This window comes from Hemicordylus capensis, chromosome 5, assembly GCF_027244095.1.
Source record: "Hemicordylus capensis ecotype Gifberg chromosome 5, rHemCap1.1.pri, whole genome shotgun sequence".
NCBI classification, from domain to species: Eukaryota; Metazoa; Chordata; class Lepidosauria; order Squamata; family Cordylidae; genus Hemicordylus; species Hemicordylus capensis.
In genome coordinates this window covers 110,381,353-110,453,441 of record NC_069661.1, presented here as the reverse complement: position 1 = coordinate 110,453,441, position 72,089 = coordinate 110,381,353, and the positions used below count along the sequence as shown (strand labels likewise).

The 72,089-nt window shown below is 43.0% G+C and overlaps 1 long non-coding RNA gene across 2 annotated transcripts; it reads left to right on the top strand.

Annotated features, from left to right (window-relative positions):
• The first annotated feature begins 13,030 nt into the window (after positions 1–13,030).
• On the top strand, positions 13,031–54,449 carry LOC128327030 (uncharacterized). Of its 2 annotated transcripts, XR_008308412.1 has the most exons (4): positions 13,031–13,279; positions 16,330–16,432; positions 51,769–51,979; positions 52,358–54,449. It is a non-coding gene; the product is annotated as an uncharacterized LOC128327030 (long non-coding RNA). The 2 variants fall into 2 exon arrangements; XR_008308413.1 differs by lacking the exons at positions 13,031–13,279; positions 16,330–16,432 and adding an exon at positions 28,727–28,819.
• Positions 54,450–72,089: the final 17,640 nt, after the last annotated feature.

Sequence of the window (72,089 nt, the reverse complement as noted above, 5' to 3'; positions counted from 1 at the left end):
TTGCTCCCATTGTAAAACACACCTCAGTAATGACACGCCTAGGCATGCAGCAGTAAAGAAAATGCAAGTGCATCACATAGTAGGGATGTGCAAAACGTTTCGGGCACAGAACGATCTGTGCCCGAATTGACCAATTTCGGATGATTCGGAGCCGAACCAAATCACCCATGATTAGACCTGATAATTTTTGGACCCGAAACGAATCACCCCTGTTTCGGGTCTGAATTTTTCGGGTGTTTCAGGTCTCCTTTTTGTGCCCTAGTAAAGTGCCAGCCTTGTCTTCTGCTTCCCCCTCCGTTTTCAGTTTGACATATCTTTGAATTTCCCGCCTTTTTGCCTCCATTGATTTCAATGCAGAAATTGCTTTCCTTTTACTTTAATTGAAAAGGTCCTGGGGCCAAAAGAGTGGGGTGGGGTGGTAGTGCCTAATGGGTGGAGGTTACCACCCCAATTGCAGAGGGATTGGGCAAAGGACTGATTTTTGGTGAATTTCTGAAGTTTTAGTGTCTTTGGGGCAGAAAGTGGGATCTGGGCCAGAAGAGTGGGGTGGGGTGATAGTGCCTAATGGGTGGAGGCTACTACCCCAATTGCAGAGTGATTGGGCAGAGGGCTGATTTTTGGTGAATTTCTGACGTTTACGCGTTTTTAAGGTTTTCCCCCATTAGGTAGAATGGGGGTTGTATCGCTTCACGTCGGGGGGAAAGGGGTGGCCTAGAGCGGTGTGGGGTTGGTGGTAGTGCTGGGTAGGGGCAAGGAAGCTACCTGAATTTTTTCAAAGGATTTGGGCAGAGGGCTGGTTTTTGGTTAATTGTTGAAGTTTATGCGTCTTTAAGGTTTTTCCTCATAAATTATAATAGAATGGAGCTTTCAGCAGCCCCATAAGTGCACTTGGGGGGTGCTGGGGTGGCCCAGAGCGAGTGGTGGTGTAGTGCACATAGGGTGCCAACCACCCCCATGGGTTTCTAACCCATGGCGTACAGGGTTCTGTTGTTTCTGAGGTATTCTGAGTGTGGATTCTATGATAGCAAATGAGGACATGTTTTTCTTACCCGAATCGATTCGGATTCGGGTAAATCCAAATCCGAACCGAATCGGGGGTGATTCGGGTGAGCAAAATTCAGGCACAGAACAGAACAGGGGTGTTTCGGTTCGGGTCCAAACCGAAACACCGAAAATACTGAATTGCACACCCCTATCACATAGATGTGAAAACTGCATTTCTTCATGGAGACATCAAAGAAGATATTTATATTGAGCAGCCTCCAGGATTTCTAGAACCTGGTAAAGAAAAACGTGCATGTAAGCTGCAGGAAAGTATTTATGGACTAAAGCAGGCTGCAAGAACCTGAAATGTCAAATTAAACCAGTTGCTAGTCAATGAGGGATTTACTCAAGGAAAGACTAATCCTTGCCTGTACTTGAGGCTCAAAGACAACAGATGGAACTATATACTTACTTCCACTGATGATCTGATAATTTGTTATGAAAATAGAGAGGACAGCCTTGAAATAATAAAGCACCTGAATAGTGAGATAGAACTAAAAGAACGTGGGCCTGTTTCACACTAACTTGGGATACACATAGAGAGAGAAGAGGATAGAAGCTATTTGCTCAATCAAAAACAGAAAATAAATTATTTGCTAGAGTATTTGGGACTTACAGCAGCCTAAGAAACAACTACCCCTATGGAAACAGGTTACCTAAAACAGAAGTAGGACAGTGAATTTCTGCCAGACAACAGTGAGTACAGGACAGAGCTTGGAAAACTTATATGTAGCTATGATAATGAGACTGGATGTAGCTGTATCTGTGGGAATCTTGAGTAGGAAAATAAGCACACCCAGCAAAGATGACTGGACTGTGGTAAAGAGACTAGGCAGGTACCTAAAAGGGACAATCCATCTAAAATTAAAGTTGCCTGCTAGTAGTCGACCCAAATGAGTAGGTTATATGGATGCAGACTGGGCTGAGGATCAACAGATCAGAAGTCAACCAGTGTTTATCTATTCTTTTATGGTGGTGGAACAGTCGTTGTAGCTGCAAGCAATCAATAGTTGCTCTCTCATCATCTGCTGAGACAGAATATGTATCTGCCACTCAAGTATGTCAAGAGATGGCGTGGTTGTACCAGCATAGATGAACCAAAACCCACTGAGATGTTCGAAGATAATCAAAGCTGCATCCAGATCTCACAAGTGGAGAAAATTAAGATTGGACCAAAATACATAGAAACAAAATATTATGTGTGGGATGCACAAGAAAAAGGACTTATAAAAACTGATGTATTGTCCAAGTGAACAAATAATAGCAGATGCGTTAACTAAGCTGTTGCCCAGGGATCGTTTCAAAACCTTGAGAGAGAATTTGGGACTTATAGACAGCAGCATGAGCCAATGAGAAGGAGTGTTAGAGCTATGATCCTGGCAGCTGCAATGTCTCATAGTCTCAAAGTGACCACTGGGTGGTTTTAGGGTCATGGATAAAAGTGCTGGACTCCTCCCCTTCTTTGTTCTTCCAGGGGTAGTCTCCATTTTGTCTCTCCAGAGATGGCTGTTTGTTTTGGTCTTTCTCTTCAGCCATGAGCTACAGCTGAAATAAGCTGCAGAGTTTGCAACTTTTTCACATTTGTTTGTAACCTTTTCTTTAAACAAATCCTTGTAGTTCTTCAATACGAAAGAACTTTCTCAAGACCTCTTGCTTTGCTGCCTTCTCACCAAACTGGTTTTGCTTTGCTATTTGGGAACTGAACTGTCATTCTTCCCCTACAGGAGCAAAGTGATTGTCTGAGGGGAAATAAAACTATTCATATGTGTACTTATTATAAAATTGTAATTAGGAATACAGAATGTCCTCAAACAAATTTTGGATTAGTTTATGCATTCGTAGTTATGATATGTAAACTTGCCTTAAGAAACTGTCAGGATCTGGAACTGGAAATATATACCTCAGCAAAGAAAACTGGAGGAGAGATGCTAAGGTTGTGGTTGTTCCTACTCAGGCTGGAGAATGCAATTCCATCCATGTAGCAGCCAGACTTGTGGCTTGGATCCTCCAGCATGTCAACAGACAGTAGAGTACGTTCTTTTGGAAAAGGCTAACCAAGACTAAGTCTCAGTGCAAACGTATCCCTAGTGTTCCAAATGAACTGAGTAATTTCAGATTTCCCCCCCAGTTAACTGAGGCCTACCTTTAGATTATTTTACATTCATGGTACAAATATGTTGTATATCAGTGTCAAAACAGAAGCATGAAAATCATAGACATAGAACCACCATAAGGTACCACACTCTTCTTTTGATCTGAGTTGTAGTGATGGGAAGGATTTGAGAGAGGACTAGGCCTCACTTAGAGCAACTGCTGGGAGGATGGGCCTTTCTTAATAAGGGGGAAAGCCCATGAAAATCAAAACAGAAGGACCAAAACAGAGCACTGGATGGGAATTACACTCTCAGCCAGCAGAAGAAGAAGAGAAAGTTTGTTCTGTCCCAAGTCTGTCCTGAGGAAGCAGTTGGCTGAGAAGCTGCTGGGAAATGGGAAGGACACAGCCTGGAGGCTGGAGATAGCAGGAAGCTCCCTGGTTGTGAGTAATAAGGGCCAAGTTCAGTTGGATGCATGAGGGAAGTTATTTTCTTTTCTTTCTTTTTTTTGTATTGCTTGAATCTGAGTTGCCTGGTAAACTCTTTCTCTTACAATCTATTGTATTAAGATACAATTGTTCTTAGTGCATACTCTTGCTTTTCTTTTAACCTAATAATATACCCTTGTTGGTGAAGTGTGCTACTCTTCATTTTGGATCTGCCTTAGTCAGACACCTTTGGAGGCCTAGGATTGCTCAGCCCTTCTATGGAGGGGTTTTGCCACTTTACCCACCTACTCCCAGAAATCTTATATAGAGAGTGGGTTTCCCCACGTCAAAATAGTGGAAGATGTCAGCCTACTCTGAAACCCTTCCAGTAAAGGATTCACCCCAGTGAACTCCCCACTCCTTCTCTGGCTCCAGTAGGAGCTATGACATGAGCAAATTGATCAGATGAAGTCATCTGTGGATTCTTTAGGTCCAGTGATTGCATCTAATCCAACGTATTTCTTCATAGAGATATATACCAGCTCAATTTCCAGTTTATTGTTTAGGTAAATCATTAGAAATGTATATTTTAATGTAAACCGCCCTGAGCCTTTTGGAAGGGCAGTATAAAAGTTTTAATAATAAATAAATAATAAATAAATATTAGGTCAGTCCAAGCTATCTAGTCCATATAATTTTTGGATTAGTGATTTTGCCACATTTTGTAATTACTTGGTTTGGCATATGACCTTGTAATAGGCAGATATATTATGAAACAAATGCCATTTCTCTCTGTTCTAGAACTAAGAATGGAAAATGAGATTTTCGAGCCGTGTATTAGTTTAAATCTATTTTTGTCCAGGTCTTAGAAACTAATGACATATCACAGTGAGCAAAGCAACCAATGCCAAAGAAGAGCTTTTAAGGCTCCAAGGATATGTAAGAGTGCTGGTTACATTCAGGGAGCCTGGAGCAGGGAGCCACTATTCAGTCCATGAGCTGACGAAGCTTTGGGAAATGCCACTGTCCAAACAACCTAAATTTACATAAGGTCTTTTTCTGTTTCCACTATTACTACAATGATCACTTTTATTTTGATGAGCATTTTATATTACAGTGAGTCCAAAAGCTTTTCTTCCACAAGCCTCAGTGTTACATTTATCATGTATATGTACCCAAAGCTGCTTTTCAACAACAACAACAAATCTGCACTTTTTGTACATAAAGAAATAAAGTGGTTCCCTGTCCCAAAAGGGCTCACTAAAAAGAAACAGGAAAATACAATGAGATGCCTTACTTAATTGCTGCATCCTCATTTTCACATGCTTTTGTTATAATGGTCTTCTCAGTAATGAGGTATGGTGATGCAGTAACTTCAGGTGATGTATTATGTTCCGTGCCCCTACTATCATCTTCTTCCTTTCCTACAGAGAACTGTTCCAACTTTGTCCATTCTCCTTGGTGCATGTACCATACTGAAAGGGAGGAGGATGGAGTGGAACAGGAATTGCGAATGAGAGGAGAATGATGGCCTAGAGTGACTCTGAGAAGATGCCCTAGGTCACCACTTCCTCCTGTACTCCATATTTCTCCTTTTCAACATTGTACACATGTGTAGGAGGAAGGACAGAGTCTGAATGACACACAGGGGGTTGTATAAGGGGCAAGATGTGGGGTATGGAGTGGCGAAGAGGAAGAAAAGCACAGCAGCAGGTGAGGCAAGGCATGGCAGCATTTGATCCCCTGCATTGGGCACCCCAAACCTCATTAGTGTTTATTGTAGGCAGGTGACTCTCCACTCACAAGGAAATTGAACTAGCTTCATTTGGCTTTTCCCCTTGAAATTCCTCAGATATTCTGTCTGAACTGAGCAGGAACCTCCAAATATGCCACACATTTAGGCACTATTTGATGGAAATCAAGGGATGTGTGGAACCTTACCGCTAAAGAATTTTGGATATGAAAAATTTGGCTTCTCTTGCAACTGTTTTCCTGCTTTGTCCAAGCAAAACCCTCCAGATTCACCTTTTATATTTTCACCCTACCAGTTTCTATTTACAGCCCACAGAGTGACATGGTTTATGATGGACATGCATATAGGATCACAGAAAATTCATTTACTTAATATAAACATGATACTGCCTAATGTCAACCACTTAAAAGGTTACAAATCTGCATACTGATTGACCCAAAATTCTTTAAATTCAGAATTCACTGAATAAATTTAAGAGATATACTTGATGCTCATCACTACCCATGTATTTATTTATTTTAAGGTGATACAGTAGCTTTTAGAGTTATACTGGTTCCTGCATTTGAAGACTGCACAGGAAGAGTTATTGTATCTAAATATTTAAAATATCAGGGAAATTGATGAGACTGGCATGCCTACTGTAATCTGGAAAATAAGAGTCCTACAGGATATATGGAGAGACATTCAGGAATATGGCAAGAGTAACCTTTCAAAAGAGGTAAATTTGGATTCTAGTGGGAGAAAAAGCATGTTTGCATTGATAATGTTCTGTGTGCTTCCCACTTTCCTAAATTGGGGAAGTTCCAAGGGTGTAGAACTACTTAGATTTTGGCTTCCTTTGGAGGAGAGAAAACTGGAGTCTTAGGGTGTCATTGTAATATCTGCCCTCTTTACAACTATTCAAGTTGAGATGAAGTCAAATAACTCACGTGTTAACCTCTTCCATCAGGTGTAGGTGGTAAGCGTTGTTTGGCCAGTTCAGTTCGAGTTTCAACCGAACACAAAATGATCCGGCCCAGTCTGGTTTGGGGTCTGGCAAAATCAGGTATGATTTGGTTCAGCCACTGAACCGGGCTGAACTGTTTTCAGGGCTGTTACACTTGTAAAGGGGCATTCCCTATACTGGGGGTGGGATACTTAATATCTTCCCCTTGCAGGCAGCAGCAGAGACATTGGTGGCAGTTCCTACACACACACTCCCACCAGCCTCCAGAAGAATAGCCCCGGCCAGTTGCAGCCCAGTTCAGGCCTCTGCACACACAGAGTGGCCAGAGCTATTGTTCAGAAGGCTGGCGGGGAGGTGGAGGAGCCCCCACCACTGCCACCAATGTCTCTGCCACTGCCTGCAAGGAGAAGGTAGTATGTACCCTTTCTCTTGCCCCCGCCCCAGCTTAGTATTGGTAATACCCCTTTACTTGTAAAGGAGAATCCTTGCCCGATTCGCTTTTACAATTATGTCCCCCGAATCAGTTTGGACCAGTTCTTTTAGAACTGAGGCTGGTCCAATTCAAACCACAGTTCGAATCAAACCCATTATACTTCCCTAGTAGGTGGGTACTTGCTATTTTATCAGACATGAATTGATTACCTTAGTTCATATCAAGGGACAGAGTCTTCCTCAGCCATTAAACATATTAGCATTCCCTCATCAAATCTCTTGCACACTAACCAGGCATTGCCTTGGGATTATATAATAGTGAGAAGGAACTAAACCCAAATCCTGTAACAGTAAGGATGGAGAAGATCAAAAGCAGCTAGCTTTTATTGAAGTCTTATTACTGTTTTTAGTTTGTTGTTAATTGCCCTGGGGTTTTCGAAGGAAGGGTGGTATAAAAATATAAATAAATAAAAGCATGGCCTGCTCCTTTATGAAGTGAATCAAAGGAATGCTTGGTTTGTTTTGCAATGTGCATAAACTATTACATAATGAAATCCCTTCTTTAGCTTTTAAGAAATGCAGAGTCCTTCAGCAAAAGCTATGTACATGCTAGTTAAACAGTGGATTTTCACTATGCAGGTCTTCACCCCCTCCCCCTGCATGCATGTTCTTTGGAAAGAATTTAAGGTATGGAGGGAAAGAGGTACAGTGATCTAAAAGAGAAACAATGTTTTTAAATAAATAATATTTCATTCAAATTTCCCAACAGCAGTCAATGTACAGCAGGAGTGGCCATTCTGGTAGAGGTGGAGGGAGGGGCAGGAAGCAGGCAGATGCAGAATCAGCCACAGCTGCACCTCTTGGCTCAGACCTTTGTCCTGTATTCGCCTTGCAAGCCTATCTTGAGTTGGGAGGTCCAAAGAGTGGGTGTCTTTTTGCACACCTTGATGGGTATCAGCATCAGTTTGGGGCTGTGGTCCGAAAAGGCTTGACTGAGTTGGGGTTACCCCTGGGGGATTTTCCCTTTCACTCTTTTTGGATTGGTGCTGATTCTGCAGCAGCACAATTGGGCACATCCAACACTGATGTGCAGCATATAGGATGCTGGAGCTCCTCCACTTATAAGCTTTATGTGTGTTGATTTACTTGGGCTAATGCTTGTCCTTTTCTTGCCAGGATCCATGCTGCTCGTTGGGCCAGGGTGCTGATCGTAGGCCATTCTGTTGTGTTTGTGGCCCATAAGCGTATGAGCAATTCCAGCATGGGGACTTAGCTTGGCGTTGGCCACCTGGTGATGACCCATTGGAACAGTATGAAAGGAATGCATCTAGCTCAGCTACGGCCAGTCCTGCTTAAATTTTTGGAGGCCAATCTGTCCCTGGATATTCTGTTGTTGCATTTGAGTGAGAGTGACTTGGAAGATAGGACAGCGATCTCCAGTTCTTGTCAGATGTTTCAAGGATGAGCCTGGCCCACACTGGTGAGTCTTTAGGGACCACATTGCAGGGGGTAGAGAACCAATCCCCTTTCAAATCTTATTTCAATAAATAAAGTTGAGACCCTTCATACCCAGAAATTATAGTGTCTTGTGTCCTTATTTTCTGGGTGCAAAAGCCACTTCCAATCAGAAAAATCAGAAATGAGTTTACATTCTACAGTATGGTTGTCCCCTTCCTCCTCAATATTGACAGAGCCTATGGAATTCTCCACAGGCTTTCTCTTTCTTGTTGGCTGTCTTGAGAGGAACATCCCATTGGACAACTGTATGTGAAGTGCTGCAGGAAGATTTTATGTTGTCTGCAAAGGTTAGCTTCATGACATTGTGCCCAACACAGAGACTGGAAGGGAGAAGGAAGGAGAGCCTTCACTGATCATGTGGAATTTTCCTTCTATTTGCACAGCCAGTATGCCTGCAGTTAAGAGGATCATGCTGTCAATTCCTAGCACGCAAACAGTATACACATGACATTTAATTTTCTACATAAATATAATCAGTTAGATGACAACATTAATGTATGTGTTTGGGTCTTTTAAAACAAAAAGAAGAATTGGAATACAACTAAATTTGGGAAGATGTTTAAGGAGGATAACTTGGAAAGGTTGATTGATATATCTGGACTGAGGAATGTGATGGAATACCATATTAGTGAATGGACATGTTGCTTGTAAATACAACAGAAATTGATTGTTATCCTGGGCAATTGTAGAGATAAGGACAAGACATAAGGAGTGTGATATCAGAGGAACTTGAATGAAAGAATCCAAAAAAATCTTTCAGAGCCTATTCCTAGTAAGTGCCTTCAGATAGAGTTGCTACAAATATCTGTGATGTTTGTTTTCAGGAGTGAAAATTGCATATCTGCAGCTCCAGATAAGTATCCCAAATATAGCAATTGATTCTCACAATTCCATAGATCTGCAAAACAGGAAGGGTGAAGGGTAAGCACAACCTTGCTGCATAATTAAGTGTTCTGTGAAGAACTACGGAAGATATGTAATACTTTGGTCTGTTTAGCATTAGGAAGCTGGTCAGCACTGCGCATAGCAGAAGTAGATGAGCAATAGTCTGGCAGCCTGTGAAATTGCCAACTGGTTAAAAAATAGTATACAATTACCCACTCACTTCTAAAGTGGAAATAACACACAATTAAGCTAGGTCTTTATACGCTTTAACTGAGGAACAATGCCTAATAATGCTAGGATCTGAACTAACATGTGAAATGTTTGTGATCCTACAATTAAGCAAACCCTGTCCTTGAAGACATTTTTTGTCTGCTTTTTTGGAATACTTTTTCCAAACATGTATTACTACTTTTCTGTGAAGTTTCTTTAACTTCATCATAGTGGTTAACATCCAGAGCAGCCTTCCATAGCACAAAAGCAAGATGTGCTGGTATAAGGAAGAGATTTCCTGGCTGCATTGGGGTCATGCTGCCTTGGGTACTTCTTAGTTTGTTTAACATATTGTTATACCGCCCAAAACCTACATCTCTGGGCAGTTTACAACAACAACAAAAACCAGCAGAAAAGTTAAAACAAATGACAACAGAGAAATTAGAACATTGGTTAAAATAAATGACAGCAAAAAGTTAAAACATTACAACAATTTAAAACCTTAAAACAATATTTTAAAACTATTAAAACTATTAAAATGGTATCTAATTAAAAGCCTGGGTGAACAGATGTGTCTTTAAAGATTTTTTTTAAAAATTGTCAGAGATGGGGAGGCTCTTATTTCAGCAGAGTGTGTGTTACAAAGCCTCAGGGCAGCAGCGGCGAAGGCCCGTCCCTGAGTAGCCACCAGACAAGCCAGTGGCAACTGCAGATGGACCTCTCCTGATGATCTCAATGGGAGGTGGGGTTAATGACAAAGAAGACATTCTCTTTAATACCAAGGGTGTGTGTAAATTTTAATACAAAGGGGGTGCGTAAAACCAAGGGGGTGCATAAATTTTGATTATTTGCTCTAGCTCAGGGAATGCCCTGTGTTGCCTGAAATTTATCCCTGAGTGTTGTGTAGCCCTCAGGGACACATTTTTGCTAACTTGGCAAAGAGGCACCTTTTAATGTGGTGATTCTCTTTATTTAGCAGGGGGAGAGTAACTGGCCTTATCCACCCCCAGCACAGTACCTCCAGTACTGTGTCTATCCACCCCCAGCACAGTGTCTATCTCATGTTTCTTTTTAGATAGTGAGCCCTTTGGGGACAGGGAGCCATCTTATTTATTTATTTATTTCTCTATGTAAACTGCCCTGAGCCATTTTTGGAAGGGCGGTATAGAAATCAAATTATTAATAATAATAATAATAATAATAATAATAATAATAATAATAGCTTTTGTGTGACATGGGCTATTCCCGAAGTGATTAGTCAAAATTTGCTCCCCCCTGCTGCGTGCTTGAGGCTATGCAGCCAGATTGGTAGTGGGAAACCTCTCCCTTCCACCAGCTCACCTTCCTTTCCAATGGAATAAGTTACATGGGCAAATTGCTTAAAATTATTCCAACTGGTTCTAAAAGTTCTACATAGGGTATAATGGGGACATGAACCGACCCATTATACCTTATGTAGAGCACCTAGGGGTACAAAAGTGGGGTGGGTGGTAGGCACCCAGGGGTAGCTACCACCCATCAAACCCCAAGGCAATCAGAGACTCCTGAGATGATTTGTGAATAAGTTTTTTCCATTTTTTAATTCCTCCCATAGGGAATAATGGGGATTTGAGGCATCTCCACAGGGGGGAGCACCCCACAGGGGGCCCTTTGGGGGGTACTCGGGCACCCCAAAGTGGGTCTAGGGTCATGGCAGGGCTGGCCTTAACTCCCCCAAGGCACCTCCAAGCTGATAGGAATTATTGTTCTTTATTTATGAATTTTTAAAGAATTAATTTTGGGCTCCATATGAAAGCATTGATAGACCTTTCACCTACTGACCTTAATTGCTGTTGTATTCCTGAACTCTGTTCGGTTCACAGTAATTAATGTCATAGTACAGTGTGTTCTTCTGAATGAAAGGCTCACTAATGCCACCCACATTTAACTAAAACCCTTTTAACACAAAAACCAACCTACCCACTCCACCCACAACAATGCAATAAATAATGCAATAAATAATGCAATGAAAACAAAGCAATCAACAATAACCTAAATGGTGGGTGGGGGGAGGAGCCTGTAAAAAAAGAAACAACCTGCAAAAAAGAGAGACAAAAACCTGCAAGGAAACACACAAAATATCCTTCTCCACACCCAAATGCAAAGTAGGGAGGCCCTATTTAAAACTCACTAGGGGGAATAGGGGACAACAAAAAGTCAGAACAACTCACCCCTCTTCTTCCAGTATCTTCTGCCCCACACACTGGTCAAAGGAAGCAAGGACAAAAAAAGAGACAAGTGGCAGCAGAGGCTGGCACACAGCACAGGGCGGCACAGGCAGGCACAGCCGGGGGCAAGGGGAGGGCAGAATGAGAAGCTTTCCAGCGACTCATAGGAACATAGGAAGCTGCCATATACTGAGTCAGACCATTGGTCCATCTAGCTCAGTATTGTCTACACAGACTGGCAGCGGCTTCTCCAAGGTTGCAGGCAGGACTCTCTCTCAGCCTTACCTTGGAGAAGCCAGGAAGGGAACTTGGAGCCTAGATGCTCTTCCCAGAGTGGCTCCATCCCCTAAGGGGAATATCTTACAGCATTCACACTTCTAGTCTCCCTTTTGTATGCAACCAGGGCGGATCCTGCTTAGCTAAGGGGACAAGTCATGCTTGCTACCACAAGACCAGCTCTCTTCCAGCTCACAAGACTCATCCACCCAAACAAACAACTTAAAATAAGAACTTGGGGAATAAATTAAAATTCTGGCTGGTGGTAAGGCTGTGTGGGAAATGGGGGAGAGAAGGAAAGGGGGTGCTGGTAGGCAGCCACCAAAAGAGAGGAGGGAGGGGGTTCGGGATGAATAGGCAGCACATGAGGAAAAACACACACACACACACAGGGAGGTTTAAAGTTTAAAGGGACTGGGACAGAGAGAGAGAAAGGGAATAAAGAGAGGGAGGGTGGGATTCACAGCAATGCAGGTGGGGTGGGGGGCGGGATGGGCAGATCCAGGTAGGCCCCGGCCAAACAAACTTGGGTTGCAAGGGAGAAATAAACACAAAAACACTAGAAATCTAAGCAAAAAGAAGACAGGGAGGAAGAGAGCGAGGGAAAGAGAGTGAGGGAGGGATGCACAGCAATGCAGGTGGGGTGTGGGGGTGAGGGATGGGCCAGGCCCCAGGTAGGCCCTGGCCAAACAAACTTGGGATGCAAGGGAGAAATAAACAGAAAAACACTAAAAATCTAAAGAAGAAGAACAGAAAGAGGGAGGGAGGGAGGGGTGCACAGCAATGTAGAAGGTGGGGGGTTGGTATGGGCCAGGCCCTGGGTAGGCCCTGGCCAAAGAAAGGACTGAGAGAGAGACGGGGGGAGACACCCAGGGAAAAGCAGTGTGGGAGGGGACACAGACTGGGAAAAGGTTTTAAAAAGGAGAGGAGAGCAGGCAGAGAGAGAAGGCAAGGGAACACAGGGATTGGAATCAAAAAGCACAACTCTGCAAGGCAACAGACTCACCAGAGCAGCACAAGCTAGCCAAAGCCAAGCAACAACTGCAAACCAGAGAATTTTCCAGGCCAGAGGCTTGGAACATGATTTGAAACTCCCTCCTTTGGGAGCCCCCACCTTTGCACTCCCCCCTGGCCAATACGATGCCAGCTTTCAAACACTGGCACAGTGCACAGCCTACCACAGGGCCAGACTTATCTGGCCAATCACAGCATCCATAGCTCAGACAACGAAAAGAAGCAAAACAAGACCCACAAAATGGAGGAAAACACACAGACAGACCTAAAAAGGAGCCTAATGGCTTTGAACTGGTTCGAGCACGTTCAATTAGGCTTCAGCCAAACTGGGGCTCGATCGGTTCAAACTCAGACTGGCATTGCAAAACCAATGCCTGGTTTGGTCTGAGTTCAAACCGTTGAACCAAACCAGTTCGATCTCAAACCGGTCCAAACTCGGACCAGTTTGCACATCCCTACTCCTGTTTCCTTAGGTGAGTAGCTTCGTTCTGGTTGCATAAACACCATCTGCAACTCTGAGCTGTATGCAATAAGTAGTCCTTTTCAATTGCTTCCTGTGTTTGCCATGGAGGTGACCTTGCTCAGAGGAGCAACTGGACTTTATGGCATTTTAATTAATTTAACGGGCATTCATGACCTGCACTCAATCTTTGTTAAATGCTCAGATGCTGGTTTTCATGTATGTTATGTCTGTTTTTACATCACTCAAAGTGGGTAGTAAAATGAATTTATTTCCTAATTAAACACCCATGTACACTGCCAAAAGATGCTCTGATTTAGTCTGGCTACACATAAGCCTCAGCGCTGAAATCTAATTGCAGGGTAAAATGATGTTTTTAGATTTGTGCTTCATCTTTATGTGAATAATGCAATATAAGTTGCTAATTTGGCATTGCATCCATTATGAAACATATATGAGACCTTAACATATTTGCTCATTTTATTGCTAGACAGAATCTGCTGAATCAGTAAGATACTGGCAGCCAGGGCAGCATTTCACGAAGCAGTATTTGCAATTCAATTCATATCTTTAAGTCAGTTTCAGGGTCACAGCTTAGAGCAAAAGATTATCAGTTCTTGAAATATTTGCCATAAAAGCAAATATAAAATTGTAACAGGAAATTTGGCCAGCTTTTGCATAATTAGATACTGCAGTTTGCTCTTTCTGAATGGTGGGTGTTATTCTAGTCATGTTCAGTATTTAAGCCCAGTCTTAAGTAGTTTAGTAAGAGACAGGGTTACCATATGGCACAGATGGCTGGGTTTTGCCCATATGCTGGGCGTGCCCTTTTGATCTATCCACTGGCCCAGACTGCCAGCTTTTATGGGATTTTTCTGTTTTAAAAAGAAACCTCTAGTTCTTGTAGAAGAAGAGATATGAGGTAAAATGCGCAGAGAAGCAATCTCCTGTTCAATCATCCACTGAGAAATGAGCCTGCTTCTGATTTCCATTCTTCTAGCCTATGAGGGAAGTCAGAGCAGAACTGACATGTAAGGAAGAAATAGCAATGATAACGTGCTTTGTTTCTATCTGTTTCACAAGCATGATCTAGAGATGCAGAGAATGACTTATGTCAGTCATCTGGAGATGGAACTTCCTTGCTCATTTTGGAACTAATTTTTGCTTATTTTTGAGGGGGTAAGCTCTTGAGGTGGCTGTGTTCCATTTTGCTGCTGTGGCTTGTTGAAAGGACCTTTTTGCTGTATTCCTGTTCTCTTGTTCCTGGTATCTGAGTTGCCTTGCTTCTAGCAAGTTGCTGCTGCTGCTGATAACCTCAACTTGTTCCAGCTGTTGAGTTTCTGCCAGAAAGATTGGCTGGTTGCTAACCCCACCTCCTCTTCTTGGGCTAAGTAAGGCAGTTGCAGCCAAAGGCACAGTCGGTGGCCTGCCTGTAGATGGCCTCCAAAGCCAGCCGCCAAAGGGGGCCGGCCTTGGGTGGTGAGACTGAGCGCTGGGATCAGTAATGTTGTTTTGAAAGACTTGTGTCTGGCCTTGGGACTGCCTCTCTGTTGTTTGGCTGAGGGATATGTCTTGGCTTACTAGGAAATAGAGAGGTGGTGGTGTGGCTCCTCAGCAGGGTGTGGCTATTTCAGTGGTGGTGGGGCACAGAAAGAGAAAGAGCGTTGGCAGGTCATCAGGGCTGGTGCTAGGAGTTCTGGTGCCCCCCTGCAACCTATAAATTGGTGCCCCCCTAATTTTTAAAAACTGAGCCAAATGTGTTTATTCTGGGCTGCAGTATCATGGCAGTGTATGCACATGTGCACTATTATAAACACGATAGATAATAAAAAATGTACACACACACACACACACACACACACACACACACACACACACACACACCAGAGATGCCTTTGGCCATAGTGGGTGGAAATGATGGGAGTTGCACCTTGGAATGTGTTTTAAAGAAGATGTATACCCTGCCTTTCAATTGTGATTCTTCCAAGAGAACTTGGGTTGTCTTTCTGCAAGTTACAGTTCACTAAACATAATACCCCACCAGTTTTAAGAATACAAAGAATCTCCAAGCAGAAGGACCAGTAAAAGCAGGGCCAGGCAGATCTATGTGGTTGCCCAGAGCACCATCTTGCATAGAGAGACATAAACAGTGCCAGAATATAGCATTGCCCACTATCAATTCTCTCCTTTTTGTATTGCACCCCTGAAGGACTGCACAGTGGGGTAAAAACGTAATACATAATCCTCCACCCCACACCCCAAAGGGCCTGCACATGCTGCACCCCAAGAGACACAGAGGAGATATGGTAGCTCTCTTTAAAAGCTACTATGGTGTAGTAGCTAGAGCTGGCCTTAGACCAGGCTGACAAGTGGAAGGAACCCGTCTCTCTCAGCTATGTCCGCTAGGGTACTCAGTTCAGCACCAACAAAGGCTCAATGGCTGAAGTGTGTAAGTGTGTGTGTGTATGTGTGTGTGTGTAGAACTATGAGGATACCATCTCTACCGTGTTTCCCCGAAAATAAGACACTGTCTTATATTTATTTTTCCTCAAGGAGACACACTATGGCTTATTTTCGGGGTATGGCTTATATTGCACTACTGCTTAGAAATCCTGCTACGGCTTATTTTATGGGTATGTCTTATTTTCAGGGAAACAGGGTATCAACAGGATGCCTGTCCAGTTGGGTCTGCAGTCCAGGTATTTGGTCCAGATGTTTGTCTTTCTGCCAAACCTACCTCACGGGGAAAAAACAAAAAAAGAATCTGGGGGAATAATTATTACTCCTGCTAACTACACAAAGAGGCACCTTTCAAAGTAGTGATTCTCTTTATATTGGGGTGGGGGGCAACTGGCCCCATTCAGCCCCAGCCCAGCATCCCTCGAGTAGCTGTTGCTGGTTCCTACCTTGTGTTTTGCTCTAGACTGTGTGAGCCCTTTGGGCATAGGGAAACATCTCCTTAACATTCTTTTTCTCTCTATGAAAATTGCTTTGAGAACTTTTTTTGTTGAAAAGTGGTATTATAATAACAATACCGGCATATAATGGTATCTTTAACTGCAGGGATGGTTGTGTGCATGTACACACACATGTACAGGAGGAAACAGAAGAAGGCGGGAAGGAAGAGTAAGCAGTAGAGTCACAGGACCATGGAATACAACAGCATGTGAGCTAAACATAAGTGAAAAGTAGATTCAAAGGGGCATTAATGCAGATAAAGCGTGCACATAACACCTGTACTGAAATAGGAGCAATGGTTTCTGGTTAGGGCCCAAATGGGTGGAGTCAGACCCAGTTTAAGAACATATGCATGCGAGAGAGGGAAGGTGGCATCTGTGGGGAAGCAACCCACCCCACCACGGCTTCTGCAAAGGGGGATCTCCAGCAAATAAGGTGAGGCACCTCAACAGTAGCAGCTCTCACTTCCCCAGAGGACTTATTTTCTGAGCAAGCCACGCTGCTTCTCTCTTGGCCACATTCCTCTCCTCCCCCCCCCCCCACTTCAGGCAGGGAAAGGAGATTCCTCTCCCACCGACGCCCACTTCCCCCTTGCCTTCAGACTGCAGACCGTCCAGTGGAACAGGCGAGCTCATGTCTCTCTCACCTGGACTGTACGTTTGCTTGAGTGACCTTGCCCAGTGACCTTGGCAAGACTTCCGCTGTCATTCCTGGTGGCAGCCAGATACCAAAATGCACCCCGACTCCCAGGAGAGAGGCAGGCATGTGCGTGCGGCAGCAGCCCCTGCCCCTGCCTGGAATAGCCCTCGCAGCAGCAGGAGTCCACCGACTCACTGAGCCAAGGCTGGGCTGTGCAGATGTTGATGGGAAGCTAAGCAAGAAGCTGCCTGAGGAAGGGGAGAGGAGCGAGAGAGGGCGCTTTACCCATTAGGATGGAAAGCAGCTGCTGCTGCAGCAGTGGCAATCGCCTCCCACCATCTCCCTGCATCGCTGCACTGCCTGAGGGCTCCCTCCCCTTCCCCACTTCTGTGCCTTTCACCTGGGCATCAGATAGATAGACTGCATAGATCGATTTAGGCACCCTCTTAATGTCAGTGCCCGCTGCCATGCAGTCCTTGCTTACCACGTTCCACTGGTCCTGCAGGTCATCAAGCCATTACAGGGGAAGAGAAAACAGAAACCTAATAGCTCTTTCCCCTTCTAGCTGCCTTGTCAGCTCTTTGACCTTGGGGAGCAGTACCCATTGCCCACAGAACCTCACCTTGCTCCTTTACAATGCCAGGTTGGTCCAAAATAAACCAGAAATTATCCATGATCTAATTGTGGATGAGGGAGCTGATCTGGCATGCATTACAGAGACCTGGTTGGGAGACGCTAGTGGCCCAGTCTGGTCCCATCTTCTCCCTACAGGATACTCTGTTGTGGAGCAGATGAGAGGACATGGGAGGGGAGGTGGAGTGGCTGTGGTTTATAAGAACAGTATATCCCTTACCAGGATCCCTGTCAGAGCATCTGCCTATAGTGAATGTGTGTACTTGAGTCTTGGAACCAGGAATAGATTGGGAATTCTGTTGGTGTACTGATCACTGCGCTGCCCAACATAATCCCTATGACTTCAATGTTCACTTTGGGACTGAAATGTCAGGAGCAGCTCGGGAGTTCATAGTGGCCATAATAACGTTGGGCCTTTCGCAAGAGGTCTCAGGGCCAACACATGCTGCTGGTCACACGCTTGATTTGGTATTTTGCTCTGATCAAGGAGATGTTCTGTGGGTGGGGACACCTATGATTTCCCCATTGTCGTGGATGGACCACCACCTGGTGATGGTTCAATTTGCAGACACTGGTCACCTCTGAAGGTGTGAAGGAGCTATTAGGATGGTCCACCCAAAGAGGCTATTGGATCCAATAGGATTCCAGGAAACCTTGGAGGGCTTTAATATTGGCTCTGCCAGTGATCTTGTTGACATCCTGGTGGAAAATTGGAATAATGAGTTCACTAGGGAGATGGACTCTATAGCTCCTAAGCATCCTCTCCAACCTGCTTCTAAATGAGCTCCATGGTATATGGAAGAACTGTGGAGAGCTGAAGTGGCTAGGTAGATGAGAAGAGTGCATGAACAGGACTCAGCTCGAATCTGACAGATTACAGAGATTGCACAGAGTACAACTGAATACAACAGAGTACAACATGTATTTGACAATACATGAGGCAAAGAAGTGATTCTTTGCTATGCGTATTGCCTCTGCAGGTTTGTGTCCAGCGGTATTGTTGAGTGTGGTGAGGGATCTTAAACAGGCCCCTTCCGCTCCGGCTTTGGAACCATCATTTAGGCTCTGTGGAGTTTTTAATTAGTTTTTTTTGTGGACAAAATATCTTGTAGTCAAACTGACCTGGATTCCATTGTAGGTGCAGAGACTTGAGCGGGGGTAATCAGTAACTCCTCTTGTGTGGATCAGTTTCAGTTTGTGACTCCTGAGGATGTGAACATCCTCAGCTGCTTGGAACTGTGCGTCCTGCCCCCTATCCATAGCCCAGATTGCTCAGACTGCTATGTATAGCAAAGCTCCTGTGTGCAGTTGGGCACTGGGGAGGAGGGAGGAGCTCTCTGCTGCCCGCATAGCATCAGCGGAATTTTCACAAGGTAAAAAACAGGCACTCTCCCCCCTCACTCCCCCCACCCGCCCTGCAGCCAGCCAGCCAGCCGCCACCATTGAATTTTAGGGGGCAAAAAGGGAAACTTTCCCCTCTTAGAAATACTCTGCTATATAAGTAATTACCCCCAACCAAGCAAGTCACCATCACCAGTCTCAGTAAGCCTCTCTTGAAATTGTGTTGCAATTTTGAGGGGCCTCTATTTCTGACAGATTTGCCCCCTTTCCTTTCTTGATGAAAATAGCAGCAGAAATGGGGGAAAATTTCAATTCAGCTATAGTGGGATTCAATGCAGCTATAAGGGAAAAATTCTATTCAGCTATAGTTCCTCCGCTAAGTGCAGCTGAGGAACTTGTCTTTTAAAACCATTTTTGACTTCCATAGACAATTCTCAGATATTTCTGGTTCCCACCCAAGACTTTAGCATAGCTCTTATTGAACGGCAGCATGTTTCTCCCCACCCCACAAAAAGATATCAGCAAAGATAAGATTTCGTGCTTTTTCCAGCTCAGGCCTTCTTTTGTGTGGAAAATCATAATTTTTCCTCTTAGTTCTAAACATTTATAAACTTCTCTTGCTAGGGCCAATGCATTCGATTATCCTCATATTGGAGGTTGGGAAGGTGGCTTGTGATAGCCCTGAAATACAGTATATTTCAGATATAATATTTCAGATTAGAGGGATTGTGGAAGCTAGATTGGATTTCCAAGTCAGTCTATTAAATTGCTCCTTCACACTCCCTCCCAGCCCAAATATAATACTCATCTGCATTCAGGAGCATTGTACTTCAATGGCTTAAATGCAGATGCATTCAGCTTTTAAATGTTAAAATATAGGGGTGGGGGAGGGGGTGGGAGACTTTTTAATATATAAGAACTGAGTTTAAAAGAACATAAATGTCTGATGCTATCCTTTTGGTTGAAGAAAGGCAGTGAACATGCATGGCCGAGCAATTGTAGCTGTTTTATCATTTTGGATTAATCCATTGTTTTTTTGGGCAGCTTCACTTCTGTTCCAGAAGAGAACAGAATATGGCATCTAAACTGAACCCAGAAATTCGGCAGCACCTGTGAAGTTATTTATTACAAGTTTATGGAATGAGCAAAAAGAAGAAAGTGTACCATTTCTGAACCCATCTTCTTAGCCACTAGAATTTGGCCTCAGATTTCTTGAGGAAGTTAGCTGGTGTGGGAGTGGGAGATCAGCAAAAATCATTGCATGAGCAAAACGTATTGATGCAATGGCAGCATTTGTCTGGATGCTGCCCAGCTTCTTCTCAATTAAACAACAAAAAAGTGGCAGCTATTGTGATTGGATTATATCCAAACCCTGTCTTCCACCTGCATTATCTCTCAGTCACAGAAAAGAAGGTACAGGGTTTTTTTGCCAGTCCTTCTCTGACCCTCTGTACCCCCCAAAAATCTGCTTGTGAGGGTTGGAGGACTCTTCCAAACAGGATGGCATTCAGCACATAGGGCTGGAGAAAAAAAGGGAATTCGAGAAAATCACATCTCCTCCTTGTGCAATCATAAGGCAGCATAAGTGCAAGATGGAGTTCAGATACAACTCATTGCATATAGAGTTAACTTGCATACAAATTTAAATTTATTTGCAAGTTAAACATCATGTTAAAATGTTACTTTCTAGATTTAGCATATAGCATATACTCAGAATGCTCATTTTGTTTGTGATATCCATAGTATCAAACTGTTCTTAGACAATGAGGCTGTTCTCACAACCAGCCTAACCCTGCCTGGGCTGCCCCAAGCAGGGTTAGGCTGGTCACAAGAAGCAGTGGGATTCTCGCAGATCCCTCTGCTCCCTGCCTGCCTAACCCCCTTAACAAACCTGGCTTTTAGCCAAAGTTAAGAGTGCTCTCGTACCCTGGCTGCCAGATATTGTGTGATTCCTTGGGCTGCACACACTCTGAGCAATACTGGGAAGGCCTGCTAGGCCTTCAGAGGACTTTCCATGCTTGCAGCTTCAGATTTCAAACAGTGGATGCTTCACCAGGCTTAATCATGTTGTGCTGGCCCAAATAGAAGTTCTGATTGTGTGCTGCTACTGGGGTAGGAGCTCTCTAACCTCCTCAGCCCACACTCCAAATGGTCATGTGAACAGTCATTATATCTATGCTGCCTAAATGTTTGGCTTCTTTAGTCATCTCTCTGTTTTCAGTCCCTGCCTATTTTAGCTCTTGTTATGTTAAGATTATATTTTTCAACCATAACCATTAGCAGCTCCTCCTCCTCCTTCTAAATTTGTCAGGTTTCCAGCAAGGGTTTGAAGGTGACCTCAGGGAGCACTACATATTATCTATTCAACTGTATGAAAGGGAGGACTATATAAAAGTATATACCTGAGTAAAAGGAATTATAAACTAAACAAAAAAAGGAGTAAATGTCACTGGTGCACACCACTGAAATCCATAAATAGCCAGCTGCCACCCATTTCCCTAGGCACCTGAAGTCATCGGCACATATTATTTTTAGCAGAAGCCACTTCTAGTCATATTTCCCATCGGGCTGGAATATGAGAGCACATGATTATTCCAGGCTACCCCCGCCGGCATGTGTTTTGCTCCACTGACCTCAGGGCTCCCTCTACCTCCAGGCTGACAACACTATGAGTAGGAGCCTTGACAATCTAAGTACAGCCCATTTGAATTTCATGTCTTTGGCTAGATCCTTTGTGATTTGCAGTTTTCCCGATTGTTGTAGCTTTCCACCCTCCCCCTCTAGTAACAGGGTAATCTAAAGACCCAGTTCACTGGGTTTATGCTTCCCGCCCCCAACCTTAATTTGTGTAGAATGTCTCCAGTTTGCAACAGATGGACTTTGTGAGAGGTCTGTGTGAAGGTGTTAGTTCTCAAGGCCCCTTTCTCATCCTCTCTCTGTAGCTTTTCATCTGCTGTTATCCTCTTATTCTACTGATTCATAAGCCTAATTCTTATTGAGGAGATAAGCATGTGTCTGAGCTATACCATTTCAAACTGAAAGTGCAACAAAATTCTGTCCATATAGCTTTGATATTCATATTTATGCAAAATGTTTCAGTCAGGGGCATAGCAAGGCTGGAGTGGGCCCCTACTCCCTCAGAGTCCCCTGTGTCCCTCCTTCTTTTTAATGAGGGCAGAATTCAAAAAGGGTCACTAAGATCCTTTAATTGAAGATCTTTTAAGCTCTGTCTCAACTTTGAGACATGAGACCAGAGATGGTTCTTTCTCCATCACTTCAATTGTGGCTATTTCCCTGATCCTAATAGAGTATATATTTTACCAAAAACAGGAGTCAACATTGATGAGACTAATGAAAATCTAAGAAGTATAGAAGTGCTTCTATAGAAAAACCAAGCAAAAAGCACCTAGACACCAATAACAATAACAAGAAGTAATTTACTGCTGCTCAAGAAAAAAAGTTCTCAAAATGGGTTACAGAGCAAAAGGTATGAGAAAACTGTTGCCTGTTCCAGCAGTGATCGCAATAAATTCTCCCCAGTACCCAAAGTGTCCACAATAATGCGTGCACACACACACAACACCAGCAACAACCAAGTGAGAGATGTTATGCTGAGATGACTAGGAACAGTTGCTCTTTTCCTGCTGTATATAAGACAGCCACCTGCTTAAAGTGTGCCTCTTTGCCCAGTTAGCTAGGGGTTATAAGAACAATAATAATATATTGCATTTATATAGGCTTCAAGTGTTAAAACACTTTTTACATAATCAGGTCATTCACAAAATCAAGAACTGGGTTCTACCTGGGTTTGGGAGCTCTTTTCAATTTTCAGTTGTGTGGAAGAAAGGTAAGATGAACATCTGGGTAGAAGTAATTGCAGCTACGATCCATGTGTAGAGTCTTACTGGGTACTGTGTACTGTGTGGAGAGTGGGCTTAGCTCGCTTTCCCCACAGCCAATCCTCAGGCTAACCCTCATGGGGTTCTGTCATGGCTTCCGTCACAGAGCTGGTAGGGGTGGTAGGGATCAGGGGCCACACGTGAGTGTGCGGGGCATGTTGGGGAGACCTCAGTGCTGGGAGGCTTTTGGTAGTCTCCCAGTCAAGGGTCGACTCATGAGTCGCCATGGCGCAGAGCCACACCGCGGCAACTCACAATTGGATAAATGGGGTTAGCTGAGCACTCACTCCGCTAACCTCGTTTAAGGGCGGGGGTACTTCGGTTTGCTGCCTGGAGCCGCATGGCTTCTGTTGCAGCACATGGCCGCAGGAAAGCAGGCTAGGTTCCTTTAGCCCGCTTTCCTGTGGTCGTGAGAATCGCCTCCTCGTGTGGAAGCAAGGCAGAAGGAAAATCCACCCAGGTTTTTCTCCTGCCTTGCTTCCACACAATCACTTCTACTCAGGTTTGCCTCCTACCTTGCTTCCGCACTGTTGGGAATTCTCTCTGGTAAGAGATACCATTCTAATATAGCAGAGTGCACAGAGGCACAACACAGTGGAGTCTGCCCAGGCATGCGTGTATGCTGAGAGTAAAATAACTTGGAGCCAGCTCATAGTTTCAAATCAATATAAGGAGTCTTTGTTGGAGAACTCCATTCTAGATAGGAAAGTGGAGAGATAAGATCTCTAATCTAGCTAGCTAGCTGGATGGAGAGGGATGGAGTCTGCATCTCTGCACACATGGTGCAGGGAGAGAGGAGTGTGGGTATTGCAAGGTTGAAGAAAGGGAAGAGGAAGTGGCAAGGCAGGAAGGAAGGAAGTCCCTAAGAGTAACAATCTACATATCAAAGGGATAGTGTCAGAGCAGTAGAGAAGGTATGACCAATGTCGTGACCCCTCTAGCCCTCTGACTCACTAATCTGTCCCCCTCTGTCATTGAGACATAAGAAAGCGCAGAGTCCTTCACTTCCAACAAGCACAACCAAAAATTGGGAGCACAAACAGCTCCCAAACCTGGGTAGAATCAGTTTTTGATTGTGTTAATGAACTCCTTATCACAGCAATCCTTACAACAATTTTGTAAGTTTGGTCAGAAATATTATGGTATGGATAGTACTGGATTTTAACATGGGAGACTTGGATTCAAATCCTGAATCAGACATGAAGTCCACTGGATGACCTTTGGCCAGTCACTATTTCACAGCCTCAGTTAAATATTGTGAGAGATGATTAGCAGGGAACTGATTTCAACCACATTGCTGCTTTCCCCAAGATGGCTGTGTCCTGTGCAGTTTTGAAGCAAAACTGATGCCATCTCTTAGGTGGATTCAAGATTTCTACAAAAGATGTGAGCCTTACCTTCCATGTACCCATAAAGGCAACATCAGGACTGATGTGGAGAGGGCTCTCTTCCCTGGCTTGGTTCTTCCTTGGTGGATTGGAGGAGGCCAAAGACAGTGATAGCATATAGGTAGCCTGAAATGCAACGGGGCCTCAATTTAGTATTCCTCCAGCTCTCTAAGGCTCACAGTTTTCTGAATGAATGGCACAGCCTTGCTTATAAATAGTGATGTGAGAGTAGAAGGCTACACCTGCCCCTCTAAAAAGTAGTAGCTGCCTGCTCAGGGTACTAGTTGCCTGCTAGTTTTCCCTGCTTCCCAAGTTTTTCGTTTCAGAGTCTGGAGAGATGAGTAGAGAGATGCTGCCTGTAGCAAAAAGTCTTGGGAGTTCTTACAGGATAACAAGGATCCTGGTCCATCAGTTTTGACCCCCAACCTCAGAGTGTCCTTCTGTAGAATTAGTTGCTAATCAGTATACTACAGCATCAAGGACATTTGTAAACTTCCTTTTAAAAAGAATGTTAGAGAAATCATGAGATATGAATCTGGTGCTTCATGTGATAAAGTACCTGACTTCTCACATACCCTCTGAGAAAAATACCCTGACTTCTCACAAATATGTTGAATGAGTAAAGTTGTGGGGAGGGAACAGCTTTCACTGAGGAGCTGGATGGAAAGATGTCTCCAAATCTATAAACCTAACCACAAATACAGTTGAACACGTCACAAAAGCTGAAAGCAAGCTGGTCCCATAGCTTGGGTTTGAATCATTTGGAACCATTGTTCCCTCTAACAGGGATTCCCATATGTTCACTACAACTCCCAGCATCCTCAGCTGCAATAGCCTTTGGCTGGGGATTATGGGAGTTGTAGTCATCATGTGGGAATCTTCTCACATACCCTCTGTTTGGAAGGTATCTGTTTGGAGCTGATATCTATTTTAACTTTTTGAATTTGAATTTTGTTTCCTGTACATATTTCAGAATCTGTATTGTAGATTTTGTTTATGGGATCTTTTTTGTTCGCCCCTAAAATAAAATAAAAAATGGGATCATTGCACAGCCAATTGTCCATGCAAGAATAGGACAATTTTTAAGCAATGTGACATTAGATGAATTTTAAATGTATAGGTTTCTAAAGAAAAGAAAAGAAAAATACAGCATTGTATTCTACTATAGGGTGTAGACAATGAGAACCTTTCGTCGTTGGCTATAAAACTCTTTAAGTCAATGGAAATGTAAACCCTTGCAGGAAAAGTGAGCCTTCTCTGATCTCAGCCACTAGATCTTCTGTGCCTTCTCCCCAAGCTCTGTCTCTTTGTATTTTGTTAATGTTAACATGGGCATTTAAAAACAATTGAAATCAATAGGGTGTTTTAGCACTATATGGGTTTTCTTTAAAATGAAGAATGATGTTTAATACTTCTTTCAAGTAGACAAGAACAGTAAATCTTTCATGATTCTGCAGGCAGCCCAGTCTAATAAACCTCTCAGTATAGTAAAACTGTAGGTCGGATTACTCTTGGAGCGTTGGGAATGTTGCAATCAATTCATAAAATAGTCATAAGCCTATTAGAGGACAGTGCTATGCAGCCCTCGATGCAATTATATTTTTGTGAAGTACTGAAGCAGAGCTTTGGTAATATACATCAGTGTGCATCCCAGCCAAGAGGCAAGTATTCATTAATGTATAATTATGAGTGGATTTTGCTTGTGTGCTTATGGTTATAAATAGGAACTTTCTAAGATCTGTACTGTATGGCAGGGGGAAACATTCATAGAGTTCAAGAGGCACATATACACCACAACACATGAATGTATGCTGTTATTTACTCATAGCCAAAGATATAAGTATTGTTATGAGCACTCACCTCTGCAGCTCCCTGCTCTGGCCATTTTCTCCTTCAGTTCTCAGACTCCACTCGTCCCCACTGCTAACACTTTCATATATCTATTTTATTTCTACCCCTCCTTTTCTAAGCTTCTGCCTGGCCTGCCTGTCTCTAGAGATTGAGCTCAGTCAATATAAACGACCACTCATTTCAGAGTTCAGGGAATGGGTGAGGGGAAAATGTCGGTGACATTTGAAAATGTCGGGAAAATGTTGGTGAGGGTGTCGGTGACAACCCCTGATGGTGGCGCATTACGCTGGCCTCGTCCTGATATCCATGCATTAGATGTTGGTGTGAAGCAGTTGCAATGTATACAATCCCTTCACACTAAGATTTAACACATGGCTTTCAGAGGGTGTGGCTAGCATGTGCCCCGACCATTAGGCATGTGTGTCTGATACCCACGGTCCCATTTTTCCCTCCCTGATGAATTTTAAAAGGAGTTTGAAAGCCCTCCTATTCCAAAAGGCATTTAAAATCTGGTTTTTAATTGATTTTCTAGTTTAAGAGGCCTGCTGCTGCAGGCATCTGAGGAAACGCCAGCAGTCTTGTACAAAAGCGCAAATATGCAGATACTTCGGCCTGTATGCCGGCATTTCAGGAGTGAAACTTACAGGAGCTGGTGCAAACCCTTTAAGTATTTGCACACTTGCACATTTGCGCAAGGCCGCCAGCACTTCTTTGGATGCCCACAGCAGTATGTGCCAATTGGAAATGGCTGAGTAAGACTGCACAACAGGTGGGCCACCAATATGCATCTCTGCATTCTCCCTCTCCCTCTCCCTGAAAGAGGCATTTTACACTCAATCAATCAATACACGCATACATATATGCGTACATACGCACGTTCCCTGAACAGGGGTGGGATGAGTGACTGGTGCTAATGGTAGCCAGAGACCCTTCTGTTTGTATATGATATTAGGCCAATTGAGAAAATCACCTCCAAACATTTATCACCACAAAGTCCCTTAGGAACCCAGGAAGACCACTGGTCCATCTAGATGAGTATTGTCTGCACTGAGTGGCAGCAGCTTTCCAAGGTTTGAGATAGGAGTCTTTCTTTCACAGCCTACATGGAGATACTGGAGATAACTGATGCAGGAGATTGAACCTGGAATCTTCTGCATGTAAAGCAGAGGCTGGTATGACTGAGCTACCACCTCCAGAGAAGAAGCTGCCTTATACTGAGTCAAACTATTCATCCACCTAGCTCACTATTGTCTACTCTGACTTGTAGCAGTTGTGCAGGTTTTCAAACAGGAGTTTTTCAGCCCTACCTGGAGACATCAGAGATCAAACCTGGGATTCTTTGCAGGCAAAGCAGATGCTCTACCACCAGATGCCCCCATCCCTTAATACAGGCCTGCACTATATGTGACAAATGAAGTACACGAGATATATTTTGTGTACTGTCAGTTGTATGGCTACATCCCAGCTTTTCTGGAATTGTAAAAACAGCAAAGATATTTGAGATCCCAAAATATCTGAGTCTCCAGCAGTCACCATACATGGCTGGAGGTCTTTCCTTGGGACACAAGTTGTACTGACCAGCCTTGACACATCACAAGAAGGGTTATGTAAATACGCTAAATGAATACACTCCATAAAGCTTAGGCAACCCTCCTCCAGGCTTCAGTAGACCATCCAGGTGGCTTGTCCTAGGTGTTAGAATGTTTGTCTACAAACAGCTGAATAAAATATGTTGAGTTAATGAAATAAGAGCTTGTATAATCTGGAATGCTAACCTATTATATTAAGGTTAAAATACACATGCCAGGCAATAAGTGAAAACATAAGTAAGTGTGAAAAGGTATTTTGTGTTTTTTCCTGCAACCTCCTGCACATTATAAAGCAAACAAATCTGTTCTAATCTGTTCTGTGTATTTTTTTTTAATGTATCGTTCTACAGTTCATCTCAACCTGGATTTACTCCAAACATTATTTTTCTTACATAATTTAGAATTCAACTGTTATATTATCCAGGTGAAATGGATCAGTCTCTTTAAAAAAAAATAAAAATCAAAGTTTAAAAAAACACCACCACCAAATACTAAGTAGAAATAACACATTCCATGTTGCAGCAGTAACATAGGAACAAAGTAAGTGGTCTTACACGGAGTCAGCCACTTGGTCCATCTAGCTCAGTATTGTCTACACAGACTGGAAAGTCAGGGGGATAAAAAAAGAGGCTCAACATGATATAGTCAAAAGCAAGGGGAATTCATTAAATGCCAAATTAATGCCAAGAGATAGGATAACTTAAAAGCTGAAAGTCCCCATGAAGTCCTCCTGACTGTCACTAATCAAACTAAATGGGAATAGCATTCAGCTTGCCAGCACCAGGTAGGTTTGGACAGACTCTCCTGATTCTGTTCTGTATCTCTTCTACTGATGGACTGTGCTATACTGTATGTCCTGCTCCTCTTCCATCTATGCTTTGAGCAGGCGCGTAACAACGATCGGGCAAGGGGAGACAGTTGTCTGGGGGCCCCACTGCCTGGAGGGGCACCCCAGGGGCACCTCATGTGACTCCCCATTGCCCCCTGCCCAGCCCCAAGGCCCCTCAGCCACTTGCCCTCTTCGCCGTCTCTCCTGCTTGTTCTGCTGGCCCGCAATGGAAGCAGCAGGCAAGCTGCCAAGAGCTCCTTTTCTCCCGCCTCTCAGCTGATCGGCGGGTGGGCGGGGCTTCCACGGAGGCCTCCGTGTAGGCCGCAGTGAAGCCTGAACTCGAGTAGGGCCCAAGCCAGCCAGGAAGGAGGAGGCAGCCAGAGAGGCCTTCACTGTTCTCTGCAGCAGAAGACCCCCTGCTGCCAGGTAGAGTGTGAACTCCTTTTTGTGGTTACCTTCCCCGCCCGGATATATAGGGATCTGCTTGCCATAGGGCTTTGATATGGGGGCGGGGAGGGACTGAGAAGTCTCTGAATATTTATTTTTAAACAGCTTGGAAAATTTGCTGGCTTAAAAAAAACTATCTAAAAAGTCCTATAAGTGGCTTGTTTCATGGCAGAAAATTACAACAACTTCTGGAAGAAACAGTATTATATTTATTTTATTCATTCATTCATATATTTATAAATGCACTTATGTTCAAGTTGTTTTGCAACCCAGAAGGTCTGAGTAAGAACTGTGAAGCATGTCTTCTGCTTTTATTTTATTTTATTTTTCTTGTGTGTGAACTGCTTCCCAATTACTTGCAGGGACTTCAGGGTAAATCTGGCCAACATGTGAATGCAGCACCTCTATTCCAGAGGAGATGTGTGTTAAAGGGCTTTAAAAGCCTCCTATGAAAAACCTCCTGGAATCGAACTTGACTGAATTTGTTCAGAATTCTGAGAAAACAAACATAGGCTCACCCTGCATGGTTGAAAGTCTCCTTGGCTAATCTGCAGTGAGGGGGCCATTTTAATCATTCATCTTTCTAGTGTGTTCTAGGCATTAAAAGTAATACAAATGTATAGTACTCAATGTATATCACTATATATTGTGATGTGTGTGTGTATTCAGTGAAATGTATTTGCAGGCAGCATACTTATTTTGGAATAGCAGACTTAAATCCTTGGGGGCCTGGGGTGTGTGGAGGCCCTGGACTTTGAGTGGGGGGGGCCCATTTTAAAATCTTGTCTCTGGGCCCACTCCAACCTTGCTACGCCCCTGGCTTTGAGAATTTGTTTTCTGTGTGGGGAGAAAGAAAGCTCAGTCTGAGTAGAAGAAACAGTAGTAGAATACAGAAAGCAAACAGCCCGAGTAACCCTGTGCTTGTGCAATGAATTAAGTTGTGTTAGTGCAAGAAGATCACATAACTGCACTAGCTCATGGGGGGTTTCAGAATTGCTCCCTTGCACAATTGCACAAAACAGTTGCCTGTAGAACATTGGAGGCATAAGAGCAACTGGCCCTATCCAACCCCAGCACAGCTTCCCTCCAGTGGCTGTTGCTGGTGTCTTTCTTATGTTTCTTTTTTTAGACTGTGAGCCCTTTGGGGACAGGCAGCCCTTTAATTAATTAATTAATTTCTGTATGTAAACCGCTTTGGGAACTTTGGTTGGAAAGCGGTATATAAATACTCATCGTATTTGTCGTATTCATATGCCAAAGGTTGTGCAACTTGTTATGGAAACGTAAATGTGTCTGTGCTAATACAACACTAGTCCGGAACAAAAGCTCCGGCTTTAGCGCAACTGGCTAGTGCCTGTCTCATTGCACAGCTTCTTTGCATAAGTGCAGCTCTAATCAGGATGTCAGCCAGTGAGGGGAGGGATGGCATGGTAGCCAAGTGAAAACTGGGGTTTAAAAAAAGATCCCAGCATTCAGTGCTCTAGGGTTGTCCTCTAGTCTCCTGTTCAGAGGACACATGGTGGGGGGATGGGATTGTGTGGCCTGGCAACAACCCCTCATCTCCATGCATTGGACGCTGATGGAAAGGGCTGTACAAACATAGAGCTTCTTCACGTTAAGAATCTAGGTATGGACATTGGGAGATGTGGCCAGAATGCAGGGTCTCATTTCTTCCTTGCAGAATAGGAACATAGGAAGCGGCCTTATACTGAGTCAGACCATTGGTCCATCTAGCTCAGTACTGTCTACACAGACTGGCAGTGGCTTCTCCAAGGTTGCAGGCAGGAGTCTTTCCCAGCCCTATCGGGTTTGAGCGATAGAACCTCCTTTCGAGGTCCCAGAAAGAAACCTTCAAGGTAACAGGACAGAACGGGTGCCCTCATACTAGGGAATTGGAACATTCCCCTTCTTGTAATCAGGTTAGTAAACCTGTATGTCATTTATGCAATGCTCCTGCATAGGAATAGGGAGGGAAGACGCGACCAAGAGGTTCACACAGATGAGACAGTAAATCTCTTCTGGAAAAGTTTGTATGGTTATGTGCAAAAAGACAAGAGTATCTCTTCTAAACAGCAATGGGACAAATTGTGGAAATGGACGTCAGACGTAACCCCCCAATTACCTGATGTGCCTTGAAATCCCCCACCCCCGAGTTACAGTACTACCTGCATATACTTCATAACCTTGTGGCTTTCCAAATTCTTGTGTGTAAATCTTTGTAGATATATCATGTACAAACAACCACTTTGTATATAATTGTGCTTTGGCAACATACTGTATGCTTTGGTAGTTTGTTGGTTCAATTAAAAAAATCTTGTCCTATTAAAAAAAAAGAAGAATCTTGTCCTATCCTGGAGATGGCAAGGAGGGAAGTTGGAACCTTCTGCATGCAAGCAGGCAGATGCTCTTCCCAGAGCGGCCCCATCCCTTGTCGGGAATATCTTAAAGTGCTCACGCATGTATGTATGTATGTATTAGATTTATATACTGCCCTTCCAAAATGGCTCAGGGTGGTTCACCGCATGATAAAAACAATTAAAACAAATGAACAATTAAAGTCAAACTATTAAAACACAATAAAACCAATAAAACAGCTAAAAGCCCTGAAAATCAGGGCAACAATTTAAAACAATTAAAAACAGTTAATCATTTAAAACCCTGGAAGGCCAGGCCAAATAGGTAGGTTTTAAGGGCTCTCCTGAAGGACAGCAATGATCTCAAATTACGAATTTCTGCCGGGAGTGCATTCCACAGCCCAGGATCAGCTACAGAGAAGGCCCGCCTCTGCGTCGCCATCCGACAAACCGGTGGCAACTGGAGATGGACCTCCTCAGATGATCTTAACGTGCGGTGGGGATCATGTAAAAGAAGGCGCTTTCTTAGATAACTTGGACCTAAGCTGTTCGGGGCTTAAAGGCATTGGAGATCATGACTGCATATGGCTATATTTATTTATTGCTAAAAATGATGCCTTTCCTTTCCTTTCTTCCTGAGGACTTAAGGTAGATTAAAACTATAATTGAAAATATTATTGAACAATAAAAAGGGGAGAGGATCCATAAATAGCACCAGAGCATGAGAAGTGCAATATGATAAAAGCTGCCAAGATTAAAAGACTGTTCAAAATCATAGAAACATATCAAATCATTTAAGAGAATGTCTTCTTCACCATGAGCCCCAGCACCTGTTAAGATCATCTGGTTAGGTTTGGCTGTGGTTGCTGCCAACTCGTTTGGCGGCTACTCAGGAACGGGCCTTCTCTGTTGCTGCCCCGGACTTTGGAATGTTCTCCCTGTTGAAATAAGAGCCTCCCCATCTCTGGCAACTTTTGAAAGACACATTTATTCACCCATATGTTTAATTAGATTTATGGTTTTAAATTTTTAATGTTGGTTTTATGATTTTAATGTTTAAATGACTTTAATTGTTTAATTGATTTAATTTTGATTTTAATTGTTTTGTTTTTATTTTGATTTAAACCACCCTGAGCCATTTTTGGAAGGTTAGTATATAAATCAAAGCAATCAATCAACAATAAATAAATAAATGCAGCTGGAAAGGGCCTGCTGAAAGAGGAGGGTCTTCTGTCTTTAGTCAAGTTAGGAGGGGAGCAGGCCAATCCAGGAAGGGCTTTCCGCACAACTGGGGTCATCCCAGAAAGGCCCTTTCACATGTCACTCCTGAACAGTCCTAAGAAGTCATCAGGACACACAGGAAAGCCTGTCTAAAATATCTTATAGTGTGAATTTATGCACATTGGCTTTTGTGCAGACCTGATGGAACTTAGGTGCATGGAGAAATGGGGCCAGCAGGAATGCTTGCCACCTCCCAGGTATAAATAAGAACATTTGGACCGTGATTTTGTTTACCCATAAGAAATTCTTTGAAAGGGATCTGAGCCAATAACTGTTTTTCTTCATGGCTCTTGTCTTTGATTTTATATGGCAGCATACATAGTCAGATTAACTATACTTTTAAAAGCCTGCCACACTAAGTGGGGCGGGGGGGGGATGAAAAAGCTTCAGTATTTGGCCAGTGATTACAGAGTGGTCCCCACCCCCCGACATTCACATTTATGCATATGAACTTCTTGTATGTTTTCACATAATAAACAGATCTGGAGTTTTATTTGGAATGAATTCCAGAATGGTTTTTGCAACTGACCTTTTGTTTGATATAAAATTTGATCCAATTTTTTTTCAGCTTAACAAATGGCAGAACTCCACATGTGTAAGCAGCTTTAAGATGAATGAATGGGCATGAAGTATGAGTCAGTGGACAATTTGGCCGAAATTTATAGCAGCATCAGTAGCCAATTTTAAACTTTTGAGCCTTAGCAGGTGTTGGTATAACAGACAGGAAAACAGGTTGGGATAATATCAGAATAGAAAAATGGGCCTGTTCCTTTCTTGTCAAGTAAATCAAGCATTACAAGAGAAAAACAAGTTATAAAACTACATGAAAATAGCATGAGGATTCAAATAATATAAATCAAGAATACTGCCCTTCATTTCCAACACAAAGTGGACTCTTGAAGCTGCTGCTGTTTCCAAAGATTCCCCTTTTCAACTGGCAAGCTCAAATATACTTTTTGAAATATTAACTGGGCTTTGAAACATTTTAAAAAAAAATAACCTTCTGCATTGTGGCTGGGAATTATGACAACAAGTATGAGAACTCCTGGCCTAGGGAATATCTGTGTTACAAATTGTATTGGTTTTCTACCAACTTAACTATGATGCTTTTCCTCTTAAAAAATAGTTTCAGAGGCTAAAGCATCCCTGGAATTATAGTTTGTTGAGGTGTTAAGAATTTTCCATGAAAGTTCCCTAGTCCTCTGTTGCACAGCTATAGCTGAAGGCATCCTAAAGGTCCCGGAAAGAGAATTCTGTAACCGGCAAAAGTGGCAAGAAACCCTTTTGCTACACAGCTCCCGTCTCCACTTGCATCGCCATAATTTTCATAAAGCCACTGTAGGTCCATTGCTTTGGCTTTTAAACTTTTATCAGGGCAAACAATCAATAAAATGAGCCCTTTCTCATGATTGGTGAGAAAGGGCTACAGGGTCAGTGGGGAGGATGCCCTAAAAAGCTTACTTCCCTGCAGGTGATCCATTCCTGTTTGTTGGGCTGGCAGATCGCCTGCCCAGACAATTGCTGCCTACTGCCAGTAGCTCAGAGGGGGGTGCTGGGACACATTGCCCTGTGTCACCCCACCCCCCAAACTCCTATGATGCACCATGCAATTGCATGGTGCATTATGGGAATCTCCCTCCCCTCCCCAAAGCTGGCCGGAAGCCCCACAGTCTGCCAGCCCTGGCTGCAAGCATCTGGGGGTGGCAGACGATCAGAAAAACGTTAATAGAGCACTCACTCTCTTAACCCCATTTTAGAGGGTGGCTCTGGAGGTGGGTTTGCTGCCAACGCACCACCAAGATCGGGCATAACCCCGGCGGTTCTCATGCACAGGCAAAACCAGGCTTGGCTTCTTTAGCCAGTTTTGCCTCCACATGAGAACAGCCTCAATCTTTTACATAACACAGAGTTTACAAATTACACGGATTACAATAATTATAACTCCATTTTGACATGTAAGAAATTGACACTAACTTATTTTCAATTTTGACTGGAGGACCCTTAATATACTTTAATTTTTCTTTCCTAGATAACACATTCATTTCTACATTAGAAAACAAAGGTACAGAAAGAAGGAATTTAAACCCACTTGGTTAATTTGACCCACCAGACACCTATTTTCTTTCCATTGATGGGTGGAGGGATATCATTCATCCATCTCCACCAGTGTACCCATCTGTAATAAAGCATGCTTTCTTTTTCAAACTCTGCCAACTCTCTGACCTTCTTATATATAAACATTACTGAGCTCTTAGTAACAAACTTTTCCTTTTCACTATTTATTCCCCCCTTCCTTTTCTTTAGACCTCTGAAAAAATATATAGCCTGTAGTACAAAAAGGTTTATCTTTGTAATCACAGGCTAAGGTCTCTTCCATCTGCTGTCATTCCCCTTCCTATGCTTAGGGCCCTGGTTTGGAGTCCTATCTTCTTTCTGTTCTGTCATATTTCCTCATCAGTTTGGCTTGTAGCTTTGTATACTTACTGCCTTTAATCAAATAGTGCCAATTTGCTTCCTCTTTAAAGTCAGGGCAATTGGAGTATCTTCTGATTCTAAAGAAAAAGCCAGAGCTCTCTGTTCTCATATCTGAGAGCCTGCTGTAAAAATTGGTTTCTAATAATAAAAGTATCCAAGGTCAACTGTGCCTTTTCCATTCTTGGGCTGGTAAGAAATGCATGGTTTGTGCAGGAAACAACGACTTGGTACACAGATCAATATACATTTACCTTTGTGGTGAATTAAAAAAATGTGTACACTATTCAAAAGAGATACACTGCAAAATATAGAGTTAATAAAATGATATTTCTCAGGTAATGTTCAGCTGTACCTACAAATATTTTTGCCAGTAGGAACCAATAGGAGGATCAGGCTATTTAAACAGAATAATTGATGGTGGTCATGAAAACAAGGGTCCCATTTAGTTGTTTACAGTTCACTTCACATATCCAGGCCAATTTTAATCAATAAGAATAATGAGATCAATTAAAATTCAGTGTGAGTACACTTTATTTCCCAGTAATATACTTTATAGAGTAAGAGCTATTTGGATTACAAATGACTATTACATAAGATAAATAAAGCAAAAGGTAAACATGATCTGAGGGTAGGGAAGTTCCTTGGAGACAAGAAGGTTAGCTGAAGGGCCATTGGTGGCCCAGAGGGAAGAATGGATGGAATTTCTCAGCAACAAGTTGCCCAGTCTTGGTCTGTTTGAGGGGAAGAAGGACTCCGGAGGTCAATTTGGAAAATAATGCTGAGCTCCCTAATCTGAAGTTTGGTGGATCCACAAGTATTTTGCTGGCATTAGGCCTCATGTTAGGAGTTCTTATGTTAGGACACTAACTTAGGAGGTAAACAGTATAAGGCTGTTCCCATGACCGGCTAACCTGGCTTGGGGAAGCCCAGCCTTCTCAGGGCATGAGAAGCGGCGTGATCCTTGCATATCCCTCCACTGCCTAATCCTCTAAACCAATCCAGCTGCTAGCTCATGTTAAGGGTTTGCTCTCACCTTAACCCAGATGCCGGGTATTGTGTGCCTACTCGGACTGAGTTCAGCCCGAAGAGACACAGAGACAGGTGCATAGAGCACTTGTCTGATGTGGGAATCCCTCAATACTACACATGTGCTAATATCTTCTTAGATATGAATATGGATTCATTCACACAATCTTTCTCCCATTTCCTATGATGGAGGACGTAAATGAATCAGAGCATCTCTAGGGAGCAAACACCTCATGTGCATTATGTGTGATGGAGGAAGGTAGCAAGAGTCCAGCCAAGTCTTCATCCATCACATGAGGACGCATGCTACTGGCCAGTATCTGAACCACACCCCTGATTGTGGCTCATCACAATCACATTGCTTTCCATATGTATATTCCATATTCTGTTAAATGCAACACAAGCGTTAGCTCCATTACTAACCAAAGCTTTAGCAACAGCTATTCTTTTCCTTTTTCTCCCCTATATCATTAAAGCACATTGCACAGATGGTTTCCAATATCTAATTAATAAAACATGACAGGGTGTGAATTAGCATGTAATCATTCATGTTTATGTGCACTGTTCAGGTCATTAAATGCCTGCTTCTAAATCAAGATATTTGAAAATGTTTTTTCTGGGGTCTCCTGCTTAAAAATTCTGACTGCCTACTTGGGATTTAATCTAATCTGGCAGAATCGGTGAAGACGCTTCTCTTGACTTTAATTTTATTGAGGGGGTTGAATGTATAAGGCCCTTTAGGTATGTGTAAGGGCATGACCCTATTCTACTTCTAGAAAATTAATCAAAATTCTTAAAGTCCTGTGATTGGCATCACTCATATATTTCTTGAATTATGGTTGTGACCTGTCTGACCATAAATGTCCCAACTGAAACTGTAAATGGATCCTTTTCAGAAGCACGGACGCAATACAATTGTGTGTTATGTATGATGTTGGCATCCCTTAATCTGCAAGGCTAGCTGGGAGTTTTTAATTGTTCCACCAAAAGATTTAATAGTCCTTATATAACTTGGTTCTTTAATCACTCCAGGGTACTTACAATGACTTGTAAGTGCATTTCTGTTCTATCTGATAAAACAGAGTGATAATACCGCAATGGACCAAATCATTCACAGACAGTGTTTATTTACACTGTACACATCTAATGATTTGGTACCAGTTCCACTGTCATGGCTTGCCCCAAAGAATCTTGAGAATTGTACTTTGGTGAAAGTGCTGGGAATATTCTGTAGGAAATGCATAGCAGCCCTCATAGTGCTACTTTTTGCAGAGTTCCCTGAGAAGTAGAAATGTTCAGTCCGTGTCTGTGGTATAGAAATACTGGCTCACATACTGCATAGGGTAACGGTTTCTTAAAATCTTGAGAGAGGGATGGCAAAGCTCTTTTAGGAGGGCATTCTAGAGTTGAAGGGCCGTAGCCAAAAGTCCCTGCCTCTGCTCCCCACCAGGGGTGGCATTAGGGGGTGATAGCACTTACATTTATATACCGCTCTACAGCCAGAGCTCTCTAAGCGGTTTACAATGATGTAGCATATTGCCCCCAACATTCTGGGTACTCATTTTACCGACCTCGGAAGGATGGAAGGCTGAGTCAACCTTGAGCCCCTGGTCAGGATCGAACTTGTAACCTTCTGGTTACAGGGCGGCAGTTTTACCACTGCGCCACCAGGGGCTCTTATGATCCATGTGGCACATGCCACCAATGAATGGCTCAGAGCCCTGAATCTCTTCAGCCATCTATTTCTTCAATGGGGTGGTCAGTCGTCTCTGCTGCTGCTCCTCCAGTAGCAATGATCACTTCTTGTGACTCTACACACGATCAACGTGTGGAGCCTAAATGGGTTTGGCGGGTAGAGCGGGCATAGCCCACTCTCCCCGCAGACAAGCAGGGAGCTCGACCTGGGCAGCCGGATCAGCCACTCACATGGTTACTGACTGTGTCATGGAGCCGGTAGGGGCTGCGGGGATTGGGGGCCACCCAACCCCCAGAAGTGCCATGATGCCCTGCATGAGTGTGTGGGGCATCTCGGGGAGACCCCCAACGCCGGGAGGCTTTTTGTAGGCTCCCAGTTGGCGGTCTACTCATGTGTTGCCACAGTGCGGAGCCCCACATGATCAACTAAACGGGGTTAGTGGAGTGCCGCTCCGCTAACCTGGTTTAAGGGGAGGGGTATTTTGTGAGGTTTGCTGCCAGGAGCTGCACAGCTCCCATTGTAGCACACACCCTCCCCAAAGTTGGCTGGGCTCCCTTAGTCCACTTTTGGGAGGTCGTGAGAATAGCCTCCTTGTCTCTTGTCTCCTCCCTAAAAGGTGCTATGCTGTGGGCAAAACAGATGATTTAGACCCAGTACAGCACTTGTATCCTCCAGCTTCCCTTTGGGGAGAAGGAAGACATAATTATTCTTGTTAGGGGACAAGACTGAGCTTTTTTAATCAAAAAGGGGGCTGTAAGACAATGTCCTAGATCTTTTGAGTATGAAGCAATGCACTGGTTCCCACCAACTGGATCTCAGTGAATGGTGGGGCTGTGACCAGGGCTGGGTTTTGATTCATATGGGTAGATGATGTTGATTAGACACCCTTGCCCCGTGTAGGGATTTAAAGGTCATAACTTGCACTTTGAATCTAGCGTGGAAGCAAATTGGTAACCAGTTCAGTTGCCACAGCATGGGTATAATATTTTGCCGTGACTAGTGTTACCAAGAGACACTAGTGCCCACAAGCATCCTTGTGGCAGAATTCTAGACCAACTGGAGCTTCCATTTTAATGGACAGCCCCACATAGACTACATTTGCAATAATCCAATCTAGATATGACCAATACACGAATGACTATGGTCAGATAAGACGTCATCAAGCAGGATCTATCTATCTATCTATCTATCTATCTATCTATCTATCTATCTATCTATCTATCTATCTATCTGATTTATATACCACCCTTCCAAAATGGCTCAGGGTGGTTTGCAATTAAAACAAACCACTAAAACAATAAAGAACTAAAAACAAATTAAAAACAATATAACAACAATTAACAATTTAAAAACATTTTAAAACAACAATTAAACAATTACAGTCATTAAAAGCCCCAAAATCAGGTTAGAATATTAAAACAGATTAAAAAACCCTGGAAAGCCAGGCCAAACAAATACGTTTTAAGGGCTCTCCTGAAGGCTAATAGAGAATTCAAATTGCGGATTTCCGCAAGGAGTGCATTCCACAGCCCCGGAGCAGCCATAGAGAAGGCCCGCCTCTGAGTCGCCACCAGACGAGCTGGTGGTAACTGGAGACAAACCTCCTCATATGACCTTAATGTGCGGTGGGGATCACGCAGAAGAAGGCACTCTCTAAGGTAACTCGGGCCTAAGCCGTTCAGGGCTTTAAAGGTAATAACCAGCACTTTGTATTTTGCCCGGGAACATATTGGCAGCCAGTGTAGCTGTTTCAAAACAGGCGTAATATGGTCTCTCCGGGTTGCCCCACAGACCAACCTGGCTGCTGCATTCTGAACTAATTGAAGTTTCTGAACTACATACAAAGGCAGCCCCACGTAGAGCGCATTGCAATAGTCAAGCCGGGAGCTTACCAGCTGGTGCACCACTGTTTTGAGGTCATCCTCCTCAAGGAATGGGCCCAGCTGTCGAATCAGCCGAAGCTGATAGAAAGCACTCCTGGCCATGGCCTCCACCTGAGATACCAGGGTGAAACTTGGGTCCAGGAGTACTCCCAAGCTGTGCACCTGCTCCTTCTGGGGGAGTGTAACCCCATCCAGCACAGGGAGATCTAACTCACCCCTCAGATTCTGAGCCCCCACATTGAGCACCTCCACCTTGCTTGGATTCAGCTTCAATTTGTTCTCCCTCATCCAGCCCATTACTGCCTGTAGGCAGGCATTTAGAGAATGAGTGCCATTTCCTGAAGATAGTAGCCACCGTAAAATAGTGCCCCTGACTCCCAACCCAAACAGATGACCCAGAAAGATACCATGGTTAATAGTATCAAATGGTATCAAATGCCTCTGAGAAGTCTGGGAGAATCAACAGGGTTCACACTCCCCTCATCTATCTTTCAGTATAGGTCATCCATCTGGGCAATCAAGGCAGCTTCTGTCCCATAATTGGGCTGGAAGCCAGACTCTAAGGAATGTCCAGTTTCATCCAGGCCTGCCTGGAACTGAGATACCACCATGCACTCTAATACTATGCCAGAAACAAGGTCAGAAATTATCAGAGGATGTTGGGTCCAATGAGGGCTTTTAAAGGAGGGGCCTAATTATTGCCTCATTCAATGGTGGACACAGCACCAATCCCTCCCTGGATGGTGGCCACTGTAAAAAAAGTGCCCCTGACTCCCAAACCAGATTACCCAGAAGAATACTATGGTTAGTGTGTCCTAGCTGGATCCCTCCACTGCCCCAGTTCATCCCTAGCTGCCATCTTCTGAAATATGTCATCCACCAGAGAGAGCAAGGCAGTTTCTGTCCCATACTCAAGCCAGAAGCTAGTAAGTTAATTATGCATAAGCGTTCTGATTTGCCTCTGATTGGCGGTGTCCTCTATAGATCTCAGAGGTAATACATAGTGGGGAATAAAAAAGGAGTGGTCTGTAAGGCGGGTGACTAACCCATTTTGGGCTTTATGAGTTTATATTTATTGGGAAAACATCTATTGGGTGGTAATTTCATGGAAAAGATAGGAAAACATTCTTTAAAAACTCGTGTATTTGCTTTTTTCTTGTTGCTTTTTATTTCTTAAATGGCCAAATTTCAGTCTAATACGACTAATGAATAGGGACAGCTGGAGTGGGTTTAATGCATATTTTCTAGACTATTTAAGTCACTTTGTTTTGTATAATACACAGGCATAGAAGGATATATTTTAAAATTAATGCAAGATTATCCAGTCAAGTTTTTGAATAAATTAAGTGTAACTATGTTGCCATAAATTATGATGCATTATTTATTTTTACATGTTTGTCAGATTTAATAATGAATAATTTAGTTTTTCTCATATTGTTTGATATTGTTCGCCTTTCATGCACTTTAAATTATGTCCAATCCACAAATGGCAATGATGAAGCAAATTTGTTGTGATCAGTGTTCTCAATACTTTCAAGAAGCACTGGCTTTTCAGTAAATTGAAATTTAAATGTCTAATAAAATTTAGAGTAGGACAAAGCTCCTCCCAGAACACCTCTGTGGTGCCCTTCTCAGGCTGGTCAGTCTGTGGTCACTCCCCAGCCTCTTGTGTTTTTACCGTGTGTGTGTTATTGCCTCACCCTCTTTGATGAGGGCATAAGGCTTTAAAGGCCATTGGCTGAGCAGGAAGGGGGCAGAGCTTGGCAGACCAATTGTGGTGTTCTGTCTTCTCCCCTTCAGCCAGTTGAGCTCCTCTTCTCTCTCACGTAGACACAGAATAAGCTTTGATGTTCATCCTTTTGGGGTCCAAGTAGGAATTTTTGACTTCCCAACAGATCGTTCAAGTTTGGGGAGGTTTTTTCATTACTCAGTGTTGTTTCTTTCCTTTCCTTGGTTAGTTAGCTAATGGGTCGCAACTCATCAGGTGCAGTGCAGGGGGGATTAGTTGGTGAACACGCTTGGGCTTGTTTAGAAAAAGGAGAGCAGTCAATCGATCCTTAAAGACTTCACGGCTCTGGGGACACTCCTGCCTGCTTTGGGGGCTCCACAGACCTCAAAGGCTGAGTGGCTTGGAAGGGCAAAGCCTCTGAAAGTGACTTTACCCGTACAGGGTAGGCTAAGAGGAGCAGGAATCAGCATTGGCCTGATTCAATGCTCCAAGTCAGGATGTGCCACCTGTAAGATTTTGGGGAAGGACGCTGTTGTCTGACCTCAAACCTAGGTTAAGAACACAAGAACAGCCCTGCTGGATCAGGCCTAAGGCCCATCTAATCCAGCATCCTGTTTCGCACAGTGGCCCACCAGATGCCGCAGGAAGCCACAGGCAGGAGTTGAGGGCATGACCTCTCTCCTGCTGTTACGCCCCTGCAACCAGTACTCAGAGGCATCCTGCCTGTTGGGCCTGTACTGCATCAGGGTGAAGTTTTGTTTCAATTCAGGTACCAATTGTTGAATAAAGTTATGCCCCTTTCACTCATTGCAGTAGTCCAGAGTGTTTATTGCATTATTGTTGTATTCTATCTAGTAATTTTTATGTTGTTGTTGAAAAGTTTGTCCCAGTGGGGATCCTGTAGAGAGTGTGGGGGAAGAGTCAAAAAAGGAAAAGTGAGGAGAAGGAGAAGGAGAAAATGGAGTTGTTGCTGAGTACATCGTTAGTTAAATTTATTTAAGTTTTCTTTGTTTGTATGAGGGAAGCACCTATAAAACAATTATCTTTTCAGGTGTAGGGACAATGTTCAAATCCTAGTACAAAACTCACTTTTTAACAAAGCCTTAGGCTTAACTCCTTAATCTGCATCTATAGCTGAAAATAAACCCAAGTATGTGTAAGTACATTTGTCTCTTATTCCCTTTCCTATCTAAATATCTAAACCACCCCGAGATGGAAGTTTGGGATGGTCTACAAATTTGAAAGAAGGAAGGAAGAAAGGAAGGAAGATTAATTCTCTGAGGGCAGGAACATGACTTTCTCATGTGTTCCTCTGTAAGTTTCATGTACTCTACTATAACAAGATTTCCAATAGATGATTGTTGAATAAAACTGGGTGGGGTGGAGTGGGGTGGGGGATACTTTGAATTACAAATCCCCTGTGAAATTTTACTGAGATATTCTGACTGGTCAAAATTATTCTCCCTTCCTTTTCAGAGGATAAGGTACAAGGGGGCTTTTCATATTGCTTCAACATAATGCTCTTCTTTTCTACCATGCTGCTCCTTGCTATTGTGCTGAGGTACAGCAGCAGCACTAGGGAAGAAATGAAAGGGCAGAGAGGGGGCAAAGTGCATTTATGGGTAGACAAACTGTGTACCACATATTAGATCTTTGACCCTCTGGAACTGACCTTGCTGGGACACTATGGTATGCCAGGTCATTTGATGGATCTCATGGAAGGTGAGATGCATCCATGACTTAGCAGGTCCCTGCTGCTTTCTAGGTTCTCCTACAATTTACTCCTGTTGTAAGAAGCCAGTATGCTGATGATTTGGGGAGGAGGTGAGATGGAGTACAGGGTTTTGACTTCATTATTGCTAGCCTGGCATGTAATATGTCATTATCTCTGCCCAGCAGGCGCGTAACAATGATAGGGCAAGGGGAGACAGTTGTCTGGGGGCCCCACTGCCTGGAGGGGCACCCCAGAGGCACCTCATGTGACTCCCCATTGCCCCCTGCCCAGCCCCATAGCCTCTCAGCCACTTGCCCTCTTCGCCGTCTCTCCTGCTTGTTCTGCTGGCCGCAATGGAAGCAGCAGGCAAGCTGCAAAGAGCTCCTTTTCTCCCGCCTCTCAGCTGATCGGCGGGTGGGCGGGGCTTCCACGGAGGCCTCCGTGTAGGCCGCAGTGAAGCCTGAACTCGAGTAGGGCCCAAGCCAGCCAGGAAGGAGGAGGCAGCCAGAGTGTTCTCTGCAGCAGAAGACCCCTTGCTGTCCTGCTTAACCCAGACCAGCATTTGCCAGGTAGAGTGTGAACTCCTTTTTGTGGTTACCTTTCCCGCCCCCCCCCCCGCCCCCATATATAGGGATCTGCTTGCCATGGGGCTTGGATATGGGGGGGGGGAGGGACCGAGAAGTCTCTGAATATTTATTTTGAAACAGCTTGGAAAATTTGCTGACTTAAAAAAACTATCTAAAAAGTCCTATAAGTGGCTTGTTTCATGGCAGAAAATTGCAAAAACTTCTGGAACAGTATTTTATTAATTTTATTTATTCATTCATTCATTTATAAATGCACTTATGTTCAAGTTGTTTTGCAACCCAGAAGGTCTGAGTGAAAACTGTGAAGCATGTCTTGTGCTTTTATTTTATTTTTCTTGTGTGTGAACTGCTCCCCAATAACTTGCAGGGGCTTCAGGGTAAATCTGGCCAACATGTGAATGCAGCACCTCCATTCCAGAGGAGATGTGTCTTAAAGGGCTTTAAAAGCCTCCTGTGAAAAACCTCCTGCAATCAAACTTGACTGAATTTGTTCAGAATTCTGAGAAAACAAACATAGGTTCACCCTGCATGGTTGAAAGTCTCCTTTGCTAATCTGCAGCGAGGGGCCCATTTTAATAATTCATCTTTCTAGTGTGTTCTAGGCATTAAAAGTAATACAAATGTATAGTACTCAATGTATATCACTATATATTGTGACGTGTGTGTGTGTATTCAGTGAAATGTATTTGCAGGCAGCATACTTATTTTGGAATATCAGACTTAAATCCTTGGGGGCCTGGGGTGTGTGGAGGCCCTGGACTTGGGGGGGGGGGCATTTTAAAATCTTGTCTCTGGGCCCACTCCAACCTTGCTACGCCCCTGCTGCCCAGAGTAGGGACTCTGATTCTGAACCTGAGGAGGCTGGACCGGAACTAGACCCAGGCCCTGATACTGGCCCAGAACTTGAAGGAACTCCAGAACTGAAAACCCCAGAAACAGCATCCCCAGAGCCTGAGTCCTGTGAAGAGCCAGCCCCTCCTACCCTTTTATGTTCTCACTAATATTATACAGCAGACTAGGCAGGATCCCTCTGATAGGAGGAGTGCCAGACTCTGGGAAAGAAGGCTGTCACTTTAAGTTTTCTATTTTCCAGGTGGGGTTGCAGAACCCAGAAGGGATCGCTTGAGTGCAGAGGTATTTAAGGACACAGTCTCCCTCTGATTGGTGTCATAGCAACTTGTCCACTGGAGCTATCTGTGTCGTGCTACCTCAGTCTTGACTCACATAATGAGTTCTTATTTGTGGTAGGGCATAATTTTATGCACCCATCACCACAATGGTCCACTCAGTGCATGGGGGAAAGGGAAGTTTATAATTGTCCAAGCTCTTCTGGTGGTGACACGGAAGCGGGCCTTCTCTATGGCTGCTCCAGGGCTGTGGAATGCGCTCCCTGCGGAAATCCACAATTTGAATTCTCTATTAGCCTTCAGGAGAGCCCTTAAAACATATTTGTTTGGCCTGGCTTTCCAGGGTTTTTAAATCTGTTTTAATATTCTAACCTGATTTGGGGGCTTTTAATGACTGTAATTGTTTAATTGTTGTTTTAAAATGTTTTTAAATTGTTGATTGTTGTTATATTGTTTTTAATTTGTTTTTAGCTCTTTATTGTTTTAGTGGTTTGTTTTAATTGTAAACCGCCCTCAGCCATTTTGGGAGGGTGGTATATCAATCAATCAATCAATCAATCAATCAATCAATCAATCAAATAAATAAATAAATAAATAATCAATCAATCAATCAATCAATCAATCAATCTAGTCTTCAATATTTTGAAAGGATGTGTCCTATATTCTGAGCTCCTCATATTAGTCTTCTGGTAGCAAGCATAACTTGTCCCCTTAGCTAAGCAGGGTCTGCCCTGGTTGCATATGAATGGGAAACTAGAAGTGTGAGCACTGTAAGATATACCCCTCAGGGGATGGAGCCACTCTGGGAAGAGCAGAAGGTTTCAAGTTCCCTCCCTGGCTTCTCCAAGATAGGGCTGAGAGAGATTCCTGCATAAAACTTTGGAGAAGCCACTGTTAGTCTGTGAAAACAACACTGAGCTAGATAGACCAATGGTCTGACTCAGTATATGGCAGCTTCCTATGTTCCTATGTTTTGACAGCTTCCATCTGGGGAAGGGGTGGGGGCATTCACTCAAGGAACCCTTTCATTAATGACACACCTGATCAAGTGCGGCTGCCCAACAAGGCATCCTTTCTAAGGTGTTGCATGTGAAGTGTGGGTACTGATTTCCCTGGATGCCTGGACAGTGCCTGTATTATTAAGGTTCCTATGGAAGCTGCTGCTCCAACCAACTTTATATATTGCTTCCCTAAACACTGCACTATATGTATGTGTATCCAAATATTCAGCCTTGGCCCCCCAGCTTGGAGGTTCCCCAGACTGGTACGGTACCATGCATGCCAGAAAAGGAAAGTCTACCATCAACAGGAGAATCCAACGTTTTGGTTGAATGGTAGCTCCTAGAATGCTTAAGTGGTTCTGTTCTATTTTTTGTACCAGTTTGTAGGGCAAGGGGGACCCAGCCCCTTCCCCTGGGATGCAAGCATGCAACCTTAGCCAAGAACCATCCTGGGTTACACCTGGATGATGGTTACAGGGATGGGCTCGAAAGCCCAGTGTGACAACACACGTGCAATAGATGTGCATCTCTTCTCCCAAAGACAGCTCTCTCATGAGACCATAAGGACATGCATGAGGGCCAAAGGGCTGCTGCTTACCAGCCTAGTTGCTGGATCCATGCAAGCCCCAGGGAAGGGTACCCCAGCAACATCCTACCCTGGTGACTGCTGTGAAGAAGCAGTCCCAGTGATCCCTCTTGCAGCCTGGTCAACCCACAACACATATAAATGTTTTCCTTTTGCCCAGTACAGCCATGAGAGCAGCGGATGTCCTGCCCCAGTATGCCCCACGGTAGGAGTATGCATGAAACTGGATTTTCTGGTTCGGTTCGAATCCAAACTGGATTCAAACCGACCTGGTCCAGTTCCAATTCCAGTCGAATTGGACCTGGTCCAGACTGCTGGACCAGACTGGTTCACAGACCGTTTCAGGGTTTACTGGTAAATTGGAATCTGGTGATAATTCCCCTTTACTAGGAAAGGGGCGGGGGGGGGGCTTCCCTAGGCCTAGAGGGGGCAGGAAGGGAGTCAGTAGTACTCACAAAGAGGATCAGCAGTGGAGGGGGTGGGTGGGTGGCAATCAAAAGTGGCATCGGCTTTCCCCCACCCCACCAGCTTTCTCTAGAGTAGCCCAGGCCAGAGAAGGTCTGAACAGACTGGTTCAGGGTTCTACTGGTAAAGGGGACTCTGGTAAGGACTCCCCTTTACTCCTAGGGAATCAAGGAGGCTTCCCTAGGCCTAGAGAGGGCAGGGGGGAATCAGTAATACTCATCAAAAGGATCAGCAGTGCAGGGGGGCAATGGAGGGTGACAGTGGCTCCCCTCATCCCACTGGCCTTCCCTAGCGTAGTCTGAGCCAGAGAAGATCCAAACCAGGCTCCTGCTGGCCCAGGCTACTCTGGGGGGAGTCCAGTGGGGGTAGAGGGGAGCTGCTGCCACCCCCACAGCCACCCCTGCTGCTGGGGCTGCCACTGCCAATCCTTTTGGTGGCACAGAGTGATTTTATTACTAACCAAAGATACTATGAGCCCCACATCAGCAGGGGGCCCTATAGATGGATGGCCTACATCACGAGAATTCGATCTGACAGAGACCCAAATCTCATGGAGCCTCTGGTCCTCTTCAGTAGACTGGTCATCCTCAGTTGGCAAGCCGACACAGGGGCTGCAGTGTGTTGGGACTTCCTGTACTGCTTGGCTCGGGTCTACCATTCCAAGAGCATCCTTTGTTACAGTGGATCAAAAAGGATCCTTTGCCTGCCCTCATATACATACTGCCTCCTAGGAAGTCATTACTTCCTAGGAAGTTATTACTTCCAGGAATAACAGAAAACTTGTTCCCCTCTCCATCCCTGGAACCAGTAACTGTGCTTGTGCGAGACTGTATGGCCGCATGGCCATGACTGTATGATTGTATGGCCCTTGCAAGAGGAGTGGTGCAAGTGGTGTGAGGAATGGGTTTAAATGCCCTTTCCCTGCCAGGGGTGGCTGATTAATGCCGAAAAGGCATGGTTGCACTGGGCATGCCTCCAGCATACTGCTTCTCTGGCCAGCTTACAATAAAATACGATTAGAAAACAAAACAATAAAACTGTAATCAAACAAACTTACAACAAGTTTGGTCTCCAGGTCATCTCGGAGAGACCACATTACTCCCTTGCTGAGGGAGCTACACTGGCTCCCAGTTGGTTTCCAGGCAGAATACAAAGTGCTAGTTATAACTTATAAAGCCCTAAATGGCTTAGGCCCTGGGTATTTAAGAGAATGCCTTCTTCGTTATGTGCCCCACCGCCCATTGAGGTCACTTGAGGAGGTCCGTCTCCAGTTATTGCCAGCTCGTCTGGTGGCCACATGGAGACCATCCTTCTCAATTGCTGCCCCGAGATTGTGGAATGCACTGCCTGCTGAGATGCAATCCTCCCCATCCCTGACTATTTTTAAAAAAACATCTGAAGACCCATCTCTTCACCCAAGCTTTGTCAGCTTTTTAAATTTGTAGTTTTTAATTTTATAACATTTTAAAATTGTTAAACTGTTTTAACCTTTTATATTTGTTTTAGTTGTTTTTACGTTATTGTTAACCGCCCAGAGACAAATGTTTGGGCGATATACAAGTCAAATAAATAAATAAATAAATAAATAAGTTTTAAAAAATGCATTGGTGGTGGGTGGGTGTCTTACCTATTAAATGATCAGTGGGCTCCACTTCTGTATTTAAGTTGGAAATCTGCTGCTTACCAGGCAGTAGAAGCAGTGATGCTTCAAAATGCTACCTTTTAAAAACGCAATTGCCCCACAATGCACTGGGGAAGGAAACAATGTCACAATGTTGTGTCCTTTCCCTGGTACATTATTGTGGCGAAATTTCCACCCCTTAGTTACAGGGAATGGTAATTTCCCCCAGCAATGCACTGGGTTAAAGGATGTAAAGATGTGATCTTGCTTTCTTTTCCCAGAGCACTGAGAGCAATTGCAAGTAAAAAAGGGTGATTTTTAAAATGCTGCTGCTGCCCTGAAAGCAGCAGATTTCAAGTTTAGAAATAAAAGAGGAGCCCACTGATCATCCAACAGTAAAGCTCTCCCCGCACCACTGATACCATTTGATCCAATTCAATCCTATTTTTCATTGCATATGATCCCAATACAATTTTGTATTTTATCCTTTTATCAAAATTGTATGCAGTGAAAAATTGCCCAATACCACATGCATAGTGTCAAGTATGATTATAGTTAAGGATTTGGACACTTGATATGTGTCCATTAAATAACTTTTATATTAGTAGATGTGGAACATATAATCCATTTCTCTATCAATTAACTTCAGCAACATCTCCAATGTATTTTCAGGCAGCTTTCTCCATCACAATTTGTGTCCTTAGGAAAGTGTTTTCCTCCATCACATGTAGTCAAGCAAACAATTACTCTTTCCAAGAAAAACTCATGTCAACCATTTAAGCTTTGGGCTTCAAGCAAACCTTCCCACATGCTAGTCTCTTTAGCAAACAGACAAGCTAAATAAACTAAAGGTCAACACAGTCACACTTTTTTGTGTGTCTCAGCTTTGCCTGTTGGTTTTCTGTTGCCAGCAACAGACGGTAGCAGAAATTACTAGTGCTATTCAAGCTCCAAAACTATAAGTGAATGTTGTCTTGGAGGACAACTTAAATTAGAACGTGTTACTCTTAAAAGTATTAATTTCCTAACACATGCTTTAGTACTGCATTATTCTAGTCTTCCTTCTTAACTGCTTTTGCACTTTGCAAATCATGAAAAATAGGAAGAAATTTGGTAATTGGATAAAAAGGTTCATTCATTCATTCATTCAGATTTCTTTATTGCTTAAAACAATAATTAAAATAAAATTAGGACAGTTCTAAACATAATAATTAGAGCTTTTCATGAAGGAGAATGGAAAAAAGTCTGGACTACTAAATCTTTATTCTGTCTTCACTCAAATAAAGGGAAATTATATGAATATAGTCCATAGACAGTATATGACTCCAGTGAGATTACTGCATATTGCGAAGAACACGTCTGCTAAATGCTGGAACACTGATTGTATGGAGAAGGGGACTTACTACCATTTATGGTGAACTTGTCCAAGAGTTAGGAATGTTTGGAAATTGGTTTTTATAGAGATGGTGAAAATCACTGACCAACAGATTTGGCCAGATCCCCACTTGGCACTGTTTGGTATTTCTTCAGGAGAATTAGAGACTCTAAAATCTAAAGATTTACTGTATGTTGATAGCAGCTAGATTGATCATAGCTAAAAATTAGGAAAAGGGAAAGTTGTCCCTAGAGGATTGGTATAGCAAACCCTGGTATGTTGTAACAGCTGAAAAACTAACTTATTGTTTAAAGATTTGAAAAAGTGTAATTCCATCCCAATCTTTTATTATAATTTGGCAGGATCTATTATTATTTCTGAACTATAAAAACTATGATAAGGAGGGGACAACCCAGTTCATTCAAGTTTGGAAAGATGTAGTTTAAAAATTACCAAGAATGACATTGTACAGTATTATATGTCTAATGTAAGTCATAGGCTTGTACCTCTTTTTTTCTTTGCTTTTCAATAACAGTTTTTATAAATGTATTGGGGGAGAAATGTAACAATTTGATACAACCATCAAATGCCTGAATAAAAAGATGTGTCTTTAAGGCCCTCTTAAAAGCTGACAAAGATGTCAACCCTTCTGGTGAGGAGTGAGTTCCAGAGCTAAGGAGTGGCTGCCAAAAAGCCCCAACCCTGAGTCATTGTCAACTGAACCAGCAGAAGATATATGCGGACCTCCTCTGCAGTTTAAATACTACTTTATGAATTGGTGATAATGTAGTATTTAAACTGTGTCTGAAGAATGGCTGGGACAGTCTGTGTCCCCATATGAATATGCAGAATGAAATGGCACACTGTGAGGGGGAATGGGATAACACACCCATGTCCCTCATTGTGTGTTGGGGAGAGCCAACAGATGGTATTGTCTGAAGTGGCCCACCATAAGTATGAGAAGAGGATATTTATTTGTTTGTTAAAAGCATTTAATATACTGCCCACTCCAAAGGCTCTGGGCGGTGTACAATGACATGTAAATAAGGTAACATTAAAAATTACAATCAAAAATTAAATTAAAAATACAAACTAAAAAAGATAATGGAAAGGAAATAAAGTAAACCACAGGGCAAATGCCTGGCAGAAAAGAAAGATATCCAGTACGGATTTAAAGAGAGAGGGCTAGACAAATCTGAAGGGGGAGAGAATTCCAAAGAAGTGCATGGGGTTACATTCCTTGTGAGCTCCAGAGCTGAGTGGAGGCTTGAATCTGGGTCTCTCTTTTCCTTGTTGTGTAGTGTACTGTCTATCCACTACACTACACTGGTTTTCCAGAAACAAAAATTGTATCCTTTTTTCTTGTTTATTGATAACTATATTGGAAGAAGCCTAGTTTACAACATTGTTCTCAAGCGCAAGCATGTAATGAATGTTAATTTCTTCTGAGGAGGTGGAGGAAATAGCAGAGCAATTTTTCTTTGTATGTTCTGTTGCTTTAAAGAATATCCAAGTATAATTATCTGAAGGGGAAAATACTTGGAAAATAACCGGTAACAATGAAAAAGTTATAGAAATTAAATATGATGCATTACATCTCTCCCCCCCACCCCCATTTCTGCAATAACAGTTAAACTGTTCAAACTTGTCTGTATTTTCAATTTTGAATAATCTGTATGTCTCATCTAATCTGTATGTATCTGTATGTTACCCTCATGAGAGTTAAATACATTCACTTATTGATGTTCCTGCTTATAGCTGAGCAAGAATGAGAGCTAATGTCTCTAAACATTTAGTAGAACTGGGATGATTTTTTAATGTATTTCAAATTTCACATTAGATGTTGCCCTATGGACAAGGTATCATTACTAGACCAGAGTGTTAGTGGTATGTGTGAATACAGAATGCATGTATAGATATGTATACCCACCCAGGGACTGCCCAGGGACTTTTTTGTATGGGACAGTATAAAATGTACTAATAAATTAATATATGCTGCATTCTCCAGGTGTTGGAATTGCTTGCCACTCACTGGTGATGGAAGAGAAACATATTTTCAAACTCAGATGTAAACTGGAATTGCACACAGACAAATGAAGACACAAGGCATAATTAGAAGTAAAAGGCCACAACTTTCCAATAACTAACAACAAGGGATTGGCTCTCCACCTTCTAAAGTGTGGAAACTAGAGACTCGCAACCCAACTTTAATTCAACAGGTGATACACTTTGGCTCAATGCTGCCCCTCTCAGCCAACTTAAGATCAAGGAATCTGCAGAAGGCATTGCCCCCTCATCATTAAAGTGACAAACTTTAACCAGACTCCAGGGATGGCTCACCAATGAGGCAAGGTGAGGCAATGACCCCCAGGTGATGTGGGGCAGAGTGAGATGCCTGCATTCACTGCCCTAGGACATAGACACTGCCTGAGACCATCACTTCACCTCGCCTGATTGAGGAGCTGCCCCTGGGCTCTGGCTTAAGTTCGTCACTTAATAATTTATGCCATCACCTTGTGATCATGGGGGCAGGGGAAGTGGCCTTCAGATAATTTCCAAGACATATTAAACATTCCTTTGTCTCTGTATTACTGCAGCTGCCTTATGAAAAGGAAGTACCCCAATATATTGTTCCATCTCATCCCATCAAGAAAAGACCCTGGCTGTACCAGCAAATACAGATCCTAGGATTCCCAGAACGTGCTTCTCCCTCCTATTTTCATTCCAGCAGAGCTCTGAGTTAGAATGAAAAACATCATTGAAGCTCTCCAGATCTCTTTAATTAGGTTTCTGAGGGAATGTTTTGTTACTTGCCTTTCACTTGAAAGGCAGGTATAGGCTTTGTAACTTCTGAGAGCTGAAGCTTGCTGGATTGTGAAGGAATGGACATGTGAAGATGAAATTATAGTTTTATGTCACAGCATGTGTCATCCTCTTTCATATTCTGCTTGAGTTTTATAATGTTAAACATTCATATATGAAGCTCCCTTATACTGATTCAGAACTTTGGTTGAGGGGCATAAATGGCAAATTTCCCGGTGGGGGCAGTTCTTGCCAGGGCCGCCAAGTGCTGCTAAGACCACTGGTGAAAGTTACACTGCCAGCTCCATTGGACTTACTGCAGAAAACATGCCCTCAAAGATCAGTGTTCCTGGTGTGAAAAGAAAGCCACCTGGCCATCAGTACAAGGACACTTGGAAGAGAACCTATGAGTTCTCTTGTGAAGTGGGCTCTCTTATGAAATGGGCAAAGTATATTGCAGCATCTGTTGTACAGCCAATGCTTCTCTTCCAAAATGTTCAAGAGACTGGGATGTATATGAAGCTTTTGTTAAGATTGGCTTCTCAAACTGGAAGAAAGCATTAGAAAGATTTAAGAGCCATCCAAATTCAAACATTCATTGTGCAGCTGTTCAGGCTATTGCTGCTGCTAAAGGTGGGGTAAATGTCACTAGCTCAGAAAGGAAACAGAAGCAAATGCAAGAAACTGGTGGTACTTCTGAAAATTTTATCCTCTGCTAGGTACCTTGCCGGTCAGATTCTGACAGTTCATGGTAATCTTGAGGAAGGGTCGAAGCTTAGTCAGCTCTTGCTGCTTCATGCTGATGGTGTTCTGCAGCTGAGATCAGGTTGAATCATACAAATTCACCTTCTGTTGTGAATGAGATGTTTAAAACCTTGGCTCACAATGCTTTATGTACATTAGTGAGAGAAACCGAAGAAGCTGTTTTCTACAGTGAAATTGTAGATGCCTACAGATAGTACCACAAAGGCGCAGGTTTCATTTTGCTTTTGCATTGCCACAGAAGATATGCCTGCGGAAGAATTGTTTTTCAGCTTTTCTGAAACCGATGTCATAACGTCTAAAACCCTTCTGTTTTTTGAAAGCCATACTTTGCCGCTTTAATTGTTCTCTTGATAGGTGCCGTGGCTAGTGGTGTGCATAGAACTGGTGCCTGCTGGTTCCAAAGCGGGTGGGGGATAAATTTAAGGACTGGGGAGGGTGCACGTATCCCCACCACTGCATTTCCCCCACTGGCACTCCCTTTAAAAATTGGCCAGTGGGGCGGCAGCATACCTGTCTGCTGCCCCGCTGCCTCCTCAGACTAGAAGTGACTGGAAGTACCCAGCATGCATGCTCACGTTGGGTGCGCGAGCAAGCATGACTCACAAGTGCACATGCCCAACGTGCATACACACACTGAGTACTTCCGGTCACTTCTAGTCTGAGGAGGGAACGGAGTGGCAGGTAGGTATGCTGCCGCCCTGCCGGACTGTTTTAAAAGAGAGTGCTGGTGGGGAAAATGCAGCAGAGGGGGTAAGTGCATCCTCCCCACTCCTTAAAGTTATCTTTTGAACCACCGATCTTTTGAACCTGTTTGGAGGCCTGTAAAAGGGCTTACGAACAGGTTTGTGCACATCCCTAGCCGTGAGCAATGCTGTGATGGAGCTCCGAATGCAGCTGGACTCATTAGTAGACTGTAGGCTCTAGTGAAGCAAGAGGAACCAAGAGCCCTTTATGTGTACTGAGTAGCCCATGCTGTGAACTTAGTGATGCAAGCTGTATTGTTATTTATTTATTTATTTATTATTATTATTATTTACATTTATAAACCGCCCCATCCAGAGGCTCAGGAAATGTATCAGGAAATGTGAATATTTGTATAAAGTTTTTGAGTGAAATAGCTGACTATAATGCTTTTGTCAGAAGTTCACCCAAGAGTTTTGCCTGGTTTAAATATTTTTAAGGGAGAGAGAACATACATCTGGATATTTTTTTGTCTCACAAGATGCTGTCAGAGCAGCTTCCTTATAGTCAGTAGTCCTTACCTGTAGAGAGCTGACTGAATGCTTTGAATTTGTGTCAATTGAGGTGAGAGGAAATGTTGGGCCAAAAGCCGATGGATACACACAAAACCGGAAGAGATTTGATTCTTTCTTTATGCTGCAGATGTTGGTGCTTATGTTTGGTTGTTTGAAGACGCTAAATGCAATGCTTCAAAAACGTAACCTACAATTCCACTGAGCAGAAATTCCTTCATCCACCAAGAAGAGTACAAAGCAACTGAGGAACAACTTTGAAGTGTTCTGGTCACAGACTACCAGTAAAATATTTAGATTTAGAAAGTTCCACCCTACCTAGGTGCAGAAAGCCTCCATGTCACATAGGTGCTGTGTGCGAGCCTCATCAATTTGAGTCTCCTGAGAAAAGTACAGAAAAATCTTTTATGGTGTAGTTGATAATATCAGCAGCAGTTTACACAATAGCTTTTCCTCAGATGTGTTCCAACACATGAGCAGCATTGAAAAGTTTGCCACTGGAGAGATTGATAACACATCAATTGCAGGGTTTTACGCAACTGATATGGATGCTTCTCGATTCAGTTTCATCTAACAGATATCGCTTTTCATGTTAGATATCAGTTTTCAGTTTTCATGTTATCAGTTTTCAGTTAGATATCATCTAACAGATATCAGATATCTTCTCAGTTTCATCTAACAGATATGCTGTTAGATATTGCAAGGGAGCAGAAAGTTAAACTTTCAGCTCTTCAGGATGTGGTTGATCTTCTGAGTGGGACACAAGGGAAGCATCTGTGACAGCTACTACCAGAACTGACAAAGCTGATTAAAATCAGCCTTACTCTACCTGCTTCATCATATACATCAGAAAGGTCATTCTCATGCCCATTCTCCTAGGGCAAGCCTGGCTCAATCACATGGCTCTTCTACATGGACATAAGGAAATAGTTCGGGAGATGAATCTTAACATTATAGCAAATTAGTTCATCCAGGCAGCACTAATCAGAAGAAAAACATCCATTGTGGAATAAGTCTAACAGTGCATATACTAGACACATTTCTTCTCATTGGTGCTCTCTGTACTTAGCTAATCTTCAGTGCTTTAGAACAAATGAATTTGTTTTAATTCATGTAGCAAGTTTATTGATTTTTATTTTAGATCATGGGCTTCATTTTACAGAATGAACATATATTCCATTTTTAAAACCATGCGATCAATTGTTGATGGAGGGTGATTTCTAGAAATGTAAATAATGGATACATATAGATGAATACACCTGTGCATGTCCCAGGTTTAGTCCTGTGCCCCGCTTCCCTGGGAAGCTGAGCAGCCTACGCCTCTGCTTTGGTCCATCTAGCCCAATACTATCTATATGAATTGTCTGCAGCTCAAGTTCTTTTCCATCCTTGAAATGTGACATCTTTTAGCTGCCAAGGAATAAATCCAGGGCCACCTGTATGCAGAGCATGTATCCTCTTCCCACTATATTCTTTAGAAATAATTTAATAGCATAATTCTTTAGTAGCTATTAAAGATGTGCTCACCACCCACCACCTTAGAGAGATTATTTTAGTGTTCCTCGGAATTCCTGATATTTTGCATAACTAAAATAACTCTCTGCTAACTGAGCAAAGAAGAACCTTTTAAAAGTGGTGATTCTCTTTATTTAGCAGGGGGAGAGCAACTGGTCCTACCCATTTCCAGCACAGCATTTCTCCAGTGGCTATTGCTAGTGCCTATCTTCTGTTGTTTTTTTTTAGATTGTGAGCACTTTGGGGACAGGGAGCCATTTTATTTATTTATATCTACGTAAACCGCTTTGGAAACATTTGTTGAAGGCGCTATATAAATATCCATTGTATTCTTATAACTAGGACTTAGATTTGCCTCCAATATAGTTGGATCTATGAAATCGCATGAAAAATTTTCTGTAGATTTTTAAAATTATATGTTTTAATTTCAAACCATTTATATATTGACAAGTGGTACTACAACAACAGTTTCAAACAGTAAATGCACTGTTTCTGAAACTTGTGCCATCCCATAAATTTGCTTTGAACTTGAACAGGGCTTACAAATTTGCCTTGAACTCAAGTTGGGCGGGGGGGTAAGTGATTGTAGTGATTGCCTTGCCATTCTCACATCATAGACTGCCCCAGATGCCTTCTTCAATAAAGCACAATGTCCTGAGTCATTCAATAAAGCACAATGTCTATGCAGTCATTATTATCCAAACAGATATGCTGTTCCTGGGTAAAGAGGGATTGAAAGCATGTTGGGTAGGCCTGAATCCTGCTGCTGATGTGCTCTGTGGATACATTTCCTGCCCACGCAAGTTAAGCATTGTTTTTTAGCACATACGTTCTTGAGGGCACAAACCACACCACCCAGGACAGACTAAAGAGAATTTGGGGCCCCCCAGGGGGTGTGGAGGCCCTGGACCTCAGCCCCAGAGTCCAAGGGTAAGCGCGCCTCTGATTCCCCCTCCATCTGGTTACAATGCACCCATTTGGATAACACCTCACCAACAGCTAATTGGAATTGCAAACCACTGTGCATGGTGGTGCAGAGTGAAAGGCCATGGTGTCCCCCCCACCCGCCTTCTCTGAATCACTTCTTTGTCAGTATGCAGACACAAAGTTCACTCTCTTTTTCTAGCAAATAAGGAGCACATCAGGTGTGTAACATAGATTTAGCTAGCAACCTCATGTGAACTGAGAATCCATCCCAGAGACTGTGGTACTTACTACTGCAGAAGGATCTGATTTTGCCCCTTGGGTGGTAGCTGTCAAGCCTTGGTGTAAAAACTACTACATGTCTTGACTTCACATCTTTCCTAGTGGTCTCCTTTTGGCAACTCCAAGTGACTTCATGTGTAGGCATGTGAGCATTTGGATAGCAAAGCGTCATTCTAAACGTCAACAATGAATGTGTGCTATGACTCTGTTTAAACACTTACAACCTGTGCATGTGTACTTCCAGCTAATAATGCACCGTGGGCTGTATTTCCTTGGGTATACAATTGAGGGGAAAAATTGTTTTAAGTGTGAACTCTGTGGTGTTAGTATTATTTAGAGCCACCATATGTAAAAGAAGACAGGTCTTCCGTTCCTTTAAAAGAGGGAATGTCACCAGGTGCAGCTTTTCTTTCCCCTGCATTCCTACCCAAGGTACTCACAGTCTAAAAATAGACAGAAAGAGATGACAGAAGAAGTAGGAAGTCAACGCAGGATAAACTGGGGAAAGGATGTGATTGTTTCATTACATATACTAGGCTTCTTCACATGGCCATTTGGAGGTGGGTTGGAGAGCTTCTACCCCATTAGCAGCACATGATCAGAACCTCTGTTTGGGCCCACAAGCCCAGGAAACAGAAAACCAAGGCAAACACAGTGTCCATTGCTGAAAAAGGCACCTGCAAGCCCCATCCCTGCATGGAAAGTCCTCTGAAGGCCCTTCTGCTTTCCCAGCATGCTTTGCAGTATCAGCAGAATGGAAAAGCCTCGTGATAGCAACAGCTGCCCTTCCATTGGCCATGAATAAAGAGGAGGTAGATCCAGCCCTGCTGAAGCTGCTGCAGCTTCAGGATTATAGAATGTGCTTTGCAGAGTGGCACATCCATGATGGCAGCCACTGTAGCCACAGTTCTCTATGGTTCTTATGAAAGGGTGTGCTCTATGTGATGGCTGGATAGAAGAACTGTGTGAGTTCTCATGACTGCAGAAGCAAGGTAGGAAGACTGTCCTCTCCTCCACCCTAAGTTAAAAGCATGATAAAAATGCTGGGTTACCTTGCTTTGAACAATCTGGGCTGGAAAGATTTCCATGGGTTCTGAAGATCATACAAATCAGGGTAGCCCATCTCCTTCCTACTGTAATTGTAATGGTCATGTGAACCAGCCTACTCAGTCTTCATTGCAGCATGGAATGGAAACTAAGGAATAGGTAATAACCCTTACATGTGAGGGTTGTACATGTGATCATTGTAACCACGGTGCATGGTTTACAATCTTTGTAGAAAAACAAAACATGATCTTTAGAAATACTATAGCAATTGATGGAAATTGGTGGGATAGTTATTCTTTCTGCAAATCATAAGCATCAACTTTTGGACTTTTCTGTCCAATAGACATTTTTGTTGAGATTTCCTCAAATGGAGGAGTTCTGTGAAAATAAAATAGAGGCTCATATGTCAGTGCTTTTGTTCTTTACATTGTGAAGAACTGGAGGTGGCCATGATTAGACAAATTCATGGGCTAGACAAATTCATGGGCAATAGGTCTATCAGCAGCTATTGGACATGATTACGAAATGGTATCCCTGTAGCTTGTATAGAGGCATCAGTGGTGTAGCTAAAGGAACATGCCTCTGTCCCCAGCGACCATGCTATTTTTTGTGGGGGCTGTGCATGCTCTATGCACACACCTGTAATTCCCTCTTGTATGTGACAACCATTTTTGTTCATGCACCCAACAAAGAACATGGCTAGGAAATGAGGACCGGCTGGAGCTTGGTGGTGGGGCTGGTGGAGAGGGGAATGTCAGATGGCCCCCAAGAGCTGGGTGGGCCTATTATAGCTCCGCCCTGAGAAGCATTATATCTCTGAGTGACAGCTGCTCATGACAAACTACAGGGAATGGTCTTCACTTTCATACAGCACTTGTGAGATCACAGCTTACTTCTGAGCACTGATTGTGAGCCTACAGGGCAGTGTAGTGTGCTCCTGTTAGAATGTTGAACTAAATATAGTTTGATCTTCTAGCAAGAAAATTCTTAGGTGTAGAGTACAGTTCAAAACTTGCATTACTAGACATGCCTGGATTTTCCTTTATTTTGTTTTGTGTTCACTTTGCTGTAGATTGACATTGTTAAAAATGTTCAAGTCCTTTCATGAAGCAAAGGTTTTTCTGAATTTATTCTAGCCTATCTGTAAACATCTCACAATAATTTATAAATTGCACTAATTGTTTTGTGACAGGGTTTTGATCATGGCTTAGCACCCATTTACAACAGTATGTTAAATATTGTTCTTTTTCTAAATGATCTATAAAGCAATGTTTTAGACTTTTTTTTGGTAATGGAAACATTTTTAAACTCCCCACAGGCTGCAATTAAATTACACATTCATATTTTAATTAAATAATAGGTGTGTGGGGGGGGATGCAGTTGGAATAGAAATGCAATGGTTGCAAGTTGTTGCAACGTTATTTCCAGACAGTTCTGTAATCCCATTACTAGACATTAATTACGCATTTATTTAAGCAGTTAAGCATGAAAGTGGCATTATTGTCAAGGATGTGATGTATGACCTGAAAGTAATTTTGGTTAATGAGGAACAAGAAGTGCTTGCTAACTAGGGCAGGTATTTGGTTAGTGCCATTGCTAATTACCCCTGACAAGCTTCAGTCTGAGTATTCTGTACCTCAGTGTTTTGAATGAGAAAACCGAGAACAAAAACGAAATTGTTTTTAGAAATCTTCAGAATATGCATCTTTCAATAGAGGAAGGCTGCAACCTGAAATGTATGCATGGTAGAGGATTAAATCCCATTAAAATCATTGGGACTTACTTAAGAGTAGGTATATTTTGGGTTAGGCAGTAAAGCATACTTTTTGCAAACTGAATGAATCCTGTAACAGACAGAGGCGTAACTAGGGAAAACGGCGCCCGGGGCAAGCACTGAAATGGTGCCCCCCCTGCCCCCCAACATACTACATTATACTTAGGATTTTCCTCACAAGCGCCCGCCGCCAAGCCAGGCCACTGACTGGCCGCCAGGCACCAGCAAAGCAATGGGGGGGGGCGTGGGCGGCGCAGAAGGGACTGCTCGTGGGGGAGGGGGCGCCGACACGCTCCCTTGACAGCTGCAGCGCTGCTGCACTGAGCAGGAAACATTTGTATTAACAAAAAATTAAAACAAATTTTAAAAATTTTTTGTCATGGCGGCGCCCTCCATGTGACCAGAAAAGATGGCGCCCGGGGCACGTGCCCCCCCTATAGTTACACCTGTGGTAACAGAAAACCATGTGATGTGCTTTGCTATATTCTTGTTGATGGAACACAAGTTCTCATCAGAGATGCCCCTTTCATAAGGCTATATTACCTCTTAAACACATAATTCTAAAACAATATTTGTGATCAGAGATGTGGGGAAACATCCACTATTATGCTACAACAAAGAAACATACCTTTTTGTGAACATGGGTGATGGACAGTATAATTTGAATTAAACCTTGATTAAAGCAGAACAGAGTATTTAATCAAGCTCTACTCAGGTTTGTGTTTATGCAGCAGTTAGGGATATGCAAACAGGCTTAAATCTGAACCAGATCCATTCAAAGGTTTAAATTCAGACCAAACAGGGCATTCTTGTGGCAATGCCAGTCCAAGTTCAAACCAAAAAGAGCCTGGTTCTCTTTGAACCTGTTTGAACCGGTTCGAAGGCTCAAGCCTCCATTTTAGGTGCTTGTGGCCAATGTGACACTGTGTCAATTGCTGTGATTTGCTGAGATTCTGCTTCCCTGATCGGCCAAATGTGTCTGGCTCTCTGGTAGGCTCTGCAGTGCTCCCAGTCCTGCAGAACTGGCACCCTGTTAGTCCTGGGGGAGGGCAATATTTGGGGCTTCCAAAGGAGGGAACTTCAAGTTCTACTTAAAGCCAGCCTCTGGGCTTGGAAAATCACTCTTTGATGAGAGAGAGCTGCTGGCTGGCTGCTGCTGCTGCTTTTCTAGCTGTGGTAGTTTGTGGTGCTGCCTCTGGTATTTCCTGGTGGCGAGGTCTCTGTCCTGCTCCTGCCTTGCCCATTTTGGCTTCACCCCTGCAAATTCCCCTCCTTTCCAAAGTAATTTTTCCTGGCTGTGTTTGGCTGGCTGTTGTGTGCTGCTGTCCCCTGTCCCTTTTGGATCCCACCCCCGCATTCTGATTTGAGTGTCTCCTCTTGCTTTAGCCCAGCTCTAGCCACTGCCCCTGGCCCAATTTTTTTGATCTCCCTTTTTTCTGACTCTTCTTCCATCAGCATTTTATTTTATTCAGTATTTCTCTTTTAATTTGTTTGGGTGGGTGAGTTACTCAAAGACCACCCAAGGTTTTTTTGTCCTGACTAGTGAGAGGGGCAGATGATGAGGAGGGCTAAGTGATTGCCTTTTGGTGCCAGCTTTGTCCTTAGTTTTTATTAAATATGGCCCCCATTGGTTGGGTTTGTGGGAGCTATTTTCTGTGCTTTTTTTTTTTTTACAGGTTGTCTCTTGTTTTTGAAGGCCACCCCTTACTTGCTCCCCATTGTATTGTGGTGGTGGTGTGGGTGGAGTGCATGGGTAATTAAGGGGTTTTTTGGATAGGATTTTTAAATTTTTAGATCCCCCCCACCCTTTTAAAAAAAATGCTATTTTTTAAAAAGCTCCCGGGGATTGAGAAGATGTCTCAGCGCCATGTGGCTAGCAAGGCTCATGGCAGGCAGAGGTGGGTGGGTGTGTTCCAGCTGGTGTTGGAGCCTGGTGTGGGAGGCAGAGAAGACAACATCACGTGGTCCCACAGAACCCCATTGGTGAATTCTTTGCCCCAGGTGAATGATTATGCCTTGCCCCCAAACCACTTTGGAGTGCCCAGGCACCCCCAAGAGGGAACATGGGGCATCCTCAAATCCCCATTATTCCCTATGGGGAAAATGCAAAAAATATATAAATCTTCAACAAATCATTTAAAATAACAGGTGTGTCCAATTGCTTTAGAGTTTTGGTTGTTGATGGCACCCATGGGTGCCTAACACCCATCCCAGTTTTGTGCCCCAGGTGCTCTGCATAGGGAATAATGGGTCAGTTTGAATCTCCATTATACCCTATGTAGAACCTTTTAAAACTATTTTGAGTTGGTTTAGAATTTGAACCAAACTGAAGGGGGTTTGAGCAAAACCAAACCTACCATCCCTGGTTCGAATTGGGTTCAAATTTGAACCAAACAGGCCAAACCGGTTTTGTTCACACCCCTAGCTGCAGTTCCATGAGATCACAGCAAAATCTCCTAATATGGTGCCGGACACAGAATTAAACTTTTGGAGCATTTCAGCTTTCATTTTTTAAAAGAGCAATGACCACAAAGACATGCTGAAAAATGTGTGAGTGATGCCTGCTGAAATGCCAGATGCTGGAGAGAGGGTTGAATTTTTATTGGGTGTGGGGCTTCTGTGCTCTGTAGAGCTTTTTGCTCCTACCCATGAATGGCAAAACTAGAATAGATTATGCAAAACAGTTATGCTATTTATGCAAAATGTTGAACATTTGCATGATCTACAGAAGGTGCAGAATTCAGTTTTTGATGGCTCAGAATCCGGACTGTCTGGGTGAGGGATTTTAATTTGCATAGCATGCCATACACATAGCCTTGGCTATATCAGACGTAGCCTAGTATTGCCTGCTCCATCTGGCAACAGTCCTTCAAAGTCTCAGGAAAATGTCTTTCCAACCCTCTTTAACAGCAGATTCCTTTTAGTTAGTGTTTAAGACTAGAAGGCTTTCTGCATGCAAAGTATGTATTCTCCCACAAAGCTATGTCTGTTCTAGCCTGCTTTGTCAATGATCTTGCCTTCCTGGGTCCAACCAGTCGGATGCCAGCTTAGCTATTATGATTTGCACTAGAATGGACTTAATTGCTCCCATTCCATGCAGCAATCACAATAGCAATGAATGTGCTCTATGGAAGAAGTGTCACCATGTTGCACTTCTGAGTGCTTATAAAACACAAATAACCCACAAAAAAGCTCTGCTTTGAAGGAAGAAATGTGGGGTGTGCACCATATTGGAGGCCAGCCATGACCTCTATTCAATTGGACTTAGGCAACACATCCCCTGACCCCCCCCCCAAACACTGGCCACAGCCTGAGGCAAAATATCGACTGAGATGAATAATTGATTTTATGAAGTAGGACAGTTTATCTGCTTCCATATTAATAAAAGTGAGAACTCGTAAGAGTGGATCTGCATTTCTGTCTACCAGACTATTTTTCAGAATCACTATGATCTTGGTCTCAAGCTATTTCTGTACTGAAGTCAATTCCAACTTACAACTAAGCACATACGCTTCATGTTTTTCAGATGAACATTGAGACACACACCCCTGTACAATCTCGATTTTCACACCAAGAATAACTGCCCAAATCCCCCCACCACTACCATTACAACAAAATAAACTGAGTAGCTTAGGCTCCTCTAGAACCCAGACCTTGATAAGGCATGCCCATTTCTCCTTTCCAAAAAACATGTCCCTCAGACTCCACTGCTACTCCTTACAAGTTTTCAGCAATGACCACAACATTCTTCTGCAATAATGCTGTTATTGCAGAAGTTCTGCAATGTCTTCAGAACTGCTGCAATCCCAGCAAAATCCCAGTTCTTAGGGTTTTCTCACTCTCTGTGTAGGCTTCTAAATGTCATGCAGTGTGACTCTAGGCAACAAGCCATGAGATAAGGAAAAGACAAGGAAAATGCACATGTGTTGTACTGATGCATGCCACTTGTGTTAATTATGAAGTTGTGCTGTCAAGTCAGTGTCAACTCCTGGTGATCACACCACAGAGCCATGTGATTTTCTTGATAGAATAAAGGAGGGGTTTACCATTGCCATCTCCCACACAGTATGAAATGATGCCTTTCAGCATCTCCCTATATCACTGCTGCCCAATATAGGTGTTTCCCATAATCTGGGAAACTACCAGTGGGGAATCAAACCAGCAGCCTCTTGCTCCCTAGGTAAGTTACTTTCCCGCTACGCCATTAGGTGTCCTGTGTGAATTATACTTGCATACTCTTATTGGGTGCTGAATTTTCCTTTTTAAAAGTCCTGCTTATTACTATCCCTCTAAACATTGCATTTCAATCCATTTTTATTTTAATCTAATTACCTGAGAACTAGACACTGAGCCATTTCCCTCTGTGTATACTTGCTTTGTAAGTATCTGCCATTTTTCAGTAATTTTAATAAATTCTTTGACTCTCTTCCTCAGTTCATTTGTTGTATTTCAACGAGTTGTGTGTCTCTCCTTTTTTTTTGTAATGGACATATAATGTACAGCCATCAATTCTTTTGATTTCCCTGAATAGCTTGCTTTGCCACACACACAGAAACATTGAAAGTGAGCTGTCTATTTCTTTTTTCTTTTTCTTTTTGCTAATGTTCTCAAATTCTGCCTCTTGGAAAAATGTTATAAATCTAAATATTGCCAACATTTAATACTCTCAATTACATGCTTGTATGTCACACCATATTAAAAGACACAGACATTCCAATATCTTTCAAACACCATAGATTTACTTTTGTTTTTAAAAAAGTGTGGTCCTACATTCTGTTTCTCTTCATGGAAAAATCTTCCATTGATTGGGAATGCTGGTGCTGCTACTAGAAATGCAGTAGCCTTGTCCCAAGCCTTGCTGAAAGTCTTCTTGGAATGCCTCAGGTTTTTGCCTGGGAGTTCTCCACACAGCAGGCTTTACCGTAAGTTTTCTGCGAGGCTTTACTGAGAACTCAGTTATCCCATAAACCTGATGCAAAAAAATGTGAGCTAAAGAGCTTTAAAAGCCCTGTGTGAAAAACTTCCGGAGGAAGAACTTCCGCATTAAAAAAAAAAAAAAAATTCACTTCAGGAGAATTCTTGGTGGCAACTACAATTCTAGTATCTTTTTCCTACAAGGCTCTCAAAATAGTTTTCACCTAGTCGGATACAGTCTTTACTGACACAACATTTCCACAGAAATAATGTACATCCTCTTAGCTAAACAAGAACATGATGCCATGTAAGACAAACTATGTTTTTTCCATTTGTTTATCTCCCATTTTAGTTGCAGAGCTGCTTCTAATATTCCATTATTTTGTACCTAAGGTCACCAACTGCATGTCATGTCTTCCTTGTAATCAATGCTCACTTTCCTCGCAATCAATTTGAGCCTAGGAGTGTGTTTTCAGCAACTCACCAATGACCTCATAACTTGGTGTTACTTTGCCTCTGGTAAGGCTTATTTATTAACAGTGGATACTTCTGCCACACTTGTCGTTATTAATAACCAAATCTTGTTAGACAAGTGGAGTGATCATTAGGGGCTCACCTTTCTCTGTCTTGGTTAGCTTGAACAGCCCTTATCTGATTGATCATTCTCTACATGTGATATGAGCTCCTGTTTGAATCCCTTTTATCATTCCTCCTCCATGCCTCATTCTCAAGCCCTTTCAGGCTTTCTGTACACGATTTCATTAGCACTCATTACAACATGTTATGGTCTCCAATTGCATTATCATGCAGACAGTGCACTGCTGTGCTGAGGTCTTCCCTGACTTTCTGATTCCATTTTGACATGCTGAGAGCATTTCGCTGAGAAATATAATGAGTGTTATTATTTTAATCTGAGTTTTTCCACAACAGACCTCTCAGTTGGCGGCAAGTGACATGGCTTGTGTTTAACATGACGAGTGACATTTTTACAGGGTTAGTAGGTGTCAAACTGCCAACATGGCTTTCTCCCTTTCACTTGAGGCAGAAGATTGAACAGTTTACTGACGTAAAAGGCCTCTCTCTTTTTACTGACAGAAAACATGTCTACCTCTCTCGCATCAAAGAAAAATTAAAAAAAAAATCTTCCAGAAAGCAGCTAAGCAAATGAAATCTCAACAAGCAGGTACACATTATGAGGCATTATGATACGTGCTCTTTATATATCTGATGTAATCTTTGCAAAATTCTAATAGTATAATATAACTTCTGTATCCAGCACTGTCATGCGCCAAAGTCCAGTTAATGCTCTTCTTGGTTACAAGGGTCCTGTTGTAATTTAAAAACCTCAGAGATCTTTCCTAAGGTAAAAGCAGTAAAGTAATTAGAAAGCTGTATTTCAACATTGAACAGTTAGGATCACGTTAGTACTCAGAGTCTCTTCACACCTATTTTTAGGGGTGTTCATTTGGTTCAGGACAATGGGAAATGTGATGAATTGGACTCCTTTAGTATTTGAGATGGGCTGAACACAATAGGAACTAATGAGTCCCAAGTGAGCAGTTTGCTTCCATTTGGGTCTTGTTCATTTTAGCAATATTAAAAGAGGCAGTGGAGGCAGACTAGTTAAAGTATAGGGTATGGGAGGAACCAGGAAGAAGTTAAGGGCAACACCCACCCAGCCTTGCTGCAGAGGAGAGAGGACAAAATTTGAGAGAACTTTGTGAACCTGTGAACCTTAAATAAAAAGATAAAGTTTGTTTGAAAGATAGTCTCTCTGCTATTAGAAATCTGTCTGCTATTTGAAGCAAGTAAAACATCTTGAAAAACGATGGCAGCAGTGACTGAATCCTAAGAAGCAATGGGAAAACTGTTGCAAACTTAAGTTATCATAAAAATGAAAGTGAAAGTACTAGAGTAAAACAGGGAGGGGGAAACATGGGGCCCATGAAGCCACCAAGGATATTAAGCCCAGAACTTAGCACAGACTTGGAAGATATGGAAAAAGGAGTTCAATTTGTATGTGGCTTTGTATGGAGGCAGTTGTGAAAATGAAACGCTTATACTTGATTGGAGAGAGGGGGAGAGAGATAATTGGGATATTGTGTGCAAATATTCCCCAAGCACAGCAGACCCTGTCTGCTGTTCTGATGCCCAATACCACCCCAGAAAGAATGAAATAGTAAAAAGGTACAGCTTTTTCACCAGAGAACAAGCAATAGAGAGAAAAATTGAGGAGTACTCTTCCAGTCTAAAGATCATAGCAGATAGTTGCAGTTGTGGAGTGATTAAAGGCACACTGATGAGGGACAGGATTCTGTGTGGAATCCAGGACACCCAGGAGAATGAGAGACTGTTGAGAGAAGTGGACTTGACTGGAAATATGCAAGGCATAAGAGTTATCCAAGGACAGGGTTAGAGCCCTGGAAAGGCAAACAATGGATCCTGTTCAGAGAATCTTCAGGAAAGAAAGGAGGAAACAAAATATAAAGGCAACAGAGGACACCACAGAGCAATGCAAGCACTGTGGGGGGAACAATCAAGGAAAAAAACAGAAGTGCCCAGCTTAAGGGGGGAAATGCCACAATTGCAACAAGCTGAACCATGTTGAATCCCAGTGTCTCTCAAAACAGTTCTAGTACGAACAGTTCTAGTACAAATAGTTCTAGTACGAACTAATCAGACTACTTTCCTTTCAGTGTCTCTACATCTGGATTAAATTTGGTGCAAATTGAGGTCCACAAGTTAGATGTCTTGCACCTCAAATATTCATGTCTCTGCTATCTTGGATCAGGGTGGATGCCATTATTATAAACTGCACCATGAGGTGTCCCTGTGTGTCACTCACTACAGCTGTTCCAAATTTGGTTCAAATGGGTTAGACAGTCCTGAAGTTAGTGTGCTTGCACCTCAAATGTTTATGCATCTGCCATCTTGGATTGGGGTAGGTGACATCATCACAAAATACACCACTGGGGCATCCCTATGTGTCTATTCAGCTGTAGCAAATTTGGTTCAGATTGGTTAGACAGTACATAAGTTAGTGCACTTGCGCCTCAAAAGTTTACATGTCTGCCATCTTGAATTGGGGTGGATGACATCATCACAATCTTAGCCATTGAGGTGTCCCTATGTGTCCCTACAGCTGTAACAAATTTGGCTCAAATCAATTAAGTGGTTCACAAGTTAGCTCACTTGTACCTCAAAGGTTTATGCATCTGCCATTTTTAAAAAAAATGTATATCCCACTCTTCCTCCAAGGAGCCCAGAGCAGTGTACATGGTTATGTTTACACTCACAACAACCCTATGAAGTAGGTTAGGATGAGAGATACATGACTGGCCCAGAGTTACCCAATGCGTTTCATGGCTGAATGGGGATTTGAACTCGGGTCTCCCCGGTCTTAGTCCAGCACTCTAACCAATGTACCATGCTGGCTCTCAATCAGGGTGGATGACATCATCACAAACTACACCACCGAGGTGTCCCTATGTGTCACTCACTACAACTGTACCTAATTTGGTTCAAGACAGTCCACAAGTAATCTCACTTGCACCTCAAATGTTCATGCATCCACCATCTTGGATGGGGGTAGATGACATCATCACAAACTATGCCATTAAGGTGCCCCTGTGTGTCACTCACTGCAACTGTACCCAATTTGGTTCAAATGAGTTAAGCAGTCCACAAATTAGCTTGCTTGCACCTCAGATGTTCACACGGCTGCAAACTTCAGTTGGAGTGGATGACATCATCACACACAATGCCATTTGGGCATCCCTATGTATCCCTACAGCTGTAGCAAATTTGGTTCAAATCAGTTAGGTGGTTTACAAGTTAGCCCACTTGCTCCTCAAAAGTTTACATGTCCGCCATCTTGGATTGGGGTGGAGGACATCACCACAAACAATGCTGTTGAGGTGTCCCCATGTGTCCCTACAACTGTACTCGATTTGGTTCATATTGGTCCAGGCGTTCCAAAGTTGATAGTGGGGGACATACAGATACAAACACACAATGTCAGGTGATCTTGTAAACCCCTCCTGTATTCTATCAAAGAAAACCACATGGCTCTGTGGTTGCCAGGAGTCAACACCGACTCGTTGGCACACTTTATCTTGTTAGGTAGTAGGAAAGCAATGAATCTGATAAAGGTGCAATGCCAGAACATACTGAAAATTAGACAGTGGCGTGACTGAAGAGCCAAGAGAGGATGGAAATTGGAATTGGGCAAAGATTCAAAAGGAATTTAGATATGTATTAGAGGGAATGGACAAGCTTGATGGAGTTTAAAAAATGGAGATTGATGCCAGTGTAAAGGCTATAATCCATTTTCTCTCAGTCTGACCCCAACCCATCTTCCTAATCCTATGATAATGTCCTGGCTTTGTGAGATGGTGTTTTGGGGGTACTTATGTTTAGGTGGGGGCTTGCCTTGCTTTTAATTGGAGCAGATCATTTTAAATACAGATTCTAAAAACTGATTGTACATCTGTTATTCCAAACCTTGCTGTCCCAGCATTTTGTCATTATTCAATGGGGCGATTCTCATGACTAACAAAAATCGGGCTAGGAGAGCATAGCGCAATTTTTGTTGCTCGTAAGAACCACCGGGCTCGCAGCTGAGCCCGGTGGTTATTGAGCGGGTAACCCGCTCAAGAACCCCTGCTAAAAAGCAGGTTTGCGGAGTGAGCTTGCCACTTTTAGGCTTTGCGCCGTGCCTACTCACGAGTAGACCCCCAACCGGGAGGTGAAAAGCTGCCTCCCAGGTCGGGGGTCTCCCCAGTATACCCTGCGCACTTGCGCAGGGCATATTGGGGCTTGCGGGGGCTGCATGGCCCCCACTCCCCCTACCCCCCACCGGCTCCATCACGGAGCCAGCCAGGGAGCGAGCTCCCTGCTCGCTTGTGAGCAGGGAGAGCAGGCTTAGCCCGCTCTTCTCGCTCACCGGTAAAAACCGGGTCTCACTGATCGTGAGACCCAGTCCAAAGTGTGTTACTTGCTCTTACTAGGGTGGTGGGGGAGGAGGACTTTGTCAGGGACAGTTCATTTAAAATGTAGCTTTCGGTGTGAAAACTCCCAATACTCCATTCTTTGTGCTTTCTGCATTGCATCATTTATGGGGCTCGGGATGACTTCCTGTTTTATAACTTAGTCAAACACAAAAGTCTTGCTTGATCTTCCTCCACCCTGCTGACCTCTGTGCAGAATCCTGTTCCCAAATTCTGCCTGCCTGGGCACTCCACTACCTGATGTTCAGCTCTTTCCATCTGAGTGCCCTTCTGTCATGCCTATATATTTTATTTCTACATGCCATTCATTTAGATATCTGTAAGGCTGTGTCTTTATGACCTTCTTGTTGGCCTCTAAATGTGGTACCTTGGTCCTATTTGTCAAGTTTGATGCCTTGAAAGGGGTCCTATGAGTTTCGTGCTGGTTGGCTGTTAGAGGCAGGAGAAGAGCAACTGGTTCTCCCATTGAAATCAATGGGAACAGAGGAACAAATTAATAAGTGAAATTGATTAATTTTGTGATTATACAAATGCAATTAACACAAATGAAATCTGGATCAAATTAGACTTTTAGCAATTAAAGGAAAAGCATAAAGAAAACATGTTTTTCCTTGCACACCCCTTCTTCTTACAGCTTGGAAAACTGAGATAGTGTAAAACATAATTGTGGTTAGGCGCTTATAGCAACAGTGCTATAAATAGTAACAGCTGGAGTCCCTGAGTCAGAATAGGCTTTGCACGCTCAAATCACCATTTGCTATGCTTACTAATGACTGCATATTTCTCCCCGAAAAGAATATCAATATATTATGTTAGCAGATCTGATCACAAGGATTTTAAAAATTTGTTCAGCTGTACATGATTTTTTTCTATTTCAACGCCTGTATGTTCTTTCCTTTCAAACATGAGATCATGGTTATATTGTAACAGCATTGCTGTGTCATAATTGTCTTTCTGTTTATATCCATATTAATTATAATATAAAACCAGTGAAGATTCACGATGAATCCTTGAAATATTAATTGCTTTAAAAAAGTAAATCTGCTCCTGTAAACACTGAGTTAAACACAGCTTAAGTGTGGGTTTTCTCTCCCAAGAGATGTCTACAGCCTAGGAAATCACACAAAGGCTCACACAAAGATTTGCTTGCACAAAGATTCAAACTAGAATTGTTTGCACTGGCATTAAGGAAATTGCATTACAAAGCATATTAAATTATCCACACCAGTCATCACAACCCAAACTATACATTACTAGGAGATGTGTTGGGACTGTTGATCTTTATTCCACCATCCTGCATCTCCATATCTGCATCTGTATTTGGAAAAAATAAGAGTGACATGACATCATCATATGAACATTATCCCACCACAGATTGCTTCATTGGCTGCCATTTGCAGGGGATGTGGGGACCTAATGGAATTATGTCATGCAGAAAAATGGCTAAAATAACTCTCAGCTAACTGAGCAAAGAGGCACCTTTTTAAAGTGGTGATTCTCTTTATTTAGCAGGGGGAGAGCAACTGGCCCTATCCAACCCCAGCACAGCATCCCTCCAGTGGCTGTTGCTGAAGCCTCTCTTATGTTTCTTTTTTAGATTGTGAGCCCTTTGGGGATAGGGAGACATTTTATTTATTTATTTATTTATTTATTTATTTATTTATTTATTTATTTGTAAACAGCTTTGGGAACTTTTGTTGAAAAGTGGTATATAAATATTCATCATCTTATTCATATTCATTCTCAAGGAATTTTTATTACAAACCTTAGTTAAATATTAGTGTTATGTGACATTTCAAGGGCTGAATTGGGATTGAACTGAAGGAAACTAATTCAGACTGACTTGACCTGAATTGTCCACTTCGAGCTGAATTAGATTGCATCTGGCCTGATGTGGCCTGCTTTGATCTGGCCCTGCTTCAACCCCCACTCCTTCCCCACCTCATCACTCCCATAGCCTCCCTCACCAATTTACCCAGCACGAGACAGTAAAAGGTTTTCTTTATTTTCATTAGTTCTCAATATACTTCATGTCTTTCCCAAG